We start from the raw sequence: 71,379 nt of genomic DNA, 5'->3' as shown, positions 1-71,379 counted from the left end.
GGTGGTTATGGTTCCAGCCATCAACCTAAGCTATTTCTGTCTACTCTCTATCTCTCACCCTCCTCAAGTGTATTGGCGTCACTGTTTCATTACAGGTTCTACCCCTATCGTTTGTAACAGAAGCTGGTGCGAATAAAAGTCCATTTGTTTAACACAGCATCCGTTACCCTCTCTCTCACTCTCTCTCTCTCTCTCTCTCTCTCTCTCTCTCTCTCTCTCTCTCTCTCTCTCTCTCTCTCTATCTCTCTCTCTCTCGCTCTCTCTCTCTCACTCTCTCTCTCTCTGTTTTTCCATGAGGTATTAAGGTCGACCACCCAGGGCCTGCGACCGCACACCCACTAGTACAGGAACCCATGGAGGCCTTTTCCAGTGCTCCCGCCTTGTCTGTCTGTCTGTCTGTCTGTCTGTCTCTCTCTCTCTCTCTCTCTCTCACTCACTCTCTCTCTCTCTCTCTCTCTCTCTCTCTCTCTCTCTCTCTCTCTCTCTCTCTCTCTCTCTCCCCTCCTTCCCCTCTATTTCCCCACCACGTGGGTCCTGATCATCATCATAACCATCATCATCACGTGCTCGGAAGATATGCTGCCCTCCCACTGCTGAAGATAACAGGGGACAGCTACATTCCAAACCGGGCTTCCTTATGCTCATGTTGGAAATATATAGACTGGCCAAACGGTGATCGCTTTTATCACACAAAACTCTGAGTGCATTTGTGCATTCATTCTACAGCATGGGTGTCCTCAGTGGGAATCAAACCCTTGCCACCCCTGGAAGTGTTAATACCATGCCGTCCCGGGTCAGCTTGCCAAGACCACCCCTATCACCCATGCCCACCATCCTTGTTCCCCCATAGACAGCTGCAGACCCCCGACCACTGCTGCACGTGCGCTGAGGGTTAAGAGGTTTTCAAGATGGGTCCCGTTCATCAGCTTTCTTTTTGGCTGTTAGGGAAAACTCAACAGGAACATGAAGTTAATGCAACAAAAGAAATCGTATTGTAAAGCATATGCATCAAGACTGGTGCTCACAGCCCATAGTTCCTCATCTACAGCACGGCCCAGAAGCACTTGTCTGGCTCTCCCACTCTTTGTAAAAGTATTGTTTGCATCAGCTTAGTAGCGGCGTGTGGTTGAGCAGAGGCTGATTGAACAGCATCTATGGATTGATGACGTTGAAGATTCCTATTGCAGGGAACAGAGTAAAGAATTTCTGCTTAATATATTGTTCCTGTTGAGCTTGTTGATCCTGGAAGACTAAATATGATTTAAGAGTATTAAAGGATTTAAATTAGATGTCAAGGATGGATCCACCCAGCTGTAAGGTTGGAGTCCATGACAGCAAATTGCACTGGAAAGATCTATTACTTTCAAGAGCATCTGTGATTGGTCAGTAAGACCAGAAGATGTTGCGCGTCAGAGCCAGGCCTGTTGGAATTCATATCATCGCTATTCATCTAACGCCAACGCTAGGACGCACACACATACAGACACACACAGACACACACAAACACACACAAACACACACACACACACACATATTTGCACCCTGCCCATAATCCCAGAGACTAACTTGGCAAGTAATGCACACAACCAGACAGTGAAGAATGTGGCATATTGGTGCGACAGCTCAGCAGTCCTGATACATAACGGGTTCAGTTTCCAGAACCAAATACAATCAGAGTGGTTACACAGGGAAATAAATCGCATTGTCTCCTCTTGTCCTTAGAAGGCCTGTAGATTCAGAACTCCCTGCACAATTATGTATTGGCATGATGCTTTAACCCTGTTTATGATATGTGCCCTTTATTGGCCATGACTCGCATGCACGATACACACAGCAATGCAGACTAGACACACATACGTACAGAAACAAACACTCAGACACACACACACACACATACACATACATGCTTGCACATACACAAACACACAAGCTTGCACATACACAAACCCACAAGCTTTCAAACACACAGACAAGCTGGCACATACACACATACAGACACACACACACACACACACAAGCTTGCACATACACACATACAGACACACACACACACACACAAACACACACACACACACAAGCGGACGCATAAACAAACATGCACGCGTGTTTACACACACAAGCACAGTCACTCACTTCTAACTTTAATTGCTGCGTGGATGTGCTGGGTTGAAAGAGCTCTCTCAGTAGACTCTATCTGAACCCAGAAAACAATGGGCTGCAGTGGGGACAGTGTCGTCCGTCCACTCCCCCACTGTCACCAGGGTTCATATCCAGTGATAATGTCTCTGTCTGTTGTCTGATTGTTTTGATTCGCCCTGACGTTCTCCCACTTTGCAAATAGATATCATACCATTTTCCCACCACTTTTGTTACCCTTGTGCACTGTTTGTGTGTGTGTGTGTCTCGTCCTCGTGTGCATGTGTGTGCATGTGTGTGTGTTTGTGTGAGCATGTCTCTCGTTCTCGTCTGTGTGCGTGTACATGTGTGTGTGTGTGTGTGTTTGTGTGTGTGTGTGTGTGTGAACATACATGTGTCTCTAGCCTCATCTGTGTGTCTGCATGTGTGTATTTGTCTCTGTCCCTCTCTCTCTGTGTCTGTGCATGTCTCTGTCCTTGTCTGCGTATGTGTGCGTGTGTGTATGTGCGTGTGTATGTGTGTGTATGTGTGACCGTCTCTGTGACAGTGACTCTGCATTTCTTTCTGAAGAGTCACGCACGATGATGCAACTGCTCCTCCCCATCGTTCCCCCCACCCTCTTGTTATTAACCAGGCACAGTTTTCCCCCATTCCCCTTCTCCCCCACACCCCGTGAGGTGGAGGGAGTTAATTTTTTCAAGGAGGTTTAGGATGGTTGAGAGACGGCTCATGCCGGGAGCAGAGGACGATTTGGTGTTTCACCAAATGTCACCCGTGTCAAATTAGCGATTGATGCCAAATTGGCATTGGCATAACCTCTTGTCTGATCCCGGTGTTTGAGGATGATGCCGAGAGAGGAAGGGAGGAGTTGGATTTTCTTTTGCACAGAGGATGAACAGGAGTAGGTTGAACATTTGGGACTAGGAGAGCGAGAAGCAAGCTATTGCTTCTCTTGGGTGATAGAAACACCAAGGGAGGAAATAGGAGACAGTGACAACCATTGAGTCAGCAGCAAATATGTTCCATAAGGGTTTTCCTTCAGATTGAGTCCTCCTGTATTGCTGCGGGATGATTAAATGCTGTGTCCAATAATGTACTGTCCTCTATCGATAATATATCGACATCGTATCTGGTTCAAATGCAGGACTAGACACCGGGCTCCACAGCCAGTCACGCAGCTCTGTGAAGCTGTCTGGAACAGGCCGTGTCCAGGCCTGGCCACCTATAAAATATAAAGGTTGGGACGAGGGAAAGACACAGAGACTCGGAGAGGATTTATTCAAGGAGAATACTGAGATTGAATTACCTCATCTGCCTGTCTGTCTGCCTGCCTGTCTGTCCCTATAAGGACAGGGAGGCTGGGTAAGTAGCTAAAAGCCTCACTAAGGGAGACGACAACAGTGGTCCATCACTCATCCCAATACCTTCCATTGAATATATTTATCATTGACTCTGACAGACAAAGTCCCAATGGCTGGAAGTGATTGGACTGAAGACCAATCAAAATAGAGGCAGATGCATGGACCCATCCTTGTTGTGATGAAGAGGAGGCTTGTGTGTTTTATTTAGTGATGTGAGTGACATACATTCATGTCGACAGAGTCCGACAAAGTGACGGTGCAGGTTTGTCATGATGTCTGATGGTAGGAGCCAGAGGCAAAACTAATGTGATTAGGACTGATTATAGCACTGCAAGCGAATCGGGTTACGGGCTTTGTCTAGGATGCTGATTGCATTACTATAAGAATAGATCCATGCTCCCCCTCCCCCTTTTCAATACATTCAAATAAAGTTTGAATTTATTTCAAAAACGTTGACTGTAGTTGAAAACACACACACACACACACACACACACACACACCCCCCCCCACACACACACACACACACACACACACACACACACACACACAGACGCACACACACACACACACACACACACACACACACAAACTCTAGCAGTGAAAATATCTGAATGCATTCTCATTTCTCACAACAGGAACACAATATATGTGAGGATAAGATCCATACAACAGAGGATTAGAAAATGCCAGATCCTTTTAAAGCTGATTATACACTTCCTGAGATGGTTAGCTACCCCTGTTGGGTGGAAACGAGGGGACAGCAGAATTCAAAATGTCTGCTGGGCAACCGACCAGTCTGGGTTCTGTGTAGACGACAGAGCAGGTGGAGGTCCGGCAATGTAAGGATTCTAGCGCAGAGGTATCTCTTTAAATATCTTGTCATAGAGCTGGGTTGCAGCAATGTACAAAGTGGAAAATGGATATTGATTGTTACATAAATCAAATGGATGATGATATAAAATAGCTTGTGCCGCAAAACATTGACCCTCCCTTAGTAGTGTTCTGTAAAGAAAAAAACGCAATCGGTATTACATTGGTTTGGCAGGTTGTCGTTTGTGCATTTACGTGGGGGTTTCCCTTATTTTCTGGCCAGTTCCCACAAAAAGCAAGATATTTTTAGGAGGTAAACATCAACTGGGACGAGTTAAGCCTCCTCCCACAATGCATACACCATCTACATACACATATGTTTTATCTCAAGCTAACAGATGGTGTAGCACATCCATGCATAGGTTACTATTCGGCCGTCGTGACCCTGAGAGCTGATGTGTTGTTCTTCCTCCCACCACTCCTCCTCCTCCTCCTCCTCCTCCTCCTCCTCCTCTTCCTCCTCCTCCAAAGAATCCTCATTTGCTCTCTTCCTGTTTTGGGCCTATCCTTCATCCCCTTCCTCCTCTTCCTCCCTCTCTCTTCCTCTCTCTCTTTCTCCCTCTCTCTTCCTCTCTCTCTTCCTCCCTCTCTCTTTCTCTCTCTCTCTCTTTCTCTCTCTACCTCCCTCTCTCTTCCTCCCTCTCTCTCTCTCTCTCTCTCTCTCTCTCTCTCTCCTTCTCTGTCTCTCTATCTCTCTCTCTCTCTCGCTCTCTCTCTCTCTCTCTCTCTCTCTCTCTCACTCGCTCTCTTCTTATTTTCTCCTCTACCATGTCTTCCTGTCCCTAATGAGCCTCAGGGGCCCATCTTGAGAGGAGCAGGAAAAGGATGATATATCTGTATTCCTCTTTGTCTTTCTCTTGGCAGGTGATGAGGGATCTCATGGGTCATCAGAGTATTTCCTGCGCTGAACGCTATAGGACAGTAAAACACATGCCGGCTGTGGGACTCGGGTTTGAAAGGGAAAGCCAAGCCTGTTGAAATCATATATATTTCTTCTTTTTGACCAATCAGTTAAATAGGAATTATGCTTGCTTGCTTTTAATCAGATCAAAGCACAAATGTGTTTTTAAACAAGGTCGTTTTTTTTTAAATTATTTTGCCAATGAGTTACCAACATTGTAAAGTCTGTTTCCCAAGTATTTTTTAAAACAACAAATCAGAGAATACTTTGGAGTGATTGAGACTTTGTGTGTGTACTGTGCAGAGACTGTGTGAGCTAAGTTGTTAATTGGAGCCGATGGAGAACAGTTTTGTTTTGCTTAGCCTTGTGCCAGATTGTGTTCTGTGCGAGTGTAAGTGTTCTAGATGTTGCTGTTATTTTAAACAATGGATTGGGGCATGGAAACTTTGCACGTGTGTGTGTGCACGTGTATGCAAATGTGCTTGTGTGTTTGTGTGTGTGTACGAATGTGCATGCGTGTGTGTGTGTTTGTTTGTGTGTTTGTGTGCATGTGTATGTGTGCATGTGTGGGTGTGCATGTGTGTGTGTGTATGTGTGTAAGATGGCAGTTGCACGAGACAGAAAGCCAGCGCCCGTTTTATGCTGGAAACGCTAAGGGGGAGGCATTGGCCTGGGGTGACCTGGTGTGTACTCCAGTCCCTGAACAAGGGCCAGGCCCAGACTTCCCAGCCAACAAATGACAAACTACAACGATAAAACCAAAAAAAAGACATCAAATGTTTGTCGTAAGTCAAAGCACCGGCTCGTGCCATGGTGGCATTCCGAAAACAAACACAAGGGACTTTTACAACGAGACCTCTTGAGAACTCAGACCTACGGCCGAGATGGGGAAAATGTTTTCAATACTTGATTTTTGGCATCCAAGCGGTGATAGCAGGCAGGAACGCCGCTCGTACGTTGGCGACAGTTCTGGTAACATACAAAGCATCCCGGGCATGCCAAGCTGGGGGGGCCCTCCACTTATAAATACACACTTCGAGACACGTCTGAAATTCACAGAGGGGTCTTTCACAACCCCCGCCCCCGCCCCCCACCTCCATCCCCAGCGCCCCAAACGTTGGCCCTGCTCAAATGATACCAGCTCCTCCGCATGGTGTATTTGTGTGTGGCTAGCCTACTAGTATGTGCCCGGGTCGGCGCAATCGCTCCACCAGATACCTGACAGGTCACCGCCAGGGTGTGTGCGGTCCGTGAGCTGCAGGCCCCGCCTGCAGCTCACGGACTGGCCCTTGAGTATCAAGGGCCAGGAAAAAGGAGTCGATGATTTACAGATAACTAGCTGCCTCTCTCCCGTCCCCTGTGGGCCGCTCCCCATCTCCAGGGGCGAGATGTGTTCAAGGGCAATCAGGGGTCACGACTGCACCTCTGTTCACCACGGCTCAGTCGGCCAGGGGCTGGACACCACGCTGGCGCTGATCCAGTACCTCATTGTACTGATGACAATGGCAACAATTATTATTATTATTATAAGAATAATGATGAAAGTAATAATAATAACACATTATTATTACTGACACAATATGAGAATGGGGCAGCCTAAGCAGAAACAGTACACATCGGTAAACAGAAATCCTGCTATAGATTATGAAACTACAGAAAAGAGAGAAATAGAGAGAGAGAGAGAGAGAGAGAGAGAGAGAGAGAGAGAGAGAGAGAGAGAGAGAGAGAGAGAGAGAGAGAGAGAGAGGGAGAGGGAGAGGGAGAGAGACAGAGACAGAGACAGAGAGATTAATTATCTTAAAGGCAAATTCAGACTCAGGACTATCAATTCAAAGTATTTGTTTTCAGGCAAGACCCCTAAGATAATTTCAAGGTACAAAGGACAGAGAATAAACTTGCAGTACTACTACCGAGGCCATGTTGTTGGTCAGATATTGGGTAATAAGTAGGGCAGCCTCACATTCGTAGTATGTCTCGTAGTATTATCAGTCCTAGTTCTTTAGAAATTAACAGAATTAATTTCAAACATACAAAACCCTAGGGATGGGGTATGTAGGGTGACACTGTCTTTGTCATTGTCTAAAAAATGAATAATTGTGTCAATATTGAAGTTGGCATTTTTCAGTTTGCTTCTTAAATTAGCTGTGTATACAGGGCGTGTGGTGTAGCAGAATACAGCGGTCTTCAGAATGCAGGCGTCAAGGAGATGTGGTTAAATAAGTGCTGGCCCGAAGGTCCATTCCCCTTATAAGGTGGTCTGAGCACCTCCAAAATAGCTGCTCGGTTTCAGGACCTTCTCACCTGCTCCACCGTTGCTCAGAGTGTGCCAAACACATGTAAAAGCAGGCCGTAGGTGCAGCGTCACATGAATGAGTCTTCAGTCCATCAGAACATTACACCTCAAAAGTGTAATGACTCACGAGTAAGGGTGAGAATAGAGCATACAATTGACATCAGAAAATCTACTCTTATTTTCAGTTTCCTAAGGTAATACAGATTTGAGGTGCAGGATTGAGGAAAGATTCTGAAGAAAGTGCATTACAATAATAACAATCTTATGTGGACCACACAACAATGGTCATAGGTAACACAGAATAACACCATAGTCACTCATATGTAAGAGAAGTATGACAAGTATTTCCAGAAGAGTTCTTGAGGTGCTTTTAAGAACTGTGTTGGTCATTCCACTGTCAAGGAACCACGCCTATTCAGAGTTTTTGATGGGGGAAATCGTAAAATGGCTGCAAAGGCCTGGTTGGGTAATAGGGTCTAATGAGTAATGAAGTGTTTATGTGATAGAGTAAACAGAAAGGAAAGGTAGCGCTATCACAGAGATGTCTCATAGATCGATCCAATTTGGGATATGCACAGTGAAAATACGAAAAGACCAAGAATGGATCCCTGCGGTGCGCCAATTTTACTGCAGATTTGGAATGTCGGGCATCCCCATGATAGCCGATACCCGAGAGGTCCAACACAGCTACCGGTGAATTAAAGGATATCATGAAGTGTATGATTCACAATATTTTTCCAGAGGTATCAGGGAGGCCGGTGTGTGTGTTTGCTGTGTGGGTGGTGGTGGGGGTGGATATCTGGATGGAGGTTGTCATGAGGTTTGTATACGACTTGAAGACAGGTGCATAACCTGTTCTATGTCTGCCTCGTATACTCCTCCGACAACCATGAAGAATGCTCATATCTGTTATGGGAAAAGCTGTTTCTGCTGTTAGTCAGTGCCCAAAGCTGAAAGCAACAGTGGATCCAATAAATATATCCCACACATTTTATTCCTTTCAGAGAAGGCCACAATGGTTTCAGCTTGAGAGGGATCGATATGCACAAGACATGCATTCAAGCACTTTGGTTTAAGGGCTTGGGTTTATGTGTTTTATTTAAAGTGATGGGAGGGATGGCGAATCTCTTTTGAGGGAGGACAGAGTTGATTTTGTTCATTTTCCCCTTGGGTGCAATTTTTGGCAGGGACAATTCCCTGGAACCCTTGACATTATTTGGGTTGTGTCCCTAGTGTCCATACTAAAATCTCTGTTTACCCTTTCAGATAGCGTTCGAAAGAATGTCTTCATTTAAAACGGCAGTACATTACGGGAATGCTTTCAGATGTATTCCCTTTTAAATAGCAGGATATCTTTGGTGCCCATGTAAACAAACAACGCTTCACCTTAAGTAGAGGTATGTGGTTGCCCTGTGTGTGGTCCTCCGGAACATTCTTTGCCAGTCACTTGCAGAAACCATACTCGCATAGGACTGGTGGAGAACGTTACACACTACTTTAACATTATTCTTTCCCTAGCTTCCCAATGCTTTAACTGTGAACACTAAGACAAATTTACTAGTTTGGAATACTTATAAACCTATTGTATTCAGAAGGGTTATGATACCAGATGTCCAGCAGTATAGATGTTGTATGAGAATAAATGTTGTATCGCCATCCATGAACCTGTATATCATAAACCACTAAAGAAAGTTCAGGTTTCTACAGGCCTTTGAAGTCTACTCTGGGCATCGGTGTTGGCAGTTAGCTACTGAATTCAAAACCATATTCAAAGTAGTACCCGTCACATTGTTTAAATTTTACTATTCAGTCTGGCCAGCCTTCCAGATGGCTGCCGCTCCTTACATGAAGCAATATTTAAATGTTTACGTTTATTTGTTGTTCCTTTGTTACATTACCACTATAACCACTCTTGAATTGAATAAAATTGAATTTATTCTAAGTTGTAAGTTGCCAAACAATGCCAGGCAACCCAGTACGTGCTACTATCACATATTGTTTTGCACTAGTTGAGTCCTAGTTGATGTCCACAAATATTTCTTTAATTTTGGTCGAATCCCATAGTTTAAAGTTCTTGACGCCCTCCAAAGAATTCAGAATAATTCAGCGGTAAAGTGTTAAGCAATGCCACTCTCTCTGCTCTCTGCTTACGGTTCCATATGTGGAGATATCATGGCAGCATCTAACGCGACACTCAGGAATGCAGAGGGAGGACAGAAGCATTGTATTGATTTATGAGACAGAGGAATTTAAATATGTTTGTTTATGCATCGCAGCACATAGGACTGGAGCCATGATGAAGGATCAGAACACAAAAACGGAGAGGCCCCTGTAAGATAGTATGCATCCACTTTTTAAACACACATTCAACTCCTTGTAGCAACCCAGGTACAATTCCCACCTGTGGTCTTATATTATGTCATTCCGTCACTTCTCCAAGTCACTTTCCTTTCCAAGAAGCCAGTGTCCTGCCATCGATAAAACACAAACACACTTGAGGAAGGTTTAAAGGTTAGATTTGGATTCTTTATCAGCCTGCTTTTTTTTCTCCGTAAATCAAACAATCATCAAAGGTTAGTCATCAGAATCTGAATGCTACGCTGTGCGAGGTCACATGACCTACTCAATAAACAAAATAGGAACATTCCATGTTGGGTGCAACTAGGGTGGACAAAGGTTGCTGGAGGAGGGGTGGAGGCGAGGGACTCAATGTCATTTGGGGGATATCTGGGAGACTGGGGAGGGTCGGGGAGTATCCATCCTGCACTTTCGGACCACATGTATTCCAATCCTATGAGCCTGTGTCAGACTCTGAGTAGACGGGACACGCACACACACACCCACACACACACACACACACACACACACATACACACGCACACACACCCACAACCACATCTGCCGAAAAATAAACGGAGAGAGTGGAGAGGAAAGGGCGGTGCTGATGATATAGTGGTTAAAATATGCATCCATCGGTTCTGTAGTCTCCCCCCCCCCCCCCCCCCCTCCCCCCCCCCCCCCCCCCCCCCCCCCCCCCCCTTTGCTTCGTTGTAAATATCCATCTCAGACCCGCCCTCGGCACCTTCATTTCATTGACAGGGGGGAGAGCAGAATGTACGGGACACGCCTGTGTGTTCTGTAAACACCCACGCTGCCGCCTCGTCCACTTCCAGCCTCCTCCCCCTCTCCCTGGGCGTGTGTGTGTGCGTGTGTGTGTGTGTGTGTGTGTGTGTGTGTGTGTGTGGAGTTTGAACCAGCGACGGGCCCCCTCCCTTCTAGGGCTTCCCCTGGGGAAGGAAGCTGACACAGCGTAGGGAGGAAGAGGAGGCGGCCGACCGTACCCTGGTCGTGGCCACAGAGGCAGCGGCGTTGACCTTCCACTGACGGCCAACAGGAAACACCAACAGGAGGTCGAAAAGGAATTGTGCATCCGCCTTGCTCACGGTTACAGGCGACAGGATGCTGGGTGTCAGGGTGTCATCGGGGTAGGGGGGGACGAGGCGCAGTCGCGACGGTTTCTCTGGAACTCGTGACCTTGCGCAAGAGAAACGGCCTAGGAATTTATCTGTTTCCGAGTGCCAGTGATGGGTACAAGGATATACTTTTTTCATGGTCGTTCTGGAGGTATACTCTGAAAAAACACTTGTAGACGGAAGATTTGCATCGTTCAGCGTGGTACTTACGACCTGAAGTTTGTGATGTTTTGTTAGCATGGTAACAATTACAGTTAATTCAAGAGGGTCCAAGTACCTACAATTTGAGTTCCCTGTTATTTCTTCAGAAGCAAATGAAAAAACACGTTTGGGAAAAAAAAAACCTCTCTCAGCCAGTCTTTACATTCGACGATAACTACTCTGCATTCCCAAGGATCATCATCGAACCAAACATCCACAAACATTCGCCGTCTCCACAGACCAGGTTTTGCACACTGCGCCTAGCACATACAAGGTGCATCCAGTAAAGCCATTTTGGTTTCCCATAGCTACAAACGTAGAGAGACATGTAGTGGAATACCATTCTCCATCAACTCTCTGCCCATCCCAACCACTACTGGAAGTACTCCTTTATCGTTCTTCTCGCACCTTCAAACACAAAAGGGGAAAGTATTGATCGGATCTTGATGCTTATTAAGTGTATTGTCATAAAATCGTTCATCCAAACATTAGAGCGAGTATTTCCTTTAATGTCAGTTGTGAATTATTTGTGGGTGTGGAAGTGCAGTGGAGCAGAAGCACCAGTAGGCCCAGTCCATTCCATTTCCGTCGCAGAAAAAAATATGGTTTTAATACAGAGCTTTCTATACACTGGGATTGACACACTCAGTGCAATTTCCTAACAGGAAGTGGGAAGAATGTCTGTTGGTGCCATGGATGTGACATAAGCACTGGTGCGCGGCAACAAGGCGGTCGCATTGGAATGCAGACTTTCACATCCCCATCCATAGTTACATTGTTAAGGGAACTGTACTCGTGCGTAGCATCCTGCTGTCCTTTAAACTGCCAAGTTAGAGTACAGTGGGGTGGGGTTGGGTGAAAGGCACTTGTCCTTGGATTGCTGTCGGAATTTGTTGTCTAACTACAAGAGAGAAATGCTGGTTCATTAGATCACTTCATCTGTATGGCTGTCTACTACAGAATCCAATTGTCTGTTGTTTCAAGGACGACACGATTCAAAGCCTGCGAGCTCAGCCTGTTCCAATGCAAAGGATGCCGGATGAAAAAAGGATTAAAAAAAACGGGCGTTTCTTTTTTTTAATTGTCATCTAGTAACTGAACAGTTCAAGCACAACGGTTGCATGTGTGATTTGCTGCCCTCTACTGGTTGATCTGGCTGCCAAGATGATAAAAAGGTGATTCAGAGACTTTCAAAGTGGGAAACTGAGAGCCCATTGCCTTCATAAATAAACTAAATAATCCCACAGAAGTGACACACTTTCTACATGTTAAATAAAATGCTATGTTCAATCACACGTTGTTCTGCATTGATTTATTCATGTGTGGTACCTTACAGGGCGGGGCAGGGTGTGCCAATGATTAGACATTGTGGTTTCAGCAAATACCACATATTCTTTCTTTATTCTTGGAATTTCTTCTTCTTCTTGCCGTTGTGGAATTCAAATCGTCTGCAGCCATTTCAGGAAAATAGAAAGCACTCCGATCAGGGCCTTTGGGGCCCCTCCGTTTCCATGCTACTGTTTTTCTAAAAAGCACTTTTCAGAGCTCCTAATTTGTGTCTCTTCCCCACTTCCACATGAACTTGCTTGCTCGGCTAAAAGGCTGCCCAGTAGAAGCGGCTGCAGGAACCATTAGGGAGCCAGACTTGGAGCCGCGGGTTGATGGTCCATTCAAACTGGTTTAAAAGCCATGCTGTGTTACCAGAGGCTGCGAATAGCAGGGTATTTAGGACCTTAGCTCATGTAAAATTATGGATCCTGAGGAAAAAGTACCGGAATGATTTATTTTCTTTGCATGGAATTGAACTCTACTCCCAATTGTAGCTTGGAAGACTCTTATGCTCAATGACATTCTGAAGTAAACACACTCGCACGGACACACACACACGCACACAAACAGACACACACAGACTCTCCAACGGCAATTCGCACACCCTCACACACATACACACACACACACATACACGCACACACACACACACACACACACACACACACACACACACAGATTTTCGCACAACATACCACTTCACTCTCTCTCTCAAACACACACACGCACACACACACACACACACACACACCCACACACACACACAAAAACACAAACACACACACAAGCACGTTCTCCCTTGAGAAAATAATGGTTTGTTTGACCCAACTCTCTCATTTGAGGAGATTAATTGTGTGCCGGTAGACTAGCTGAGCTCCACCAAACTAAATATTTAACTGTTTGAGGTGCACCGATGCTCATCTGTACTGCGAGCCGCTCGGCTTCTCTCGGCACACACAGTGATCTGGCCCCTGTCAGCAGATATGTAAAGCCTGCATGGCTCAAGTCATATCATGCATAGTACAACAGATTTATTTGTTCCTTTCCTAAACATGGGTTGGAATGTAGTTCCTAACAACCACAGTATAAGTATGTGGGCCATTGTCGTTCCAAGAGGAAACAAAACTACTGAAGGAATTGAATTGTATCTACAAATAGGCTAAATTAAAGCCTTGAAGTCATCATCAAACGTAACATTTAACTCAATCGTATTGACACAATCAGCCCTACATCTGGAAGTGAGGGCTTTCTTCAGAATTAAAAAAAAGTTGAAAGTAATGTTATCGCTTTCAAAACTTCTTTGCATAAAGTAATCAGCATCAGCTCGGACCAACAGGCTTATTTTAACCGCCCACAGGTACGCTGAGGACATCTGCTGGACAGGAATGGTACCATGCTTGGGCTGAAAGAATCACAATCCGGCCAAGTTTCAAACGCGTTGTAACAAAATGAGTCCACTGGACGGCGCCAAACAAAACCAATCCAGAATCAGAAGATTTCAGACACACACGTGTTCGCCTACTCATCAACCTGGTACCCACCGTACCCTAGTCCAATTAAGATGACAACGTTTGTATAACTAACTATCTGCTATTGTCAGCGAATTGAAGCAGCGTCATTACATTTCGATACAACTTTAGCTTATTCTAATAGGCCAAACGAAGGACAAACTACAAAAGTTGCTGCTTCGGAAATGTGAAGTTGCTGCAGAAGGACGAGACGACCCATGTTTTGCATTGATCAATTGGGATTGTGAACCGTGTGCAGGTCTTTCTTAACGTGCTGCTGCTACCACCCTGGCATGACCAAACGGTGCTGCTCTTGCGGTCATTCGCATCCTCTTCTTACCCCCTGCACACTTTTTCCTAAGTGCGCTGGTTTTGGACAATGGGTGTAAATGATGCAAACATGGATCTTTTCTCTTGTAACTCCACCACGGTCGCATGGAAACTCGAGACCGCTTTAATTTCTCTGGCGTTTTCGCTGATTTTCCTGGTCGGCACGGTGGGAAACTGTCTGGTCCTCGCTGTGCTTTTTCGCACTGGGAAGGTGAACACCAAGACGACAAGTTTGTTTATTTTTAACCTGGGGATTGCGGACCTGTCTTTTATTGTCTTTTGTGTGCCCTTTCAAGCCACCATTTACACCATGGACGAGTGGGTGTTCGGCCCGGTGTTCTGCAAAGTGGTCCACTTTCTTATATTTCTGACTATGCACGCCAGCATCTTCACCCTGGCAGCTGTGTCATTGGACAGGTGCGTGTGCATTATTTATTAATCTCCGAGATGTGCAAGTCATTGATTCGTAATGCAAACGGTGTGTCAAAGGCACAATGCAACTTAACTGAATGGGCTGTAAGCATTAGAGCGCTATAAACATTTAACTTATATTATTACTGCCGTTGTGTTTTGGTGTAGTGATGCATTGCAGTGATTCATATGGGATACAATTAATTCATTCTATATACATCAGTACACTTTCATCCAAAAATATGTACATTTATTTCCATTTTTGACCTAAACACAAGACAATCTAGACGATTCCCAGTCCGTTGTGCGGCTGCTTAAAGTCTTACGTAAGCGAACATAACAAAACCCTTCCATACTTTGCATTAAAAATAACCGCTGCGCGGCCCCTCTGTGGAGGCAGGTACCTGGCCATCTGCTACCCGCTGCACTCCAGGCAGATGAGGACGCCCAGGAACGCCCTGGCGTCCATCTCCCTGGTGTGGCTGCTGGCGCTGCTCTTCTCCGGGCCCTACCTCAGCTACTACCGGCAGGTGGAGCTGGGCGGCCGCCGGGCCTGCCTCCCCGTGTGGGAGCCCGCGCCCCGCCTCGCCATGGACATGTGCACCCTGGTCTTCGGCTACCTCCTCCCCTTCGCCGTGCTGGGCGTGACCTACGCCCGCACCGTGCGCCACCTGTGGACCAGCGCCGACCCCCCCCGGACCCCCGACATGTCGGCGTCCCGCCGGGCCAAGCGGCGGGTCACCAAGATGATCATCGCGGTGGCGGCGCTGTTCGGCCTCTGCTGGCTGCCCCACCACCTGCTGGTGCTGTGCTTGTGGTTCGGCCCGTTCCCGCTCAACCACACCACCTACGCGCTGCGCATCCTCTCGCACCTGCTGGCCTACATGAACTCCTGCCTCAACCCCGTGGTGTACGCCCTGGTCTCCAGGCACTTCCGCAAGGGCTTCGGCGGGCTGTTCTGCTGCGCGCTGAAGAAGAGGGCGGGGACCAGGCTCCACGCCGCCTCCAGGAAGGCCGTCCACACGGCCAGCACCGCGGAGACCTCCAACTGAGGAGCTGGCCCGCGGCGACCCTTGTTTCCCCTCCGTCTCTCTCCCTCCCCCCCCCCCCCCCCCCCCACCCCCCCACCGGGGAGGCTTCGAAGTGCCCTAACATGCATGCACATCTAGTGTAGTTCCTGTAGTGTAGAGGAAGGTCCTTCTGAAAGTCCTTCAGAACAAGGTGCAGTCTCCGAGTTCTTTGTCCCGGGTTGACCAGAGGAGCCAGGCTAAATGTTTGTTCCTTTATTCGCAGGCTCTTGAAGGATACCCGAACCACCTGCCCCGCCCTGCTACGTGGTTGACCCTTTAACGCTGCTAACGGCATTGCTCTTTGTTTAAATCACTCCAAACAACATTATAACCAAACACCTGTTCTCTACGTTATACAAAACAGAAAGGTACACCTCGACTCCCTCTAAGTTGATCAACAAGGTGGGATGTTGTACCTGGGTGAGATTGGGACCCCAGTTGGTCTGAGGGGGATCGGTTGTTTTATTGATAGATGAAAGAAGATAATTTAATGCTAATCCCACCCCCCCAAATCTTTCCAGATCAACTCCTCGAGAACAGTGGGGGGATGTAGACGGAGGCCTTTAAGGGAGGGGATGAGAATAGGGTGAATGTTAAACCATGTAATCAGGAATTAGTACTTTCTACTTCATTCCCAGTTTGATGCACGAGTGCAGTGCTAAAGTTTACTATTGCTCGTATTATGTACTGGCCATAGATGAAGAGACTCTTAGTTTCTACACCCTCCTTATGGAATTGGTAGAAAGAGGAGGTTTAAGATGAATGCAAGTGCTTGCTTTTCTTGCAAAGGAATGTGTTGTCCCTGTGTTTTTATTACTGTGATAGCAAGGTGTACATGTGCATCATATAATGATGCTGCTGTGTACTGACCCATGCCTAGATGGTCACAGATTATGTTGTTAATTTCTGGACAGCGTTAACTTGATGTAAATAGATCAGGAATTAAAGAACCCTTTTGTTTTTTTGTATGATGGCAAAATCCTGTGCTGTACATTGTACCTTTTAAGGTCATTGACATTTTGTTGACATTGTCCCCTTCACAACAATTACCAACTTGAAATCCCATTTGGGTTGTAAAGCGGATGCTAAAACGAAGACAGTAACGGTTGGTAATGAAATCATCCCAAAATGAAAGGGTAGTTAAATGGTTTCAACAAGCGATTACACAGAAAGCCTCCCTATCTGGGAACAAGGCGTTACCAGAATAAACAGCTCTGGAGGCAACGGGGGCAAGCGCCCGGGATGCGATGCGGGTTCTTGGAAAAATAAGACTGCTTCATTTTCCTGCAACATTACACTGGGTGACAATGTGCTGTTGAAATACTGTAACTATCCTGTATGGCATTGATGATAAGTAGCCACCTTGTTTATTTACGCTATCAGTCACATCCCAATGGGATTGCTTCAAAAGCTGATAATGTGGATGGGATTTAGAAGGCATTTTAGAGGCCTTCTAATCCAAATTGTCTTCATTGTCAGCAATGCAACATATGGTGTGGAGAGTAATCAACATTACTACTGTATTATTAAACTGGCATTCTGAAAAAGCTCAACTAGAAAGGCTATACATTTTCTCTCCCTTACATTCATGGACTTCAACTGGATTATTTGATGATTATTCAGACCACATTATCGTTCTTACAACTAACACCCCAAACCCCTGCGGGATGTAACACTGAGAAAGAGAACAGTATGCATGAGTCACGGGGACAGAGATTCTGCCGAGAGAGAGAGAGAGAGAGAGAGAGAGAGAGAGAGAGAGAGAGAGAGAGAGAGAGAGAGAGAGAGAGAGAGAGAGAGAGAGAGAGAGAGAGAGCATAATGGGTTCCAAATAATTAGATTTCAAATTACATTTTAGTGCTTTATGGAAATACAACCAGATAATAAACCCTAATAATTGCCGAACTACTCTGATTTTATTGCTCCGGGTCTGCTCTTTGGCGCAAACACAAAGGACGCGTCATCTTCCACTGTGTGTTTTCAGATAGCAGCCTATTTATGTTTTTATTGCATCCTTCTAATCCTTAGTGATAACTTGTGACGTTAATGCGTATTGCGTATGCGTAATTCTGCCGTTCGGAAGCAAATCAGCTGCAAGTGTCAACCCCACGCATGCACACAAACACACACACACACACACACACACACACACACACACCCCCCCCCCCCCCCCCCCACACACACACACACACACACACACACACACACACACACACACACACAACACATCCGCGCACACTCAGTAGTCGAGAAAGGCTGATAACATATGACTATGCGGTTGGAGACGGGCAGCTGCAGGCGCCAGGTTAAGTAGCCAGCCTTCATTAATCACTAAGGAAGCCAGATTTATTCGAAGCCTATTGTACAAAAGGCCACTTTTGCCGTTTTAATCTCAAAAGATCAATGCCAAAGCTCCACTTAGCGGTTAGATAACATCGACCTGAAACAGAATGATTGTGCAGGAACTAGTGTTTTTGACTGAAAAGTTGCATGCGTTACCATATCCCTTATTTATCTAATTAGGAATATTCTTGACTTTGTTTTCATTCAAGGTCTGATAACTTTTTCAGTTGGAAGGGACAAAATAAATGTATAAAATACAATACAAACCGAAATCGTGTTGTCTGCCACATCATCCGTCATTCACAGAACACATCATAACAAATCTTCCATCTAGGCCAAGTTGCCAAGTGTCCGGAGTAATACGGAGAGCCCCTTCTGTACAAAACAGATTTCTGATGATTGATGTATTGGCAGGCTGTGGGTCTAGTGTGATTCTTCACACCAAGATGCTCACATATCTATCCCATTTATAATTTGTCATTGATGTCCTCCATTTCATATATACATTCTTAAAAAGTAAGATCCAATACTAAATCAAACAAACTACTATAAATATACATAGGCTTCTCTACGTTTATCATGACACCTTTATGGCTGCCCACTTGAGCTTAATCGATGCCTGCTTCCTCACAGCTAAAAGGGTCATGGTGTCCATGAGCAGGACACCTCCCCTAACGGCTCCTGCCAAGCGAGTGAATGGGACTGTGAATGGGTGAATGTGAGGTTCTAACTGTAAAGTGCTGAGGGATAGAAAATAGATATCAATGCAGGCCATGAAGCATTTGTGTATGGATGTGCTGCCTGTCTGTCTGCAATAGTACAGGCTCTATTCAACAAAAAACGAAAACAATAATCCGTGATACAGGTTCCCTTTATTCATCTGATTCGATTTGGAGTCATCCAAGTAAATTACATTTAAATACATAATTGTCATATATTTGTACAAAAAAAAAATCACACCAACATTCGTTAGGACACATACAGGATCGTGGCATTAGGGGGGGTCTTCAGAGAAGGCTTATTTTTTGTTGGGGGGTGGGGCAGGGGGGCGCTGTAACTAGGGGTTTCTTTAGTGCTGGAGGAAGGGAGGGGTTGGTCGTCCATGTGAGGATTTGTGGGCGGGGCGTTTAAGCCGAGGTGTCAAACAGCCGTTCGATCATGTCCTCCACCTGCTCCGGCCGGTACTTGTGATACTTCTCTGGGTTCTTGGTGAACTGGATATTGGCGCATCTACGCAACAAAAGAACAAAAACATGAACTCGTATCTATTTACCCATATCTAGTTTTTTTATTTATTTTAGAATTATATATTCATGCGTCCATCAATATCCCTTCTTCTAGAAAAGTGCACCGTCCGTACCGTAATTTTAACAACAAACAAACTACAGGTTCTCACATGTGGAAAGTTCGGCACAGTAACATCGGCTCAATAATTCTTTAATGTTTTGTTGTTTTTATACTAAATTCAATTTCTCTTTTTAGTTCCTTTACTGTCCTGTAACCCTAACCCTGTCCTTTGATTCGACACACCCATTTGCCACCTAGGACAAATAAAATGCATGATAATTATACAAAACATATGACTCATATGGAAAGTTCGGCAAATATGTAAAAGTACATATTTGATTCTGCATTAAAAAAGAAAAAAATGTATAAATACAAACTGTGCATTTTTGCTTTTCATTTAGCTTTACACCAACTAAATAGTCATAGTGCCTTAACTTTGTAACTTCATTGCTCAGAACTACCCTGTGTTTATTGCATTTGCTAAACAAACCCCTGGCTCTCGAACCTAGGAGCCCTGAGCGTAGCCGGCTGAACACAGCACCCCGCCCATCACCTGTGCAGGAAGGCCCTGTAGCCCTCGGACACCACCCTCTTCTGGGCCTGGCGGATGAAGTCTCGCTGCTCCTTGTCCGGGATGGCCCAGCCCTTCTGGGTCTTACACAGCTCCTCCAGCCCGTCGTTGAAGCCCTGGTGGTGGGGTGGAGGTGGTGATTTGTTTATGGAAAAGGGGAGGCTACTTTCTTGAAACAATGACCAGAAAGTGTGAGACCCTGCAGTGTGTGTTCTCCTCATCCGGTCTTTACCTTGAACTTGTCTTTGATCACTTGCCGCTCTTTGTCTTTGAGCTGAAACGTAGCACATACAAAAGCGTCAACCCTTGCTTTCCTGAACGTATAATATTTCTTTCCTTTTGCTTTGTTTGGCCTCTCTGCCATTTATGTGATTGAGAATCTGTTTACGTCTATTTAAATCAAAAGAACGAGGCATGATTCCTGGTTCCTTGTTCCTTCAATCTGTATAGGCTGACCTTGTTGTATGGCTGGATGACGGGCATGTTTCGGTCGGTCAGATGCTCTGTGACCCTGAACCAGCTGGGAGAGAACACAAGGGAGAGAAGACGTCAGGTCGGGACCCTAGATCACACACTTCCCGTTCAGATGCATTACACAAAGAACGGATTATCCCCGTTCAGCAGCAGAAGCACACATTCAGGGATGGTCATGCAAATGAATGGAATAAAAAGGTCTGGTTCCATCGCAAGTCGTTGTTCCTGATGTTGTGTCGTTGTTGTTGTTTCTTTTACCTGCGTTGGTACATCTGGATCTGCTGCTCAATCAGCTCTCTGTAGGAAACCTCAGCCTTCTTCTGGGTCACTTTCACCAGGGCGATCAGGTCCGATCTGAGAGGTCACAGGTCACACAGGGAGGACATGAACAACTTGAGACTAGAGGCTTACTAAAGGGAAGCTCTACTGTAATAATGTAAAAACAGCTGGCCCTGCATCATAGTGGAGCCAAGAAATTTCTATCATTATTAACATATTAAATTAGAACATATTTTTTGTATAATATTACAGTATTATTAAAAACAATTATTAGATTTTGGTATTTGATTACTTTATGCTAAACAATACTTTGAACAATAGCAAATTGTTTTCAAGTTTGATAATGGTATCAGTGTTCTTATCAACACTATAAACACACTGGGAGAATAAATGAGGTGATTGCGTGGAAAAAACCCAATGACGAAACGAGTGCTTATACTTCTCCAGGGACTTGAGGATGTAGTTGTAGTTGTTGTGCAGGAAGATGGCGCTCAGAGCAGAGTCCTCGTAAACCTTGGACTTGCTGAGCAGATTGAGCTGCAGGTTTCCCAGCACCTTGCCTGGACACAAACAAACACCACACAAAGCAGAGCGACAAATGTCGTCAGTTCGATGCTGTAACGTGTGAGGGTTTGTTTTTAGTTTTTACTATTATTCCACTTACATATATACGTGCTAAGGAGCCTTTTGCTGAACTCTGAGCTGTAGCTGCTGGCGGAGGAGCTGGTCTCTGGAACAACACATACATTTATGACACTGTTAACATGAGCAGCGGGCCACCTGATGTGTCAAACATTTGCATTTATACATTTTTTTTAAACATTGTTGGATATCGCTCTATTTTCCATTGGCTTAATATTGGGGAAGTTCCCACTTACACTAAAGAAACAAACGCACAGATTGCATTTCACCAGACGTTAATGAAACGGTTTCCATGGCAGACCCCACAAACAAGCTGCTAAGCATGTGTGTGTCAAAGAAACAGAACTGTGCCACTGTTCAAACAGGCCTCTCTCACTCATTTCGGTTTTGTTTAAGAGAAGCAATTGTTAGGATAACAATTATCACCGATTGGATACACTTTACAAATTAATCCGTAGGAGAAATAAAAACATGTAAAGCTAAGAAAATATCAACTTCATCAAAAAGAGTAAAACGGGGGGGGGGGGGGGGGGGGACTTGTTCCAGGGCCATCTTTTGCTTACCTCGGGGGTCTAAAGGTATATTGTAAGTGTCGCCCAGTACTAAGCGGGCAGAGGCAAGGCGAAAGAGAAAGACAAGAGCCAGAGAAGAAGAGAGAAGAGAAAAAAAAAGGTGCAATAGGTTAGAAGATAATTTTGTTAGTACAGAACAAGCCAAGTAGCGAACAGGGATGAGAGAGACGGACATGGTGCGATGAGAGGTCAAGACCACATTGCTGGAGGAGAACAGAAAAGGATAGGAGGAGGACAAAGGATGCAGACATTATGCATGGGCAGGAGGAGATGGCGAGGGGAACGGGCGGAAAGAAGAGGAATTTGACTGGATGCTGTTTTTGCAATCAATTAAAAAATAAAATGACAGTGACCTTTGCCAGGGATTAGATTGGAAAGTTGGACGACATTTTTAAAAGGGTAGGTGAACCCCCTGTTTTAGCTCAAATTCGAGCAAATTCTAAAATATAAATGGGGAATATAAAATAAATAAATAAGATAAAACTAAGAGTTCTGGGAAGGAGGGGGCCAGTTATACCCATGCTGATGACCCACACCAACTTTGTGAGGTTTATTTAAAGCTATTAGACTACCGTCATTGTGTTTAAGCATTAGAGTTAGCGATGTATGTATGTATGTCTAAGACATTACGGCGTTATATTATAAATATCCGAGAAGCTCCGAGAAATATCCAGCAAGATGGAGCTCCACAAATCCACACACACCACTGACGGCGTCCCTTTGTTTTGACGTCAAGGTGCCTCGGAAAAAAGATTTTGGGTTCACTGCCCCTTTAAAGACTCGTTCCCACTATCTCAATCCCAACGGGAACCTCTATGTGTACATCAGTAGTGCCCCTTTAAGGAACTTCATGCAAGGCAAGCCGAGGAAAGAGACCGATGGCTGGGTCCTGGAACGATTGAGGGGTGATGGTTGAGAGTATGGACATATAGTACTACAGACAATATGTATAATGAATCTTTTCAAATCAGTGGCCACAATTACAAATGCAGTGATCCTTCTTCATGGATTCTTGCGTCTCCCAATGTAAAATTCACATGCATATAAAATGGTATCTTATTCAACGCTAAGCTGATGGAAGCATGTCTCTGGCGTCCACAAAGCAACTTGGCTCTACCTTGAGAGGCCAACATGGCTCCTGCCGTCTCGTGGAAGTCCAGCAGCTGTTGCAGGAACAGGATGGCCTGTGAATATGAGAGACATAGAGACAGAAAGAGAGACAAAGGGAGAGAGAGAGAGAGATGATGAAAACATTGACCAGAGCCACTTCAGTCTATTTGACTAAGGTAGTGCTGTTCAATGAGCTGTTACTAAGGGGTCTCTATCCCTGCTTGAGGAAGTAACAACAGGGAGCGAGCGAGAGAGAGAGAGAGAGAGAGAGCTAGAGAGCGAGAGAGCGAGAGACCCTAGTAGGCAGGTGCTTGTGAGTTTGTACTGCTGTGTATACACACAAACACACAACCAGAAGCAACAGTGCAATGGCCTACATTGCTTGTCAGTTCGTGGACAGTTCCATCCTTGGGCATGTTGTACTCCTTATCCGGATCGTTCTATGGTAAAAAAAAAAAAGGGGTGTAGGGGCGTTAGATAATATATGTTTTGAGAGCTGAATATATACAATAAAATAAAAAGGAATATTCATTTTATGTATTATATTCAACCTAATATCTATGATATATATAAGGGGTCTTGCCTTGATGCTGTCTGCAAACTCCTCCAGAGCTTTGGCTCCTATGCTTTCCATGGAGGTGATCAGAGTGGGCAGTTTGTTCTTAGTGCTAGCCGCCGTCCCCTGGAACCACACCACCGACATAAAACAACCAACAACAACAACAACACCACCACCAAACGCTACGTCGTCTACCAATGAATGTCCCTGGGGTCAGCCACGTTTTTCTTAACCTCATTTGTTTCATACCGCCGCTCAAGCCATCGCTCAGCGCGGCTCGGTACCGTATGTACGGGACGTCCCGGCGCCTACCTGGAGGGTGCTGTCGAAGTCAGACTTGGAGTTCTTCAGGTGCTTGAGGATTGGGAAGATGGTGAGGACGGCCGAGTAATCGTGCCTCATGATGGCCCTGCGCGCCGCCGACACGATGTTGTCTCCCTCCAGCATCAGGTTGTCCAGCGCCTCCTGTGGCGGGGAGGCGGAAGGACGCAGGGAAAACGTCAAGGCCCCGGGGAAAACCCAGATTGCCGTGTGTGCGTAGGCTGTTGAACAGGGGCGGTTTCCACGGGATACCACATTGTCTATGGCATCCCGTGGAAAGTTTAATGACGCGAGTCACGGTGAGATGACGCGAGTCACGGTGAGATGACACACAATCATTCACGTGGCGTTGTCGACCAATTGCAGGCAGCGGTGTGTATATATATATATATATATATATATATATATATATTCAGATTCAACTTTATCGTCATTGTGAAGAGTACAAGGACAGAGACAACGAAATGTGGTTGAGATCTAAACAGAAGTGCAAAAGAGCGGTTAAGGTGCAGTTTGAACATGATTGTCATCTAGTGCAATATATATACACACACACATATATATAAACACACACACACAAAGCCACTACCTCGTATTGTGAACAACCCTTTGTTTCTTATAAGGCTAAAAATAACAAATCTTGTTTTATTACAAAATAATGAGATTCCGCAAAGGCTTATAGTTTAAAGTTAGTTTTGTGGTATTTCAAATTCAAAATTACCTTGGTGCATCTCCCCGAATCAAACAAATCGTTATCTGAAAATCTGTGTGTTTAAACGGATTTACACGTTGACGACACAGTGGCGCCGGGGCTGACCTGGATGAGGGAGTCGAAGGTCTTCTTCTGGTGGTGCTCGGGGATGATCTCCGTCAGCAGGGCGTACTCGCTCTGGGCCAGCTTGACGAAGGCACTGATGCAGTGGATGTACGAGTCGATCTCTATGTCCAGCACGTCGTCCTTCCCTGGGAGGCAGACGGGGGGGGGGGGGGGGGGGGGGAGGTTTCAGAGACCGCTCGGCATTTCAAACGGCCAGGAACGTCAAGATGGCGTGTCCGTTACTGCACAGGGCTATGACTCACGTTAAAAAAACTAGAACATGCTTTATACATTTTGTTGTGATATTGTGCTCGCGTTCGCTTCTCAAAGATACACTTACACGTCATGGCTAGGGTTACTGTTATCATTATAATAATTCCCCTGTTCTCACAGCAAGCCCTGGCCTATATTTGTTGGAAGCCATATTATCAGCAGTGTTATAAAATATTATTTATTCGATTAATATTGTATAAACACTTAGCAAACGATTTTTCCTGGTTCTTTGCATCTTCTCAATCTAAATAATTAGTGTATCTCTTTAGAACACTTTCATGGTCCTGAAATAACTCCTCTTATCCTAAAGCCGTGACGAGGGGCCACAGTGTTTCTCTTCATACGTGTGAGGTGGTTCTGGGCCGTCGTCGGCCCTCTTACCCGAGGCAGCCCCGTGCTTCTCGTTCAGGGCGTCAGAGTGGTGTTTGACCCGCGGGTCGTGATCTGGTGGTTTGGGTTGGATGGTAGCGGTGGGTTGGGGGTTAGCCTGAGATTTAATGAAACATCTCCGGGGGTCCACTGAGGGACGCCCCCCACCCCCCTAGAGTCTGGACTTAACATCTATCTGCGGACCACCACCAAGCACCCGAGAAGAGGGACGGCGAGGAGGAAATGGGGGGGGGACACCCGCTTTGCGTAGAGTGGAGCCCAGGGGGGCATGGACAGAGAGAGCACCCGGAGAGATGTGTGAGTGTTACCGTGTGTGTGTTTGTTTGTAGTTTGTGAAAACCCTATCCAAAGTTGGTCCCTACCGAACACTGGAATCAGCGGATTCCAGTGTTCAGTACGGACCAACTAGGAGGAGGACTATAAATGGTCCGCTTCATTCCCAAACGGAATCATCCATCTATGGTCAAATTTGTAATACATGAATCAATGACGTACATATTATTTGTCAGGGTTACATTAATTCTGCCTTCAAATTATGTCTAAGAGCCGGCTAGTGTGTGTGTGTGTGTGTGTGTGTGTGTGTGTGTGTGTCCCACAGACAGACAGACCAACAAAAGACCAGACAGAGAGAGAGAGAGAGAGAGAGAGAGAGAGAGAGAGAGAGAGAGAGAGAGAGAGAGAGAGAGAGAGAGAGAGAGAGAGAGAGAGACACCGAAGAGTACACCAGAGGTGCGTTACCTTCCATAGGAGTGAGGTTAGAGCCCCCCTTTTTCCCATCCAGCCCATGCTGTGAGTACTGTTTGAGAAGGTTCTGAGCCTTGCGAATGGTCCCTGGTGTCCACCACACACACACAGTGAGGGGGGAGCAAGAGAGTCCCCATGGCAACCACCAGCGTCCCGAAGCAGCCAAAGAGGAGAAACGGGAGCAGGAGGAGGAGGAGGAGAAAGAAGAAAAAAGAAAGGGGGGGGGGAGCTAAGGGGTGAGTATTGAAACACGGACAAACACACCGTCCCACCACCGGGCAGGACAAGACCCCCAGCCCTGAGACACCACAGTAGGACAAGGGCACCGCTATAGAGAGAGACAGGAGCAGCTAGGTCTACCATGTGTGTGTCTGTGTACAAAAAACATACAATACCTAACACAAAATTAAAAAAAAGGCACAATAAACAGGTTAGGTTTGGGAGGAGGAAAAAAAAAACACAAAACCAGCCATTATAATTACAAATACTAATTACATATTGTTATGACAATTGTTACAAACATTTTGTTACATGGTTTAGGGATGCACAGAGAAGAGAGAAGACAATTGACAACAATAAAGATTGCAAGTCAAAGAATGCAATGGCGTTAGTGGATTAGCAAATAAATGAAACCTAATCATAAAAATGTAGAGGGTTATGGTGGACAAACAAATTAATTGTTATTAGAGCAGGCGATGGCTGCCGTCAACAAGTAAGGATTTAATTGCATTTGCCAGAAATGCCTCAATAACATCCAGCGAATCTGCAACTGCGACGATTACGTGTGGAAGCGCATTAAGCAGTGAACTCATGCGGTGAGTCCATGTGGATTCAGTAAGATGATATTAAAGAAGCGGTGTCTTAAATGTCATTAGCGGCGTCTCCGCGAACAGCAGGTCAAGCAAAAACCCTGAGCTTCAATAAGCTAATTCACCCACAGTTCTTACAACTTAATTCAAAAACAACAGCCAAAGTGGGAGGGAAATACCACTAACCTATGCCATAATGCCACTATAATACCAAATGTATTTACATCTGTGCTATGATGCCACTATGCCCCCTACTACTACTACTACTACTACAACAGCGTTAAAAGTGCAAAAAAAGCAATCTTTTCAGGTGCTCTTGACTAACGCGTACCGCTGCATCCGTCAGACTGCTAGCGAGCAATGGCCGCACATGACACACACACTTAACAAAGATAAACAACAAGGCCGCCTTCTCTTTACCTGATATGTAGACTGTCATCGCCACACAATGATTTAGAAGGAAAGGAGAGGAGGAAAGGTTAGTGAGGGGTCAGGAGGGTGTAAAAGGTCAATGATGGGGACGGGGTGGGGGGCTGGTGGTAGGGGAGGGAGAGATGGACCAGTGTCGGCTTTCGATAAAAGTAACGTATGCCTCCTGCTGTGTGGTACGTGCACTCTCATCAACTGCCAGGCACATGAGCGACACGACATAAATGTTGAAAGAGGGATCCACGAATCAGAGCGGTTTTGACCTCTTTCGGAGTTGGTTCCGAGCGTGGCGTGACGCGTGAAATGGGGCGTGGTGAGCGATCGTAAAAATGAAAGTAATCATTTTAGTTTGGCCTGAATGATCCGGGGCGCTGAGTGGTGAAAGCAGTGGGGAGAGCGAAGAAATCACGGGGACCCTGGGAGTTACTTCCCAATGTGGGGGTGCAGGGAAGAGGGGGGGGGGGGGGGGGTGAACGACGACTGACCTGGTCTCTTAGGAGCCTTCTTGGTGGGGGTGTCCTTGCGTTTGGTCTGGACAGCGGGCGAGTACAGCACCCCCGACGAGGCGCTGTTCTTGCGAAAGTGGTCCTTCAAGCCTTTGATGGAGCGGTCAAGCTGGTTGGAGCGGATCTGGAAATACACGTTCATGAAATCTACGGGAAGAGAGTGAGATGGGGGAAAAACAATGCAAGTATTATATACATTTTTCAAAGGACATTGTTCGGAACTGATGCTGGACAAGACCTGTGAATGGATGCTGACAACATATTCACTCACTTGACTGTATGGTATAGACAGGATTGTAATGAGCATGCTAACAGGCCTGCTACTGATGTCTTGGGGTTTCTCGGGGAACATTGACTGCATGCATCTGAGTCTTGTTAAAGCTGCCTCCGGGGTACACTTTGTAATGGGGATCAAGGCAGCACAGGGAAGTGCTGCCTTTCTCGGGGTGATAATGAAACACCTCAAAAAATTATTTAATGTGTTTCCATGTTGTTAGGCAAAAGGGAAAAAGATCTGCAGGGCTAGGAATAGCAGGTTTCAACTAGAATTGCCCTCATTTTTGGTGTGTGTGTGTGTGTGTGTGTGTGTGTGTGTGTGTGTGTGTGTGTGTGTGTGTGTGTGTGTGTGTGTGTGTGTGTGTGTGTGTGTGTGTGTGTGTGTGTGTGTGTGTGTGTGTGTGTGTGTGTGTGTGTGTGTGTGTGTGCGCGCGTACGTGTGTGTGCCCATGTGAGCGTGTGTGTTAGCGTGTGTGTTTGCACACGTGTGAGCGTGTGCTTGCTAGCCTGTGCAAGGGTTTGTGTGTGTGTTTCGCACGTGATTGTGTGTATGTGTGTTGGTCCTGTGCATGCGCGCGCAACCCCCTGTACCCTGGTTGCGTCCGTACTCCACCAGCCAGCCGGAGATGCAGATGATGTCCTGCAGCACGGCCTCGGGGAGGTGCTCCAGCGTCACCTCCTCCTGGACCTCCAGCTCCTCGTCCACGGTGAGGGCGTCCAGGATCAGGATCGGGGGCACAGGCTTACTGTAGCGGGTCAGCAGGTTGCGGAACTCGGCCTCCAGCAGCTCCTTGCCCTTCTCAAAGCGGGCTTTCTGTACGACAAACAAGGGACAACGGACGATGGCGAGGGCTGCTGTCATGGGGAAGTTTGGCTTCTGTGAGGTTGAGGAATTTCAATGCAAATACACAACAGAATGCTATTAGAATGGCGCTAGCTCTAGCCTGAGAGCACAGGGCATCTGAACCAACTCCTTAATGAGCAGATACCACATTAACCACGAGACTATTCTGCCCCAAGTTTTGACTTTATGAGTGAAGACTGGAGATTATAAATGAGTGAAAAATACAGTTCAACAGGGGGCTAGCCGACATTTCCGTTTTTACAGTGAAATTTAAGCGATACAATTTAAAACCCATAAGACTGTACCACTGTGTTGAGTTCCGGACTGTCTGGGTTGTTGTCCTGGAAATACTCCACTGCCTTCTGGATCTTAGCAATACAGGACAGGTATTCTGCCAGTCTGCCCGTCGGACTGGATCAGACAAATTAACATTGTATTGGAATCCAGGTTACTCCATTAAACCGTCAATGATTGGAAAAACAGCCTAATAACGCAGATATTACAGTATGTCATAATCAGAAAAACTCCCACCCCTCTCGTATGATCCTGTCGGTGTCTTTAGCAACATGGTAGTAGCTGATGACATGGTCCATGCAGGACAACGTCTTATCCACATTCTCCTGCAGCCGTTGCAGGTTCTCCGTCTGCTTGTGAACCGGTATGATGGAGTTCTCCAACTGCATGAGACGGCTTTCAAACGATGACAGAATGGAGACCTGTGACACAGAAAAAAGAGTATATCGATCAACTATATTATGAAGCAATGTTTTCTTGTATTGATTACTGTTGGTCAGTTTGGGTGAGTGTATGTGTGTTTGTACGTAGCGGTTTCAATAGTGATGGGTTGTGTGTATCCCTTCATACCATTCCTTTAGTCAGCTGATCACTCTTCTCCAGATTTTCTCGGATGAATGACAACGTCTCTTGCTCCTGTATCCCACAGTTTGTAGTGAACGACAAACCAAACACAGTCAAGGCATCAGAAAAAAGGCATTTAATTTCATTTCCATGAGTAAAGCAATGTATAACGCATATTGAAATGCTATCTAGACCGCTATCTAGCTAGTTAACGATTCACACCCATGACACTTATTTCCGACCTGTTTCAGTTTCTCCTCGATCTCCTTTTTCCTTGCGGATGCATCCTCGGTTGGGATCATCTTCAGCTTCGAAGAATATTCCCATTAAATGATGGCAAACTGCGTTATGTATAATCGTAGACTCCTTTAATATTCAAAACAATGATCTCCTGAATTTGCTGTTGTGGAGGAAACGGGTCCCTTCCGCTTCCGCCTCTTGAGTAGCCATTAGGTACAACAAAGACGCCATCTTTGTTGTGGCAAAGAAATTGTATTGCATAAAACCAAAACATAAGGTTTGCCCCTGCTTAATCGGGTCTATGGTATATTCGATTTTTAATCGCATATCTTTAATTATAACATCAATTGTGTCATTTAATCTAACCCGTTTTCTTCAAATAACAGTACCACGAGAAAAATAATTTAGAAACAAAATAGTTAATATGACCATTGTTAACTTATGTCCTCCTTGTCATCTTTCTTAAAGCAAAAAATATAGTTTAACCACGTATACATGGTCATGATTGACCACAATTATAACAATGTATACAATTTAATAGTGATAATACTAACATCATTATTTTTAACCCGCACTCTATGTATATAAAAAAACAAAAGCATGGTAACAGTTGGGAACATTATATAAATGTATTCACAAAGAAGAATGTTCCACACAAGTCTCTTTACATTAGTTATTTACAAATGCATTGAATAGATTACATTGTTACAGCCATCTTTACTATACCACATGTACAATATGACCATTCATTGAGGAAGATGCAATGAAAGCAAACACTCAACAACAAGACGTATGGAAAAGAAATGGGAGGATTTCCATGTCTTGTCATTGCAATGTTGTAAAATAATTTAGAGTGATTCTTTCAAACCAAATAACCCAAGCCCCAATACTCAGAAGTAGAAAAAAAACACATACACACACACCACATCCCTTTCAGATTAAAAAAACTGTTGCATCGCAGTCCCGGACTCCACGACAATGGAGGTCAAACAACATACTGCTTGTTTGATATAATAGTTAAAAGGAAAATGTATTCAACAACAAAATTAATCTTAACTTCATTTCAATTTGCATTCAGATGTACATTCAATCCCAACAACCATCCAACAGCTTATAAACTCTATACCATGGTGTTAAGGAGTATGCAAACTTGGTAGAATCGTCGAGTTTCACATCTCTTCAGTTTTAGACACAGCCTGTGCGGGGGGAAAACATATATTGCATTAAAAAAACGCATAAAACAACAATCAAAGCTGACATTCTTGAATTTGGCAAACACAAAAAGTCACAGCACCTGTTTGAGAAACTGCCTGCCCAAATAGTTGGTAGCCATATTCTTCAGGCTGGTCTTGCCCCCTGCTTTGCATCGCACATATCCGTACAGGTTGGCCCCTTGTAACACCACGCCCATGATCACGACAGCCTGTGCGGGTGAGACAAGAGAATACAAAAAAAGGTTTTCAAGAGTTGCATGTGTACAGCCTCACAGGAGCCTAGCCATCCAACGCCAACACTTACCAACCACTTGATCTTAAAGGAGAAAAGGGTGCTGAAGAAGAATATAACCCAGAGAACAGGGCACACCACCAGACCAAGCCAGAAGATGCGTGACTCAGAGTTGCCTGTCTGCTGCTTTCCTGTAGCCTATGGTTGGTGGAAAAAAAATACAAATGTAAATTGCAAGAGACTGGCACACAATGGACGTCTCTACAATGCAGCCCACTGAATTAAGCTAACCAGAATATTAACATGTTTGGATAGGGATGTTAACGTAGGGGTTCAATAACAAATAGTTAGCTTGCAGGCTGATGTACACCTCACCTTCCTTGACTCAAACACCCAGTGGTTCTCTCCATTGTCATCCACCTGGTTCCACCATCTCAGACCTACCATCAATCTGCCAGTGATGTTCTGTGAATAGATTATGCAATTTGTGTATTTAGGGTTTGCCAGGAAAACACACACACACACACACACACACACACACACACACACACACACACACACACACACACACACACACACACACACGGCAGTTCAAGTTTCTGCTTTTAAGATTTTTAAATAGAGCTAAAACTGTAGCTTCTGCTGCCCCTCCCACCAGAAATATATATATATATATATATACACACTGTTCGATACAACAATTGTATAGTATTTAAGAACTGATCAATTTCAATGTCTGTAGTATCGATGTGGATTGTCAGTTATTTTGCAAGCATTGACATAATCCCCTTCTTACATGCCTGCTGCATGCTGCAGGCCCGCTGACTTATTTGAAGAAGAATCTTGGCACTTGAAATACCATACCAACTGATAACCCCAAATTTTAGATTGGTAATATCCCTTATAAAAACATTGATATTTTGTTAACTACTAAGCAATACACAGCTGGTGACCATCCAGAGTAACGCCATCTAATCTTGTCATGATGAAATACCTTTACAGTCCAGAAGTCACAGGACAGCAAGAGGATTATAGTGACCATACAGGCGATGAAGCTGCTACTCCACACCTCACAGAGCAGGTATGCACAGATCGCAGTAACTCGGAAGAAAAGGTGGAAGAATGACGCTACTGGATGCCTATAAATGTACAACATAGATGTAAGCATTCACTTTTAATGTTCTGTAATGGACAGTAGATAGGATGTAAAGTATTACATTTATATAGAGTTGTAAGAAGACCCACTTCAAGTTCGATTTTTTTGACCTCTGCCCAGAATCCTCCTCTGCATCGAACAGGGACACGTCCTCATCATTGTCGTCCTGGGGGAACACAGTTGAAGAGTGACCTGATTGTTTGCATTTAACTTTGGTCGTTTGGCTTTTAAATCAACCCACCATATACTGGATTAATTGAATGTGCCGACCTTTTTTTAACTAATCAGCTATGGGCTGTACTTAAGTTGAGCTTTAACAGCGACCATTACAAGCTTACGCGAAATGAACCACAACGCGGCGACAACTGATGTCAGTACATTTGAGGAGAATTGTGTCGCATTGATCTATATACGAGGTTAATTAACACATTTTGTGCAGATAGCAGATTGTATTAATATAACAAAACATAAACTTACTTGTCTCATCATGATGCTTTTAGCAGGGACGTATATTAGCTACTTCCTGATATGTCACAATATTTGACAACACAGAAAAGACTCTTGTTCTCTGAAGATTTTGGTTGAACTCTTTGGCTTTCAGCCCATTACTGCCACTATCCGGTCGTTGTAGGAACTTCACTGACACGATTGTGTCCATCGTCTACTAGATATCCAGTTATTTAATCTGAGATTGTGTCCCGAATACGGTTAATTCGGGATATTCGGGATGCCAATGTGTACACACATTGGCAGATAAAATATAAAATATAGTGTGATAAATAAATGCATACATGCATCATTCTAGTTAAGTGTTTTTTTTTCATCTCCATTATGTTGTGCTTGCTTGTTTGGCTCACAAAGTTTGCTATGGTCCAGAATTATAGCCAGCTCTCCTAAAACGTACTCCTGATCTTTATATGGTCTGACTGATATCGCTGTAAATCTTAAGAGGGCTGTCATTATCCCTGTGCTTAGCATCCACAGAAAAGCTCACAGAGGAAACATGTCTAGTATCTTTTGGTTATGAATGAGCAGGTCAACAAGGTTATCTTTAGATCCCCATTGAGCACTCTCAGGTCAAATTAGACAAGGAGTAAGGTGTTGTTGAGGATAATCTTACCGCCAGGCCAGTTTGTCCAGTTAAAGTGAGTTTGTTAAAGTAAACATAAATTACTTGTTATCAATCACTCAAAATTGTACTAAAGTGTACGAATAGAACACCCATTTTTTTTTACAGTACATGTTCTCCTAATGCAAACAGAGGAAAAAAGAGAATTCAAAATTGTAATCTTTATTGATTTCCGAAATGAAGATATAGATCTGGCAGGAGTCACATTAACCCCACCTTACTAGTAGCATTTGTAGATTGTGTACTGTATAATAATGAGCTAAATACAACACATGTCTGAGCACTTCCACATCTCAAATTCATGAGTTTCCCCTTTGTCTCTTTCCCAAAACAGGATGATCCCCTCGTAAAAATAAATAGACATAAAAAATTGGAACACAATTCAGAAATCTCAAAGACCCCAAGAGATGCTGACAAATCTCATCCTCTGCAAGCGAGAGCAATAACAAATACTTTTGTATTTTTAACTCTTTTCATAAAACTTTTGTACGTTATTTGGAATACCAAAATTGACAAAACGAACAAAAGCACTTTTCCCCAGAGCACAGCAAGCATTTCCACAATGTGTTCATAAACTTGATTTAATTTTAAAACAACAAGAGGGCTGGTTGTAGGTATGCTGCTAGTAGACTGAACAAGGTGTTTGAGTATTTGAAGGTTGATGCAGAAAACACAAACACCAGCGGGCGGTGGTTTTCTATTTCTTCCTTCCATTCCCAGAGAGGATCATCACAAGCCTCATGAAGATGTTCAATGTGTCCATGTAGATGCCCATACACCTACAGAAAAGAAAATAACACATTGTCATGTCTTTCCACAAAGTCTTGTCGACAAAGCATTGTTTTAATCCAAACTATTAATGTGGATATACAAAATATGAGTCATGTTAGTCTAGTGGTGAGGATGAGTAAATCCCAGTGAAGCTTACATTGGCTTCACATTCCAGATTCACAGCTACTTACGCGTTGATGGGGTCGAATTTCTGAACGCCGTACAGTGGGTATGTCTCTGCCTTCTTGATGACCTTCTGCGTGTCGTAGAGGAGGAACAAACTGAAGAGGACCAGGCCTCCGTAGACCGCCACAGAGTACAGGCCTGCTCCGAACATGGAGGTGGGGGGCAAGAACATGGAGCCTGGAGGTGGACCGAAAGACGAGGGAGGAGAGTTAATAACCACGTCAATAGGCAGGTGGTTATGGTGTCGATTCGCATTAAAGCGGTTGATAAATGACTAAAACAGTAGTAATAAAATAAAGAAGATGAAGTTGAAGGACAGTAATCTTTTGGTGTCTTACAATACAATTGGAATTAGATTCTTGGGGTCACAATTTGATCTAAATCTAAACCTTGATTCAGTACATACGATTCCCAAATCATAATCGATTCAGTACATCAGAGTGCTTATTTCAAAATGTACTTCCAACCGCTGTGCGCAAAGAAAGGCGGTGTGGCAAATAGTGGCATGAAAGCAGAGTTAAGTGTATAGAAGATTGTCATTTTGGTATTTGAAGAAGTGATTGCATTAAGGTAAACAAAAAAAGGCAAACCTTAAACAAAAAGGCGTTATATTTTTTTTTTAAAAACAATAATGAATTGTGATTCATTATTGTTTTAACTGTGTTAATCAATTTTTTCCCCCACCCCTACTGAAGATCTTATGACGTTTTACAAACCGATGGAAGAGGCGAACACCACTCCGAAGCCCACCGCCAAAGGGCCGCCCATGTTGAGGAACTTCTCGCTGGGCGCGCACATGGCCACGGTGGAGAGGCCTCCAACGATGCCCGCCGTGTACCAGGCGGCCCTCAACATCAGGGGCCCTCCCAGGAGAGTCATGGGGGCTATGACTGCACCCATCACACCTTAGGGATGAGAAATAAAATAAGTGATGGTTTTTCATAGTCATCCCTAAAATAAATGTACATTTGTGCTTAATCATTCATGGTCTGGTCTTCAAGTTTAGTTTCCGTCTAGAGTCAAATTTAAGTTTCAAGCTGCTCATTAATGCGTAGTAATTCGTAGACTAATATTTCAGTCGGTAAGATACAGGAGATGAAAAAAATTGAGCGTTACACAACATCTACACTTAACAGCCAAATCACTGCGCTCTAGAAGTAACCGGTTACATACTGACAGCATACGCTGTCTGATTAGAAACATACTTGCGTGGAGGATCCAGGCAAGGTGTTTGGGCATAGGGCTCTGCTCATACGATATGGACCTGACCAGCATTCCAGCGCCAATCATTGCTGCGAACGTAGCTCCTATTGCCTGTGAACGTAAGCAATGTAGGTATTAGAATGCTAAATAGAAAATATCCAGTTATCAAATGACAAAGGCAATACTAATTACGAGTAGGGAAAAACCCTGAGAAAAGGATTGCAGATAAGCACAGGGCTGATTGCCTGTCAAAGTAGGAAATGTAAGAAAGGGAGATAAAATATATATATCAGGAGAACTGGAATAAAACTTATTACAAGCTACAACGGTAACACGAAACACCGAACCTGATCCGAAACTAAATGTGTCTGGAGAAGGCTAAGGCAGACAAGCGCAGGTAGATAAGTAGACAAGTGGATGATCACAACCAGGACATTGCATGATGGAAAGAGGTTGACTTACAAGCCAGGAACCCCTCATCATGAGACCCATGAGCGCCGGCGTCCGGCTCACTAACACGGCAGACAGGGCTGTGAAGCCAACGCTGCCTGCAAAGTACATGTAGGTGGAGTGGATCCTGTCCTTCACGTACTGCGGCCAGATCCTGCAGAGGAGACAAGACCATGGTGATGATGGTGGCATCAATAAAGAAACACGTCCAACGCTTACCTGAATAGCCTAATGATTTAGGATGTACTTCATATATTGGTGGTGTAGGTTAATACTTGCTTGTGTAGGGTTTTATATATTTCAAATTATTCCTAACATTTTGAATAATAGATACAAATTGTGATAGTTTAACAGCATTAAACTACAAGCTACTTTTTTTGTATTGGTATGCAAGTCAATTAGATAAATAGTATATTCAGGTGCGCCATGCATGCGATCATCAAAGTATAAATCATAATGACTGTATTGTTTGCCAGTATCGGGTTTGTCTTGTATCTGTGAAGACGCCTGACAATAGTGTGCCTGTTTAGGTTGACTTACACTGCTTTTTCAATGGCACCAATTTCGTTAGACATGCCTAGTCCGTAATAGCACAGTGCGCCAAGACCGACAGCTGCTCCTCCAGCCAGGATCATCCTTCCCATGCCATCAACTACAGACAAAGTCAACAACACGTTTAGTGCTTCACCCTAATCCACTTTGACTATCAGATTCAACTGCACTATTAACTAACGATACAAGTAAAATATGCTACAAGAACGGTGGTATAAGAAGATTGTGGCTCCAAAACTCTTAAGAAAGACATGAAGGTGTTTTTTTTCGGTCTGTATTGACAACACCTTAGTCCACACACTAAGTAAGGGATTTGATGGGTTAAGTGGCTGTATTCACTTTTCATGGCAGTTTCTGATGCTGGCTCAAAGGCTGCTTCCTTGAGCTGGTCTCTGGTGGTCTTGCTGCGACGGAAACCAAACCTGGCCTTGGTGGAATAACCCTAGTAAAGGAAAAAGTACACACATGCCCACAACAACAAAACATTACAAACATTAACCATTTCTTAATGCAAGTTATATAACTGATATGATAACACACCATCATTTGAAGCTTTGTAAACTATATTGATATTAGATCAGTGTGAGTATGATCAGATTTACAACTACAAAATCCAAAACCAAGTAGAATAATTCCTGGCCAATTATGTTTAATGCTAAGGCAGGAATCCGGATCATAATGTCCCCCCCATTCAATCCACATTAGCTAGCAGTGAAGAACACATTAAAAAGATGTGGCTGAATGCATGCCCCCACTTCCAGTGTCTGGAAGCGGTAGAGACCATATTTTAAGAAAACACATAGAAGTGGGGAGTAAAAATTCCTAGATAGATGGCACTGCTTAATCAAACGAATACAAACGAGCCAGACCTCAACAATGGAAATGAAATATACCTGATGGTTCCTGAGCAAAGGTTGCCATGTGGGCATAGCCTGGCTTCTCAGGGCAGAAGTGCCCTGTGCCAACACGGGACGGAGCCCCGCCACCGGGAGAGCCCTCAGGCAGGCTAGTCTCGCCACCAACATTGTGATTTGTTTTGTTCTCTGTTGGCAAACGTAGATCAATAAACAGATGACAACATAATAGGTATTTACAAGATTCCGGTCAAAGGTATGTTTGTCAGTTTTGACCCGAACAGTTAAGAGGAGCATGTTTAATCACATTGGCGTAAACACATAATAACAAAATATAGGATGTACATGGATAACATGACACATCATATACGCCATTCACATCAATAACCTTGTTAGACGGTCAAAATAATTGTATTCGTATTACTTACCAACACAGATTAGAAAATTGTTCACCTTTCTTGATGTAAGTGCGCAAGCTACTGACGCAACAGAATTTGCAACCTTCCTGAAGAGTCTCTGATTACGTCATTACTAATGGACCGATGCTGGGAATTGTAGTTCGTTTGGAACAGCTATGTAATATATCGGCCTACAGAAAACACACAACATACTGACTAAAATGTGTATAACTTAATATATTACATTTAAATATAATAAACTTTATTTCGCAAACCTTTGTATGCAATAAGTATACCCGAAATAATCCAGAAATGTAAACGCACAACATAATGTTGTACACTAGATGGTGGTATTTGCCTCCTTAATTTCTAGAGTAATAGTATGTACTCCCTGAAAATGACTTTCGAATTCGTATTTTAAAATATTAAAACAAAAATACATAAAAAGTTATTGTCCATTTTTGTCCATAATGAACAAGTCAATAAACAAGGCACTTTACGTGAAGGTAGACAGCATCGAGCATGTAGGCCTCCTGCTGGTGTTTTGCTTGACCTAAGTTTCCCCTGTGATTGAGTGAGTTGCAATTGCCGGCTTGCAACTCAATTGAACGATCTCAAACTGGAGAGGGGTTGGGAAAATGAGAGCGCAACAAGACGTAACTATCGAGAACTAATACTTTTTTTTAATTTTAGTTCACGTTAAATCAATATCGATAATTTAAATGGTATTAGATTTTTGACAGAATGGGGATATTTTACCTTTCTGGAGTCGCCCACGCAGGACAAACTTTACTTTAGGAACTGTTTCATAGAGGATGTAAGCTGTCACGCTATCTTTCGCAGCAACTTGTTGCGTTGAACAGATTGAACGGTGGGTATTGCCTGATGATTTTGGGTCTATTACCATACTTCGCAAACGATGTTTATAGTTTGAACACGCTTTCACAAAAAAACGATTTCCTATCATATATAGGTCCAACCCAAACGTGTGTGAACTATGTTTGTTTTGCAATATAACTTAACTCAACGGATTTCAAATGGCATCTTATATATTTCAGCTTCATTGTTTCCTCATGTACACTTGTGTGAGATTGCACTTGCAGTGGGGTGCGTGTGAGCAAATGTGTCCTATTATATTTAACGCACGAAATAGTGTGCTTCAGCCTACACCCTCCATAGAAACCGAATTACAATTGGTATGGCTGACTGATGTTAAATTTTCCTGTCACAAAGGATTTACATTAAATAACAGGCAGCTATTAATATAATTTGTAACAAGGTGATAAATGGTGCATTCACGGTTTCGTTATGAGCAGATAATCAAATGTGTCTCATGCCTCAGTGGTTTTTGAATATTCAGGAATGTCAGCTAATGGTGGTTTTACACAGGAAAAGTATTTTGAAATAAGCGTAGGCAATTTGGGAGGATCTAGCATACCATATAAATGATGAAACCTGCAGCCACATACTTTGGTGAACTAGAATATAGCTTTATCTTCCTTCCTTCCATCTCTGAAACATATTTGAGAAAAGATGCATATTTTTTCCACCACAGCTATAGTCTGATTTTACCAAACATAGTATTGAGAGTATGTTTTTTAATAATATGCATGACTGTCATTTTTTATTTAATCACAATCAATGTGACCTATATCAGTATAGGTAGGTCACAATTCCCCCAAATGTTTTATTAAAGTCAGTGAGCTATGAGGGGGAAATAAAACTAGAAAAAAAGAGGCTTCATTGTAGCGCATCCATGGTTTCTTCAGATACACTGTCAGCGTTTCCAACCAAAATAAAAGAGTAATTGGTCTACGGGGAGCATGTTGTGTCTCCGAGCATACACGACCAGCAACATATTGTTAGTTGCTTTGCTTAGTCATTGATAACCATGACGTGTGAGTGATTCTTTGAGTTCATGCCTTGCCTTTTAGCCTTTGGGACCTATGCTCTATGGTCAGAGGTCCTTGTGTTTTTTCCGTATGCACCGTGGTGGTGAACAACAGAGATCTGAGATTCCCTCCTTATGGGTAACCCCCTCCCATCCGCCTGAAATATCCCCCCAACTGTCCCTCAGTACAAACCGCCATTCACCATTTCATAAGCCGTCGTCATCGTTGCGTATTGACAGTGTTATACGGGAACCCTAAACCTTCCCATACTATCTCACAGAATTTCACAGGCCGTGTGCAACTATTCCCAATGTTTAGTTTGTGGGCCTTAAGGAGTGGGGCTACGTTGCCCGGACTATGTCCCCGGGTTAAAGGTCGCAGCAGCAGGATGTGAGAACTGGACGTCCAGACGTTTAGAAGAGTTGAACACGGTACAGCAGTCTGCCGCCATGTTACAACCATGTTTTAGCCATGTTACAAGCATCACGGTACTTTCCTTTCCTACAGAAGGCTTGTTTAAATGGGAAATCTAAAAGCCTCCCCTACTGTGTGGTTGCCATGGCGTTGACCTATGGTAGTTAGTCTGACTATTTGATACTTTAACAACTAAGTCATTGATATCCTCAATACTCGTGTGTCCCCTTATGCGGTTGTTGAAGTCATGGTCCATTTACATATTGCGTTACATATTTGGCATGTTTTGTTGCAGGGGCTACAGGCTTGTATTGAAATCCGAGTGGCAGGCATTGTGGCTCAATGTCGATGCAGGAATTTCAACTGTGTTCTTTTATGGGCCCCTTCTATTATAAAGAAATAACCCAACTGTGGCAGAAACACCAACTTCAATCAGAATTTCTTTTGGTTTCCATATTAGTTGAAGGTCTACGTTGACTTTAGTATCAGCTGCCATGCTCTAGCCATGCCACCCATGAGGTGAATATCTACTCCCACTATTGACATACAGGAGCAGCTGGAAAAGGCCTGTTTGTAGGTCCCCACTGGTGGTGTTAAGGGCACAACACAGTTTGAGGAGGCTCAGACGAAACAGGACTGTGGATGGTCTGTTGTCTATATTGAAGAGCCAAAATGAATCAATGACAAATTTTGGCAATGAGCTGCAAAGGTTTTAAGGTCAACGTTGCTCTGTTGTGGTGCAGCAGGTCATGCTTGGTGGGTGAGCATGCTCCTGTAGTTCCCTGGTGTGTTTAAAGATAACATGGTCCTCCACACAAGCTGACTCAATAAGGTTCCAAAGAAGCTCTCTTTCAAGACCCGGTTATTTAGATAACTATATTCAAAATCAGTCTCAAAAGTCGTAGTCTCTATCTTTAACTCCAGAAAGGGGAAGTACCAAAATAGTTTTTGCTTACAGCTGTATATTCAGCAAGGGCCCAAGCAACTACATCCTTAAGGTAAATTATGGGCATTGGGTAAAATTGGGATCTTAATATTGTCATGATCCTACTGTTGGGTAATGTTAAGCTGGTGTGTAACTGGTTGTCGTGCTAACTGTGGGAGTGGCTCCCTTGATTGATTTTGATTATGGTCACCTGAGAGATCCAAGATGGCGGACACGTGGCCAGAAGCTAGGTGCCTGCCAGCTGTGGTTTGTTACCACTCATGTGTCTCGACTCCTGCCTAGACAGAGAGCCGTTTTGAATATCCATTGGGGTCGTGACCATATTCAATTACCAATATTATTGTTGTGTACGTCACAATTGGTCTGAACTGACAAATGATAGTGTCATAAAACCGAAAACCGACGCTGCATCTTTAAGGACAGTTGAAGTTCTATAATTTCCTCCACTGTGACTGACAGTTTAATGTTCATTTCATTGACAGGAAGAAGCATCAGCCACAATGGGGAATGTAAATAAGTGGAGGGCTCTTTAAGAAGTCCACCGAACGCTCTCGAGATTGGCAGAACCTATTAAGAAGCAGTCTGTAACAGTACATCCAACCACAGCTACATCCAAGGATGAGGATCAAATACACAATATCCATTGTCTTTTTCTTGGCACTTGTTATTATCGAGAAGGAAAACAACATAATTTCAAGGTAAGCCTATTTCAGTGATCAATGAAGCGCTTTTGTGTTTCTTCAACAGCCTCTCCGTTTCTTTTACCATTTTGCGCCAAGGACAGCTCACTAACCTGACATCCATTTAGCAACATAAAACGTCTATATGTCCTGTGCTAAGTTTCACTTCAAGAACCGCATACTTTTCGTGTTTACCAAATAACGTGCCATTGTGACTCCTCCCCATGTGTTCAGGGTGTCCGATAAGCTCACCTTAAGGCAGACGCCTCGCACCCCTCTGGAACCTGTGCTGTCCTCCCGTGATCTGCTGAGACACAACGGCTCAGCGAGCTTGAAAAACGCATCCCCCCGCGAGCCAAACCCGGCCTTCACCCTGTTGAAACGGCGCCTGGAGAACCGCACCCAGCACCAGCCGCTGGGCTCGGGCGGCCGGAAGCACATCCTCCTATTGTCCACCACCCGCTCGGGCTCCTCGTTCATGGGCGAGTTCTTCAACCAGCAGGGCGACAACATGTTCTACCTGTATGAGCCGCTGTGGCACGTGGAAAAGATGCTGACGCTGGCGACCGGCGGCGTCAACAGCACAGCGGCCAACTGGGCCTACCCGGAGGTTCTCCGGCAGCTCTTCCTCTGTGACTTCTCCCTGCTGGAGAGGTTCATCGAGCCGGCGCCGGTGGCCCACGTCACCGCCGACCTCTTCCGCAGGAGCTCCAGCAGCTCCCTGTGTGAGGACTCTGTGTGCAGTCCGGCAGTCAAAGGCGTGTTTGAGCATCACTCCTGCAAGAACCGACGCTGCGGCCCTCTCAACCTCACCCTGGCCTCGGAGTCCTGCCTGCAGAAGGCTCACAGGGCCATCAAGTTGGTCAGGGTGCGGCAACTGCAAACCCTGCGCCTGCTGGCCGAGGAACCGGGCCTGGATGTCAGGTTCATCCAGCTGGTGCGGGACCCCAGGGCCGTGCTGGCGTCTCGCATGGTGGCCTTCGCCGACAAATACAAGAACTGGAAGCAGTGGGCCGAGGATGGGGACGTGCCCATCGACGACGTGGAGGTTAGTAAGCTCAAAGGGAACTGCAACAACCTGAGGATGTCGGCCGAACTGGGCCTGAAGCAGCCACTGTGGCTGCGTCGGCGCTACATGTTGGTGCGCTATGAGGACATCGCCCGGTTCCCCCTGCAGAAGGCTGTGGAGATGTACAATTTTGCTGGAATTCCGTTCACTTCAAAGGTGAAGGCCTGGATCCTTAGCAACACACAGGCCTCCAAGGAGACTGGTGGCATTTATTCAACGCAGAAGAAATCCTCGGAACAAGTAGAAAAATGGAGGTTGAATATACCTTTCAAAGTAGCTCAGGTCGTTCAGAAGGTTTGTGGGTCGACGTTGAAACTGTTTGGCTACAAGTTTGTAAGCAGTGAAGAAATGTTAACAGACAAATCAATAAGTCTGATTGAAAATAAGGTTTTTAACCCTAGGTAGGACTTGCAAACCTTGGAACCCTCAAGAGAAAGTTTTTGGGCTTGAAAGATAGATAATAATTTATTAGGGGCTACTGGCCTCAAAAAGATATTTTCTGATAAAACACTTTAAAGTGCTTTACTATTTAAATGAAAGAATGTTAATAAACAATTGTCTTCAACAGTCATATTGCATATTGTTTGTTCTTGTAGGGTCGTTGTGGTGGGACAACACTGTTCCTTTCTGTTGGTATGAAAGGAAACTATTGCGGTAATCTGTTAGTGTCTGTGCATGTGAAAACGTAGCTTTTAAGAAAGCCGAAAGAGATATTACTGTACCTATGTACTACAGATGTGTGTGTGGGGGGGGGGATCACTTGAAGAAACGCTTATGATCAAATAATGTGCAGTCAACAGAAGTTGCTTTTTATACCAATGAGACCTGTAGTGGAATGTACTACATTGCCCAGCTCCAACAATGAGTGGCCTTGTAAACGTTATTGAAGCATGAAAAGCCCATTGCCTAGCCATGTTAACCTAAAAATAATAAGTGGTTTTGTTTTATGCTTATTTATTTTTCCTGCTGTTGAAGCATCATTATGGACTCCAGGTTTGTGGGCACAATGTACATCACTCCTTCCTTCTGCACGCTTTAGGCACTTTCTGTTTCGCGTTCTGATGTCGATCTGCAGGAAGCTGTACAAGAAGAGAAAAGCAGGCTGTTGGGATCCGTTCTGTAGGAGCAGCTGTTTGGGTTGCTCAAATGTATGCTGACGTTTGAATCTGCAGCTGGCTTGCATGGTTGTGTGAGGATTGTGGGGAAGGTTTGTGTCCCTGTTGACATAAGCCTCATGGCTAGTGTCTTTCAAACAGGGGGTTGATCTCCAGGTCTGTCAGGCTGTTAGTTAACATACACTCCTGCATGTGCATTTTGTCACAATAAATGTCAACTCCCAGTTATTGCATGTTATGTTATTTTTTTCTGATGTACGTGATATTAGGATCATGCCATATAATGCTTCTTCTATAACTAGGGTTGTGTGGTTTTCCCAATACATAAACTTGTACTACTTACTTCATATCAACCAGGGACCAGGATAGTGCTAGAGTGTCTGACTCGCAGCTAAAAGATTTAGGGTTCAACTTCAAACCACAATGTCCACCGCCTTCAAACTGACATAACCTTTACCTGCTCCTGGTTGAATTAATCCGAACTCACTGTCAGTTGAAAGAGTTTACTTGACAACTTAATAGTAAATGGTACACTGTACAAAACTTAAATGCAGTATCCAATGACAATATCTTTTGAAACCGAAGATATGATCAACTCTAAAAGATTTACACATATTCCCCAATGAATGTCAGGTCAGGAATAGAATGGTGTTTCATTTGATCTATTATTAACAATAAAGTCAGTGCAGATGAGACAATATTAATTTCACGATTTTTCTCTTTACAATAGACCCAGTGAATTCAGGTTTATGGGCAAACTCCCTAATCCCAGTTACAGTCTCTCAAGTATTTTTCAGGCCTGTTCATGATGACCCATCCCCACCCACCCATTCTTTACTTTTCCCACCACATGTTTGTGATTCAGGCTGGTCAGGCACAGGGAGTTAGTCTTGGACGGAACGAGCCACAGGGACCGTTTTGAGGAAGCAGGGCTAACTTCCAGTATGTTTACCACTGGGGAGCACGTATCTATTTAGGTTCCTGAACCCAGCAATTACCCCAGCACTACACATAATGTGGTCAAAGCCATTTTCCTCCACCTGACCCCGCCCGCCTGCCTCAACCCCAGGAGGATATTCTGTCTCTCTCTCTCTCTCTCTCTCTCTCTCTCTCTCTCTCTCTCTCTCATATTTAAACGTGCACACAGTCTTTCTCTCTGCATCTCTCCCAGCCTCTTCTCTTTGCATCCTTTGACTTCGTTCTCCCTGTCTGTCTCCCACTCTCTCCCTTCTTTCTATGCACCTGTTTTTTCCCCTCTCTCCTACATTTTCCCTTGTTATCTACACATCATTGTACCTCTCTATGTCCCATTCTCCCCTCTGTTTTAGGCTTTGTTTGTTTGTTTGTTAGCTTACTAACAAAGTCACATTCCTGTTCCACCTCAGTGACACCGACTTCACCCCCCGCCACCCCATTTCTCCTTCGTCACTGGCCCATTTCTAAATGCAGGGTGAGGTCAAGGCAGGGCTGTTTATTTATCTCCATGTTGGCAGCAATGTCTTAGATACGTCGCACGGTGACCAAGGAAAAATCTAATGAAGAGAAGCGGGCCATTCATAAACTCTTATATTGGAGTCGCTTCATGTGGGACATGTGTGGAGGGTGGAGTCACCGCCACCACATGGTAAGGGGCAAATATAGAACAGCATAACCACTTTCTGCAGAATTAACCCCCCTCCTCCTTCATTGCAATTTGAAATAAAATAAGGGCATTTAGGTAACCCCACCCTCCTGCCCTTAGTTATTTGGTGCCCCGCCACATCAAACACGAGGGGGTTGAAAATAGACAGCCTTGAGCAGGAGATCAGAAGGTTGCCTTAATCTGTAAATGCACGTAGGCCCGCTTCATACGCATAACACTCGTGTCGGAGCTAGACTTAAAACACAGGGCCCTCTTTTGCCCTTATAACAGTTGAACGTCTCAGAGTCTTAAATCAATTGACACCACAGGTTGTGATCGCTCTGCATAAAAGGCCATGTGTGAAAAAACTGTTGAGAATTGTCGGGCTCTGCTAGAACAAGCACACCTACAAAAAGAAATGTGTTTCTCGTTGTGTAATATTTAATTACTTAATTACTAGTTTCCACAAGCTCTTCTCTTCATATGTATTTATGGGGGCAGGGCTCTCTGAAGTTCAATTAGCATCCTACTGGGTTGGTTGAAATCAATGGAAGCGGTTGCCACTGATTAGAGTGGGTAAATAACACCATTCAAGCTTCTCCGAAGTTAAAATTTTCCTCTTCTCTATTTGATCAGTGAATCTAAAACGGTGCTCGAGAACATTTTTCTGAGCACCGTTAGCGCTACATTCATCACTCTGTACATTCTTGCTCTGCAAACCATTAAGCACAATTTGGTTACTTCTAGTAAGAGCTGAGAATCTGGGATTTGACCGGGCCTCCAACCCTGAACTATCACTATTCTATAAACAGAAGGACCCAGAACTATCACTTTAATACATCAATTGGTTAACTTTTTGAAATCAGAAATCAGAAAAGAGAAACAGTCTCCCTCAAAGGTTAACTTGATTCCAACACGTACACATTACCTAGACATCGAGCGTGACAGTTGAGAGACAAACAGGCACCCACATGCCCATGGCCTTGACAAAGGTTGTCAGATCCAACACGACCACACACACCAAACTGGTTGTATTTCTATATTGTATCCATCTGTTTTGGCTTAAATCTTTCTTAGGCTGTTGTGTTCAGCGCCCTTTAGCCTATAGCAGCCTAAATGGCTATCTTTTTAATGTTGGCATGAAAAAACCTGTTTTATAGCAGCCTTTTTTATGACATAGGATTAAGTATCACGCTATCTTCTGTCTGGCTGTTAAAAAAAGTTAATTGTACGCTGTTGCAGGCAGAAATTGTACCCCAGAGTTACTACGAATACCAATCTATTCCTTCTTTATTTTTAACTGCCAACATAGACACGGTTACACAAATCAAACTTAAGTCAGTTAGTTAAAATGTTTTGTTGCACTGAGTTGAAACTATAGCATGTATATGTTAACGAGGAAAGTGAGTAAAAAAAAAGCCAAAAAACAAGGCCTTAAAATTTGGGATCTCCCTGTCAACATCACATCAAGATTTTATCGTATTGCTCAATATGAAAATTACTCCAGGTTGTTTTTGTTAGGCCAAGTGATACTGCAAAACTTGTGAATGCATCTCATCAGGCACATCAGGCCATTGAAACGATAAAGGGCATATTAAGGGAAGCCATGACGCCCATAAAAACACCAACAGAAGGACATGTGACCACGATGACTGCTCGCAGTAGCTCTGCATTTAGATTCAGCCAAAAGAGGGAAAACTCCACATGGGATGTGGGTTCTAGAGGAGAGTATATAGTGGCAAGCTGTCTGACCATTACAGCCACCAAGGAATGTGCAAAAGACACAAATAACAATCAGTATGATGGCAGTGGTCATGCAAGTTATATATATACATATTTCTGGTGCTGAATGACATCCTTTGCATGAGAACTAAGTTTTTTACAAATGAAAACAGTTCAACACCCACAACCCACAACACCAGAAATAAAGTGTCACTGTGGAAAATTGTGTTAATTATATTGAAAATGCACACCTGCAACCATGTGGTAAACCATTACTTTAAACACTGCTGTGTGGTACAGGCCATCTGTTTTTGGATGGAGTGGGGCTACAGAGGGATCAAGGTTGGATGAGTAAGAGCACAAAACTGGTCCTACAATGATTATCCACACATATGTATGGTTAATCTCATGGGAAATTAAGCAGGTATCAGGTAGCAGGTATTTAAAACAGGATAGGCGTATACAGTACATAGTGTGTGTTTTTGATTCTACTCAACTGGTACGTCAAGTTGTGTGAATGAAAACAGGTTGTTATTGTGCTGCTGTGTAATAATCAACAACGCTCTGAAATTGTCAGGTTCCGTCATGTTTCAACCTACTTTAATAACAGCAAAAATGGCAAACCCTGCTTCGCCATGCCATATTTAGTAGAAGATTGCTGTGGTGAATGGATAAAATAATGTCTGAGAGGGAGAGAGAGAGAGAGAGAGAGACTCTCTCTCTCTCTCTCTCTCTCTCTCTCTCTCACTCTCTCAAGCAGGTGGCAGAATGCAACAAGGAGAAAAAGCGTGGCGGTGCCTCACAGTGAACCGAGCCCATGGGCCTTATTCACCTTGCCATCTTTGTGTCAAACAATAGCTCGGTGAGGTGAACTGAATGTGGAATTCAGTCCCCCCCACCGAGCTGAACGTTGGACCAAGGTATTTGCTGGTTGAATAAAGCCCATTGTGAGATTTACTGTCCCTTTCTTGATTCTCAGAGGGAAGACAAACATTTGATGTATATTCAAAGCTTGGAGCAACATTCCTGAGGGTACAGAAGAGCACCAGTTGAAGACTAAGTGGACAGGGCTGAGTTTAATCAAGCACATACCCAAACGTAATACGTCATGTGATGGTGTGACTTGTGATCTAAAATATGTCTAAAATAATCTAAAATATCCTCAGAGTTTGGAGAGCGATATCATCACACCTTTCATATTTTCTGAAGTATATCCTGCATTTAGATTTTATACAAACATGAATAGAAATTGCAGGATAAGCTAAACTTAAATTTGCAGTAGTACTACTTTGGGGGATAATTTAGGTTGGGGAAGGGTCTTTAACAGATGAATCCTGACTGGGAACACAGAGCTCCGGTATTTCATTAACCTAAGAGCATCTCAATAGTATCTTTTGTGTGGGCAAAAAAGAAGCACAGGGAGAAGAGAAGGGGGAAAAAATGTAAAACTTGCGACCATTGGTCACCATTGGTCCCACATTAAACCGTATTTTGGCAACGCTCCAAAAACCGAGCATTCAACAAAAACTCCCCATAAATACTTCTGCTATCCAGTTTGGAAGCCTTTTGAGATGGAGTGGCCCAATAGATAGAGCTAAGGGTTGGAATTCAGGGACAGTGTCAGGAGCCCACGGTAGGACACCGGCTATGAGGCAATGACCACTGATAGATTAATATTTAGTCTCCACTGCCTAATGACAGGTCTGTTAGCACAACAGATGTTATGGTGGTAACAGTGTGTTTTAGACAGCCACGCAACGCTGTCTACTGTCCCGCCACAGGACTGGCAGATGAAAGGGGAAGAAGAGAATCCTTAAGAGCAGGGCAGTGGCGTGTACGCTAAAGAGTGACCATTATAAGAGGCCTTGGTGGGATTCCATGTTTAGATGTTTCGCCAAGGATGCCAGCAGAGGACAAAATAGATGCTGAAGGCGTTTAAAACACTGCTCTTGGTTTCCACTTTTCTTCTTTTCTTTTCACCGCTGTCTCTTTCCCTCTGACTAAAGAAGAATGATGAAGCCACCATAGGAACTGTTTGTGTTAGACACACACACATTGTGTGTGTTTGTCTGTGTGTGCATGTGTGTGTGTATGAGATTGCTAGTGTGTTTGTGTGTGTGTGTGTGTGTGTGTGTGTGTGTGTGTGTGTGTGTGTGTGTGTGTGTGTGTGTGTGTGTGTGTGAGTGTGTGTGTGTGTGTGTGTGTGTGTGTGTGTGTGTGTGTGTGTGTGTGTGTGTGTGAGTGTGTGTGTGTGTGTCTGACCAGAAACTGAAGATCATTTATTTAAGGCACCGCCTTAAAGTATGATTACAGAATGGTCAATCCTTTTCTGTGAATCATAATTCTAGTTTAGAGTTGCTTTAGCGGAATAAATTCATACTTTTTTACATATTTAGAAATGACAAACCTTTAAATATTACAGCGTATTAATAACAGATGCATGTTCTTCAAACCCACTCTCCTGAAATTGGCATGCACGCTTAAGTAAGTCGCACATGCTTTTTTCTGAATTTACAAGGGAATTATCTCAGAAATATGAGATAAGTATAATGTTTGCACCTTCTTTTTCCCGGCACAATACTTTGAACTGTACACAAGCAGTTATATAGAAAAACACACACCAAGACCCTTAAACCACAAATAAAACTCCTTTAAAAGCCTCACCAACCTTAAGCTATAGATACATACAAACAGCGCTGCTGTTTCCACTTCAGAACAAATACAACAGCCCTCCCTTGGTCTCGAACCCAGGTGTGCCCGGTGACTGTTTGTAGTATACCGTAGTATAATCCCGGGTACAATCCTCCACTGGAGGTAGCCAGTCTGCTTTTTGACATGCAGATCAAACGCCAGCATCCTTTCGATTAAGAGCCAGGGCGCAGAAGTCCCGCCCACCTCGACTCCCTGACGCCTACCATATTTTAGAACTGCACCGTCCCAGCTGTTGAGCTGTTGTGTGAAGGTGAGAAGACTAACAGGGGCCTCCTTTCACTGCCCCATCGCTGGAGCGACCACCAAAGGAGGGAAGCCACTCCCTGCCCTCCATCCACTGGTCGACAGAGTCTGGGGCAAACTCCATCGACTCCATCATTATATTCAATGCTGTCAATTGTTGAGTGTCTATATGGTATGTAAAATGACTGGTTATGTATCTACCCTGGAATAAAACTGGAAGGGGGAGGAACCAAATGGTTGATAATGTGGAGGGGACAGGGTGCAGGGGTTCTCCCTGTATTTCGGGGCGAGGAGGCATGTGGCTCCGGAGGTAGAGCGGGTTGGCTGAGAACCGGAAAGTTGCTAGTTTGATCCCCGGCTGCTCGGAGTGTCCACGTGTACCTGAGAAAGGCACCTCATCCTAACTGCTCCCGACGAGCTGGCTGTCGCCTTGCATGGTTGACCCTGCAGCCGTTATGCGTATGAATGGGTGAATGTAAGACAGTGTTGTAAAGCGCTTTAAGTGGCCACTGGTTAGGAAATAACTATATAAATGCAGTCCATTTATCATTTATTATTTACACACCCTAAATTGTGCCAATGGTCAAAACACATCATCATATGCAATGGAGGTTCTCAGAAAGTTTCCTCTGTAGAGTAAGAGAGAGATAGAAAGATAGGGAGAGCGAGAGAGATAGACGTGGAGAGAGGGGGAACGGGAGAGGGAGAGTGAGAGAGCAAGTGAGAGAGTGAGAAGGAGGGAGAGAGAGTGAGAAATGGAGCGCGACAGAGAGAAAGAAAGCGAGAGACCAGGATGAGAGAGCATAAGGGATAGAAAGAGAGAAAGGAAGAGAGGGGGAAACGGGTGAGGGAGAATGAGAGAGAGCAAGAGAGAGAGTGAGATGAAGGTAGAGAGAGTGAGAAATGGAGCGCCAAAGAGAGAGACAGAGCAAAAGCAAGGGAGTGCGAGAACAGAATGAGAGAACATGAGGGATAGAGAGAGAGAAAAGGAGAGAGATTGAGAGCTAAATGGGAGGCATTAGCAAAGGTCAATTTTCATACAGCAGCTCCTCCTGGTGAACAAAGACTCTCTATTTCTGCCTCACAAGGCTGTCATTTTGTAACTTCTTGTCTCATTCGATAAGGAATAATAGCAAAATGCTCCCTTGACGAAAAGAAAAACCTTGAGGATCTCTATAAGCATGTAACAGAAATCCCCACTTGCAGAACAGTACCACCCCCAGTTGTTATGGAGCGCTTTTTTGTCTGCTTGATGTTTGCAAGTGTAGCATTGTCTTCTGCTGCAATGCTTACAGAAGCGCACCACAAGAACACAGTAATGAGACAATGAGTCCCTCTCCAGTTCAAAAGCACCACAAACTGAAACCTCTGAGTGCACACATCGCAAGACGGTACTAAATTCACACACCAGTTCTTGGTCTAACTTTTGAAAATATATTTTTGGAGAATCTCTCATTTATGTTGTATGCTGGTGCACCTGTGTGTACTTGGCAGCATAGCAGCCAACTGAGAGCTTGCACCCCAAATGAGTACAGGTGTGCTTTTCAACAAAGAACAGAGGACACTGATTATTTGCAGGCAGAGCACACTATAGTGGTGCTTTACATACTACACAGAACCATCAGTACTGGCCTTGAAACGACCCACTTAAGCACCCACACACACACACACACACACACACACACACACACACACACACACACACACACACACACACACACACACACACACACTTCCTATCCGCCTTTGCAGATATACAATCATCTACTAGAGCAAGAATTTGCCAAACAGGTGGCAGGCCCAGACCTATCATTAACTGTAGATGACAGCGGATTGACGTCCAAAGATTATTTTTAAATCTCTTTAAGATTCAGGTAAAGCTCTGTGGTACTCAAAGGCTACTTCAGTTCTATACTTGAATTCATCTTTGCTTCATGAACTTATATTTTTATTATTAGTCTGTTTTCTATTGAATTCACCAGGAAGCATCATAAACGGTTGTTCCTATCTGACCGTATCCATCCAACTAAAGGCTTATCTCTCTTCTGGCAGTGGGCATGGGAAACATGGCAAGCCTTCACCTTCTCATGCCAACTCAACTCGCCCTCCCCCTTTTCGTGTCCCTTTTAGCAACCATGGACATTTGCATTAAAGTCCGAAAGAAGGCCCCTGCCTGGGCACACGGAACTCTTTTTGGGCTAGTCAAGGGGAGCACTCAGGACCGGCCTGGAAGTTAGCCGAACAGCTAGTCCTTTGTGTGTGAAAAAAGTATTGCATGTAGCGGGTTGAATTTCTATTTTGGTTTATGTGCTAATGTTTTGTATTGGCACAACGCGGCACTAAATTGTAGTTTTTCAGGTCCTTTTTTTTTCAGGTCCATTTTTTCAGGTCCAATTGAAGGTCCATTGAGTTCCTTCTTCCGAGATAAAAAATAAATCTTTTCTACAAACAAACGTTACTTATCTCAGTCATTAAAACTTCAAACTAGTACAATAAACAAACTGTGAACTGCTGATAAAAATATAAAATAATAGGCCATTACATAGTAAACACATAAATACAACTAGTTTCATCAGACGAATGTCCATGAGATCTTACAGCTATCACTCATCACTATGATGGCAGACGAGTAAGCATGCTGTAATGGGACCTTACCAGTTTGATCTAGTAAACTGTAATCATGATTTCTGTGAGTCTACTACGCCTCTTAAATAGCTGCCCAGTAGAAAGAGAGGTTTTGAATGTCTTCTGTCTCCCTTTCTGTCTAGAGGATACAGCAATTGAATTAAGTCTATTATACTACGTTTGACTCTTTTGTCTGACACATACCTTTTCAAACCTCTCTTGAGAAAGATGTGTGCTTGTGTAAAATGGTAAACCTTTTTTCTTTCAGCAAACAACTTTATTTACCATGGTACCGCCGCAGACCCATGCGCGGCTTGTTGACAGATATATGGAACTCGGCGTGGTGGGCCTGCTCTGTGATTCCCTACTGCGGCTGCACACCGCTCCTCACCTCAACTGCTTGAGCTTAAATGTTTTCACTTCCTTTTTTTTCTGACGTCGCTATCTATTCCGGCTTTGTACGACAGCAGCGTACAATCTTTGCATTAATCATTAAAAGAAGAAAAGTTGACTTCCTTAGTTGAACCCATCTCTTGGGTTTGTGTTATGATTGCTTCCTGATTCTCTATTGTGAGGGAGTGTGTGGAATTACCCCTTCAAAGGGCCTGTCTGGCTGACCAGGACTAATCCCTAGTTAATGGGCAGCAGAAGCAATAGACCCCGACAACCTCACATCCTGCGCTGGACATTTTATAGACACACTTTCTTCAAAGAGTTGGCTTCTCAATCCAGAGCGCACGGTGGCCCAATTTGCGAAAGTACATCAGGGCCCATTAAGGAGCTGAATCTAGAATGAAATATTTTACAGTTAAAGATCAAATACCGACCCAACAGATGAAATGTGGGGTTTTGGTAAAATGCACCAATAGTTGGGTCACTAATGGAATTCTCCTTCATCCTATGTCTAAGAGAAGAGAAGGGTCCTCGACAACAACAACAACAAGAAATAACTCACTTGTGTGTACAGTCATGTTTGTTGCCCCTTAAACAAACAAGCCTGCTATGAAGCCAGTCTCTGCACTCTCCTTGGTACAGCTGGTGTAGTGAGTTGTAGTGATTTTAAGGAACAGACACAGCTCTCCCTGGTGGCTCTAGGCAGACAGAGCACGCACATGCACACACGTACAAACACACACACACACACACGCACACACACAAATGCACGGACACAGAAACACACTCACACACAAACATACACACACATGCACACACATATGTGTGCACACACACACACACACACACACACACACACACACACACACACACACACACAATAGTCATTAGTCTCACACGCTTTCCAATTTACAGAATTGAGTAGAGACATCAGTCTGCCTATTAATGCCTATTACTGAGGACAAACGCCTTCTATCCATGAGCATGCTTGACTGGAAGAAACCAGCGACATTAGGCCACCGTCTGTGCCCAAATGTGAACGTCAAGATGTTCATGTTAAGTAACACCTATTTGCGATTTGAAGCTGAGACACAAGAGCACATCCTTGTGTGCAAAGTCAATTTTAATTAAGGTCTTTCAACACGTCAAAGTCAAATATTGAAACAGGAAAATGCAGGGACAATTAATTGGGATTAATAACGACAAAACATGCATGTAGCTGCTGCACACATGTAGAGCCAGATGCTACTAAGCCTTGGGGAAGAGCAAGGCACTGATCTCTATGCTACTTATAATGATTTAGCAGTATTATTCAGATATCACAGTTTGTACCATGTGACGTGTCAGAAACAGTACATACTATCAGAGCTGGAAGTTTTGTGTGTGTTGGACAAGCTGTCATTAAGGCTAAATAAATGTCTTACTGAAACATTGGGAATATGGACTATAATGTATAATCTAGGGAGTGTCTTATAACATCTCGAGCTGTTATGATTATCCCAAAAATAAAAACTCAGGTAACAACATCAACAGTATTTCTACGTGTTACAATTTGATATCATATATGGAACAACACACTCCTTTGGTTTCATAAGGTATCATTGATTTGAGTGAGTGTTGTACATGCATTTATAAACCGGTTCAGCTGAGATATCTTGATGTATGCCTATGCGTTGAAATGGCATCCCTCCCAGATAACAGAATAACACACTTGGCTATGCACAATGCATATTGTGCCATCAGCTCCGCCATTAGGAGCAACTCCTCTCTAGTTGCACCCTATGATTGGTAATTTTCACATAATTTGCCCTCCTCCTCTAATATTTATGTTTCCCCAAAATTGATATGGGAGCAGTTTTCTAACTAACGGCGGAATACATTCCTTTTAGCCTTGCTGGAAGAGCCCTATTGGTTGGACCCCCCCCCCCCCCCCCAAAAAAAAAATGAGAATCTTTAATCACCTCACCTTTTAGCTAATTCATAATTTAGTGAATTGGGAGTGAAGCGTTTAGCTTCCCCGGCAGTGGGCTGGTAAATGAAATGGGGTGGAAAGTGTGGGGTCATTAACCTGCTACAGGTGTGTTTCCGGCTCATATTGGGGATAAAAACGTGATCCAGCCAGGTGTGACCAATGGGAGGGAGATGGCACTCACAGAGGTAGGTACCGTTTTTCAGACGGCGTGATCAAATATGAATGTCTTCTATAATTAAGAAAGATATCCCTTCATATCTGGCACGGTTTTGCTTTTTAAAGGGGGTTCACACCCTGGTGCTTAAGGAGTAAGAGGGACATAGCAGCACCCTCCCCGCTCGCACCCCACCCCCAAGTTATCTTCTGTACTAATATGATTTATATAATCAAATAATGAAGTTTTGCACATCCTAGCCATATCATAGACATCCCAACTATTGTGAGATCCCAATTTGAGATTCTGAAAATTCATATCTGTAAAAGACAAGGTGCATTAATAATACTACTAGTAGGCATGTATTCTATACACACAGTACAACAAAACTCCAACTACATGTCACATACTACTGGTCTATTTATTTTAATAGAATTACTGATCCATCATAAATACATCTAGCATTGCTTTTTTTTCATTTTTATGAAATACTCCTTGTATGGCATTGACTTACCCAGACAAGCCCATAAATCCTGCTGTTTATCGATCCTTCAACCTCTGTCGAATTTATTTCTACAAGTCTATACAAATCTGTTTCTGTGCAGCCTATTGTACCAGGAGGGTTAATGTATTATACAAAGTGTTCCGATCAGGGATTACATCCCCACCACCACCACCACCACCACACACAGCCACCCCACAATTCCATCAGTCAATTCTCGGAGCTCTCTGGGGCATTCATCATTTTGACAGTTGCAGATAAGGCAATTATTTTCCCCGAGCAACTACAAAATGTAGACACGTGCCTCTGTGACATTGTGTCTGTTTGGGAGGAAACACAAAGTATTGTTCCACCAGTCAATGATGGCACATCTCGCTTTGCAACAAAGCAACATCTTTCTGTAACACACACAGGAAACAGATGTTTGAGAGTGATTCACTTGCATCATAATCTACTCCAGTGATTCATCTTCAGTTTCGTGTTGTGTAACATCGATAAGGGTTTCACGTTTCTAAATTTGATGATTGAGATTTGATGATGTATTCTCAACATGCTCCGTTGCTATAGCGACAGTTTTTCATACAATAACTGTTAAATTTATGAATTGATAATTTGCTAACTTTGTTAATGCGTCATAACCATACGATTATTAATATTTTCCCAAAATAGGTAGCAGTTAAACATTTTTACACAACACATTTATTGGATCTTAAGAACTTTGACACAAAAATAATGAGTAACAGCTTATATATTACTTTTTGGATTTCTTTCACACTGTAAAAGTACACAACCCAAATAGGCTATCCATTAAATATATGGAAGAAAGTAAATCTAATTGCAGTTGATTATATATTTTTTTATCTCAATTCAAAGAAAAAAATCGAATCCAAAAATTATCTTCTATTATACCTACATGCGTCAACTTCTAACACATCCATGGTCAATTTGAGTTCCATGCATCCAGTGCCAGGCGGCGGGAACCCAACGCAACGGCCTGCCTGCGAGCTCTCTTTCAGGCCCCTGGGGGGCAGCAGAACACCTTGCTTGATGTTCTTAGGACGTTGCCTCTCGACGACCCACCAATCGCTTGGACTATCTGCCTGCGGTTCACCGTCTACAACCAACTTGAGTTATGAATCTGGTCATTTTGTCCTAGAGACCGGTAATGTGATATTACAGTGGGCTATACAGGCGGAGCCAACGTGTTTTTGTAATTATTCTCAATATTAATTTTGTTTACTTATTCGGTTGTCCAAAACAATTATATCTGCTAAAAACATGCTAATATGCTAACAGAAGAAAAATACACGATATTGTGCTTTCAAAACAACATTCAGTATATGGGTTTCAATGAATGAAAATAAATTACACAAATCACTACAAACCAAAAAAAAAAAATAATAATTAGAAAATCGCCAATTTTAAGATTTTAAGTAGAGATTAAAACGTTTCATTCAACCGTGATAAGACGTGAAATTGTTCAACTGCACTTGTGATGTACAGGTAATGTTTGCCAAAGTTTGGTGCTAAAATAATCACATTCATGTATTTATTCCTTCTTTTTAGCTCTTTTTGTTTTTATAAGCTTCATGAGTTAATAAGGGTGGGCACAGGGAGTGGACGTGACGTGTAGATTAGGTGGATGTCTGTCATCGGATCAAAGTGGGAACTTGTTCCCGTCGCTGCTGTCAGCACATTTTAATGTGACCACTGCAAATGATTGCTAACCCTGGCCGGACCCGGTCCTCCTTAAAACTCTTCCATAGCAAGTGTCCCAGTGATTCATAGATTAATTATCAACTTCCACTTAATTTCCTTGGAGAACTGTGTTGCCCTTATATTATTTTAAGAGGGCCAATGGTGGCTAGTCAAATAAAGAGAGTCCCTTTAGACGGATGACACGGCACTGTGAGGTGGGAAAGCACAGCGGCCCTTCCAACGTCGTATTTCATCTATTTAAAACATAAACTATTGCTTACAAGATGACTATGCATGGAGTTAAAATACCTAAAATGAGGTAGTCTTATGCAATCATTGTGGAGAGGCACACACTCCACAATGGAAGCTATAATAAATCAGGGCCATTGACTTAGTAGCCTACAGAGACTGTAACTTGAAACAGAAAATAAGAGAGGAAACTTTGGCCTGGGGTCGATCCCTGAGATGTTCAATATAGCCCTCACTACGATGCCCATATAAAGCTCAACATTTAAAACGTATAGACAACTCTTTGTTGAGTTATGGCTTGTAAAGAGACACAAAATTAATTTCAGTTATACAAGGAGAGAACTTAACAGAGATTATCTTTTCTTTTCCACATAACAAGTATCCAATTGAAAAATAAAGAATACAAACAAAGACTCCGGAAGATAAAAGCAATCCCACTTTAGCGCCTAGAACATCGCCCAGCAGCCCGGGGATATAATTCCTAAAAATATCCTGGAACGAGGGACAGGGAAGGACGCTACGAGGGAAAGGGGAAGAGGCGAAAGAGAGGATATAAAGAGTGCTTGAAAGACGTGCACAGCCTCATTAGTGATCTGACAAGGGTTTCATGATGCCCTCCGACCGTGCCCCTGTGACAGTAAATCAAACGCTGCAAAGAAGGCCGTGCTTTTTATGGTTGTGTGCCACCCATATATTGACTGCATCGTAGACGCACCTCCTGTCTATGGGTTGGCTTGGATTAAAAGTGCCGTTTTTTTAATTGATATACGGTGTGGTACATCTGCCTTATGTGTGCAGGCCTAACTATGGCCATATGTTTTATTTTATTTTATTTTTTTCCCGCTTATTTGTAATCATGACGGTTCTCTATAAACTCCTTCAAAGTAAACTTAAAGAATGTGTTTGACATCAATATCACACTAATGGATGCTGCAGTCATCAAGCATCCTTTGAATCGAATACTATGCAGTGTCACCGTGTTGTGGGTCTTTCTTAGAACAGTGTGGACCCCGAAGAAAAGAAAATAATATGTCTACAGTACATCTAAAAAGAAGAAGTTTGTAAAATATACGAGCTTACCCGAGAGCCAGTGTCCGACCCATCTGTGTGCTGGGAGGCATGGTGCGTGTAATGAAAGAGTGTGGCTGCGTAAGGCCTTCACAGGCTGGAAAGTACTTTTACTAAAAGAGTGAGAACAGTGAACAGAAGGACAAGAAAGGGAATCCATGCTGAACCCTGAGTCCAGCCTCTTGAAACTGTCCCACCAGACCCTTTTTTTTTTCTATTCCGTTTTTTTGTTTTTTTCATCAAAGCTTTTCTTTTTTCGGTCCCTTGTTTTAGTTCCCCATGTGTTGTAACAGATGGTGGCAAAACTATATCATTATTTTAGAATTACCCACATGTAGAACGCATAATCTTATCGTCCTACTGTTTCATCTGTTTTATGGATTCTGGATGGATGGATTAAACGTGTGCAGATAAACACTGAGAGCAGACCCTGCCGGGTTGCAAAATGTCAGTGCAAACATAAAAAATACATAACACACACCCACACACACACACACACACACCATGCTGTACACTCTAACACGAATATATGAATCCACGTTCACGCACACACACAGCAATCCCTTCCAAACATTGATTTCTGCTCTTGAATGGTGTGTTTTCTCCACAGTCTAGATATTCTTGCTACTGCCCATGCTGTTAGTGCAGTCGGCATTTTCAAACTCTTTACATCCATTACATCCACTAGGTAAATACCTAATGCTGGAAACATTTGTCAATGTATCTGCCTGGCTGAACAGAATAGATTATTGGGGGGATGGGTGGGCAAGCTGAGTAAAACACACTGAAATCCCAAACAGCACTAGGCCTGTGACATATTAAAAACTTCTCACACCAATCCGTGTGGGGTTCTTTAGTGCCACGGGTATACTACATTTCATGGAAATATAAAAGCCTGTGAACCATAGAAAAACATTTCCGGCGAAAGAATCGAAATGTCAATATATACGTATATATCACAAAAAAACAATGTTTGACATCATTGTAACAAGCCTTCAGCTACAGCGATGTATCACACTGGATATTTCAATGTTGTATCTGAAAACCTAATTGGCTGTTTTCTTTTACCTGAACCCTGACCTCAGTTCATTATTAGATTTGATTTGGAACAATGTTATTTACTATTTGCAAAACATTGAGCATTTCAGGCATTCCCCACAATGCAACAAGGCAGACAAACAAATAAAAACATATGTCTTTTGTGATGGATCCCGTTGCACAAATTATCCCAACTTATCTCCTCAATTACCACAGGACCAAAAGAACAACAGCATTTAAACAGGGATAAGTGTCTCATTTAGGAGTCTAAATGCTCCTAAACAATAATGGAAACGGATCAGTTTGAAGCTCATAAATTGGATTAGTTCTTCCTAAAATGGGTAGTATGAATATGCATGCCCCAGCAGGAGGCCTCTAAAGAGTTAGACACCCTGTTCCTTTTAAACCCACGGCACAAAAGAACAAAGTACTAACAAATAAAGAAAACACAGTCACACACCTATATATCAGAAAGGCATTTAAAAAAAAGGGTTCGTGAAAATAAAACATTTTATTTTCCATTGGGGCTGAAAAGTAACATATATCTTTAGTTGTAATGACTACACTCAGGATTTCCCAAGATGAAATCTCCTCATCAGTTGACCCATGAAAAAATAACGGTGACCAAAACCAATCAAACAAAAATACAATGAAACGGCAGTGTACTTGAGTTCACCAGCAACCGTCTTTTTTTCCACCTTGGAATGTGTGTCTTTATGTCACTTTAACTTCTCGTCTGGTCCAGGGGCCAAACTTGTCATTCTGCGTCGCTTTTCCATCCTCTGTAATTGATAAAACAAACCGGGGACCCTCTGTTTTTCTCCACGGTTGCTCTTCAACGGACATAGACAATAAAGAGAGAGGGCTAAATAGTGGACCGGGGCGGGGGGGTTGATGTCGGGTGTCTTGTTTGGGTGTGTTCTCATTCAACCCCTCCATATTCCGATCCTGGTTCTGCTTCATAGGGCCCAGCCCATTGTGAGGCCCTGAAAAGGAGACCTGTATAGGAGCATCTCTGCTTCCGTTAATTAGAAGCCCCTCTTTCATGCTTCCGCTTCTTGGGAAGTCACAGTTAACACTGACAAGGGACAACAACAAAAAGCCTTATGGTAACCCAACCTCCCCCCGCTCACCCTCCTTCTGCAATCTCATTTGTCCCTCTTCCACATCAAAGACATCAAACGGTAGATTGTTTCCTGGTTTTGGTGGCGTATTTGATCATTTGACAGTAGGAGTTGGGAAAGTTTGCAAATTAATGGAAGTCAACTCGGTTTTTTGCGCACTAAAAGAAAAATGAACAACTGAAAGCAATGCACGGTAAGTCTTTAACATGCATATATTTATATTTCTTCCATATCCGTTGCGGTAGGGGGAATTAGGAGTTGATGATGCGTTGCAAATTAGATAGTTATCCCACTTGAGTCTAGCAAATCGCACCTGGCAATGTCATGAAGAAGAGCTGCTGGGATGTGAGTCTGGGGGGCCGCGACCGCCATCGTCCGTTAGTTTGTGTTAGAAACCATAGGAGATTCCAAGCGGGATTATATGCATACTGATTGTGCAGGAAGCCATACTTGTCTTTACAGATGAAACGATCAATTGTTCATGTGCTCTTAAGTGACGGAGAGAGAGAAAAAAAAAATGTCCTGGGGCCTGTGATGACATTTGGCTGTGGAGGTCCTTTTATACCTTGTGATTCCCTTTGCCTCATTAGTTAACACACTTTCTTAGTTTTGAACAATATCTTAGCTTGAGTTCTCCCAGCAGACGAGTCCCCCCCCCCCCCCCCCCCCCCCCCCTCCCTCACCCCTACCCGCCCGACCCCCTCAGCTGCTCAGTCGATACTTCCTGGGCCTGCAGCAGAGGTCCACAGTGAGGGCCTTTCCCCCCCTGTCCTAACAGCTTTAATACTTGTAATTATCTCTTGCTGGGGGAGGCTGGAAATTGGATTAGGGTGGTGGGTCTCAGTTGAATGAATTACCTCCATCTCCCCACTTGGTGGGCCACACACTGATAAAGTGCGGAAAAACGGATTTGGATTCAGCCTTAGCATTCATGGCTTCCTTGTGGAAAAATGAAATTTTCTGACAGAAGGGGCCAATGTGCCAGCGGTATCTGTCCACAGCATGTTTCATCTGGTCCTGCTCTTCTGGAAATGCAATTACCTGCGTTATCGGGAGCCTAAATGGTGACAGTTTGGCAGGGGAGTGGTTGCACCTGCCAAGAGCATCACTCGCCAATGTTTTGGTTTGCCCGTTTGAATCTTTCAGAATTCACTAAGTTTGATTAGTGAATTCCCAGACCCCCATCCTGTTTCCTACTGTCAAAGGCTGACTTATCCGGAGATTTCTTTACAAGTGAAATTATCATGCAAAGAATAGCGATATGCTGGAAAACAGATTAAAAACAAAAACCAATAGGGCTCATAAAAAATTGTAATGTTTATGGTAATAGTTAATCTCTCGCTCTCTCCTCACCATTATTCTACGGTTAAATTATGTGCTCCACACTTTCATTACCCTGCTCATAAAATTGACATGGCAAAATAAATCATTGACGGTTGAAATCTATTATTTTGCTTCTACATGAGACTTAAACGTACTATATTGAGATATTTACCGAAGGACTTTGCCTCAGAAAATACACTGTTGAGTGATGAGCAACGTTTAGTCTTATTTTTACATTATTTATTTATTTGTTCCTTTATTGCTTCCAATTGTTGGCTTGAATGACTGCACATGCAGTCTTGGATGATGGTCAATTATTTAACAACATCAATTCAGCCAATGTTCTACATGTGTTGCTCCCTCCAAGGAGAAAAAGCTAAGCTCTTTCAGATGGTCTAATAAATCAATAAGTGGAAATCTTGCCACTGTGGATAACTCACATCCAATGAACGATGGTATGCACATTTCGCTGGGTAGGTCTATGTCAGAGACTCATATTGTGAGGAGGTGATGTGTGCAGTATCTAGAGTTTGACTTTTTGTCAAAACAGAACAATTGTGGAACTAGGACTTCTATTCACAACACACAGTGCAACTCTCATTGTGTTCTGTCTCAGTAAAGTGAAAACTAGGTACTAGCTAAATTAAAGAAGTAATGCTCAGAGGGAAAGTTAGCTCACTTTGTTTACGCTGTTGTTCACTCAACTGTGTTACCAGTTGGTTTCATATTTCATTTCCTGCTGTGTCACTCTAAGAAATCAGATCAAACAGAGGACAAACCAGCCCCACATACTATGAGCTCGCTATCAAACACCCCCCTCGACTTTTCCACTTCCCAATCTTTTAACCCCCTACTGCGGACAATCCTTGAAGGTAGATAAAAAGAACAACAAAGGATAATTAAATCTAAAGACGGGGGGGAGTGGGGGATCTCGGCTTTCTCTCGCAAACAGTTGGGGATAGATTCCAGCACAGTGAGGGTTTGGCTAATTTATACAAAAGCCTGATGGGAGTCCTTCAACATTAAACACTTTGAATGGGATGTGGCTTGGTAAGGAGAAGATGACATTGCTTATGTAATTACACGCTTTATTTTTTGTGTGTTCAATGAATTTATGTGTTCAAATATTCAAAGTTTCGGTCTATTTTCAATACCGTTGCGCTTTTCGTCTATTTTCAAAACCAATGCCATTTGCTTTATTAGTCAGATGATACATTTTAGCACTCAGATTATAACAGGCGAAAACATTGCTCCGATGTGCATCGTTGTTCCGGTTTGAGCTGGTGTGTCCCATCGATGACAAATCTAAAATTATAATACTGTAATTCTTCACATCGAGCGAGTTATTTAGGCATGAATTTAATATTCATTGCTTTTGCAGCTTGGTTGGTTTTAAGGTGCTATCACCCCTATCCACCTTCCTCCTAACCCCACCCACTCCCAAACATCGCAGCCATCAACACCCCCGACATCCACCAAATAAGGGGCAAATGACAGTTGCTGGGACTGATAGACGGACGTCCACCCCTTTCCCTTCAGCCTCCTTCAGCCAGCCTCCCGCTTCTCTTTCTCTATCTCTGCCTTTTCTTTCCCCCCCCCCCCACCATCACTCTTGCCGTCCTTGTTTTTGATCTTCAAATGCTGGTAAGGATAATGACTACAAATCAGGGATGAAGGTGAGTGATCACACTGTGGCCCACCCATCCCAGCTGGCCTTTTTCCTTTTCCTCCTCCCCTCGTATGCTGCATCTTGCTGGGGGAGCCTGGTGAACTCCATCAGTAGTGCTGCACTGTGCTGCACCAACAGGGGCCTGCGGATGGGGTCCGGATACGTTTGGAGTCGATCCGGGATGCTGTGAGGTTGCGAGACATCTTAGCCGTTCCTCGGTTAACAGCATCGAAACTATTTGCTGGAGTTTAAACTGTAGCCAAAGGAGAATAGTTAGAAAATGTGTGTTTGTTACAAACTATGACATGAATATCCAAGGAGCAGACCATGAGTATACAATGAGTGTAGAAGAAGGATATACAATGAATATCCAATGAGTATCCAATGAGTATAGAGGAAGGATAAACCAAGAGTATCCCATGAGTATACACGAAGTAGGCTATACTGTGTGCATCCAATGAGTACACAAGACGTAGGCTATACTGTGAGTATCCATTGTAAGCATTGAAGAAGTGGGCTATGCTGTGAGTATCCAATGAGTAAAGAAGAAGTAGGCTATACTGTGAGTGTATAATTAGAATGCCAGGAGCATCCAAAAAGTATACCTTGAGTAAACCAGGAACATACAAATATACTGTGAGGTTCCAATGGGTCATCAGTGGCTAACGGCTATACCATGAGTTGGAAATTAATATGTATGGGCTGAAGTGGTGGTCTCCGGACCCCCCCCCCCCCCCCCCCCCCCCCCCCCCCCACCTTTGTGTGGTATTTATTGAATGCAGCGATACTTCATAAGGTCTCCTCTCTGTTTACCCATCAAAACAGTTATTAAAAAGAGTCCCCAGTACCACGAGTCCTCTCCTTTCACATCATAACTTTTTAATGGGCCCGTTTAGATGATTCATGCCAATCAAACATCTGCTCCATTCCCCCTTGTCAAGAAGAGCACCTGTTGACCTCTGCGCGACCTCCCCCCCGCTGAGCGGCGTGCTGGGGAGAGAGCGAGAGGGGACCTGCGCCGTGTCCCATTTCAGCCGGCCGGGGTTCAAGAAGAGCAGGAGACCAGCGGCGTTTATGACCACTGTTTACCTTTGCGGAGCCCATCTTCCTTTTTTCTGCATGTTTTTTTTTGTTTTTTTATTACGCCTTGCAAAAAAATGTTTCACTGGGGAACAGGAGGTGAAATTTTTCTCATCCAAATGGATGGCAATTTGCTCCCATTTAGCACCTGAAGGTAATTAGCTCGAAGAGATTGCGGAGTGAGAAACACGTTCATGGAACATTAACTCTCGTACATTCTCCAGTTGCATGGAATTAATAGGAAAGATTAAAGTTTAAAGAGAGCAAATGCCATTACCTCACACACACCACCTCTCCGTGGCGCCATCTCGGGCTAACTTTCCACCCCCCCCCCTCTCTTTTAATAAGTGTGTATTTCACAACAGCATCCGTACTTTGGTTTACAATAGCAGATTGTGTGTGTGATCAAACCGGAGGAAGCACTGCAGGTTCTCTGCGCAGTGTTCTACGTTACAGCATCAGGGACACACAGAGGCCCGCAGCTTCATTTATCTACCATAACAGCTTATTGCCTGCTTTCCCTTTTCCCCCACCATGCAAACACGTTAATAGCCAGGGCCTCAGAACCTTCTATCAGAGCAGCAGGCTAAGTAAATACGAAAAAATGTAAACTAAAAAATTATATTTTTGTAATAACTCATCAATCCTGAATGGCATTATTTTTAGTTGATTGCATTATCTTTTGTCTAATTATGTTCAATATGAACAAAGACATTGTGTATATTTGTTAGATAATAGACGATTAACTGTATCCGTGGGTGTTTATATAGGACGGGAAATGGGTGTACACTGGTTTTGATAAAGGCGGGGAAAACCGCAGAATTAATCATACCTTCGGAATTAAGGGTTGAAAGAAATTAAATTGAGACATAGTGGAATTTATCGCCCAGAAAATCCCATTCTACTATCTGATTTGAAAGTCCAGTCCTCCAAGCTCACGAAAATCTATTTTCCCCATTTTAATACCCGGCATAAGAGTCCTCATAATTCATTCGAGTGTGTTAAGCACAGTTTTATTAGATCTGAAACAAATTTTGGTGGGGGATCCTATAGGCCATTAACCATGGAGTAATTTTATCCTTGTTTCCTTAATGATGCCATAATGGCGAGTGAATTTCTTAACTAAAGACCAAAGAACATTTTGAAGGTCAGCTTCATCTGCAGACTCTTTCATGCGCTTCTAGGAGAGATTGGAAAAGTCAGACATTTTTGAGGAGTCATTAATAACGCTAAAGCCGAACGGCTATTTGCGTTCTCGCTTTCTACCTTTTAATGTTACAATCTTTCCTGTATTTCCCACTCCTTTCTCTTTATTCCCCATTTTGCGCCTCTGCTCTCAAGCAGAGAGAATGGGGCGCCGAATAGGAGGGCAAAAACGGCATCGCGGTGACATAGCGATCCCAGATGTGGTGCCTCAATGATTTAAATGTTATGCCTTTGTTATCACTTTAATTATTCTCTTTATTCATTCAGTTTCAAGCAAACCAGAGAAACACTTGATAGGCCAAAATGCCATGGGAACAGTTTCCACTTTGCGTATGGCGCTAAAGTCTAATTGGAACTAGAATTAGAGCCGCTCCTTGGAATGACTGGTGCTTTATCCTGATCGCCTTAGATATCCTTCAGAGTCACTCATTTGTCATAGCCGAGCATGCTGGGAATGCTCTTGCTAATCAAAGCTTCATCTCCTCATCCCCGCTCCTTCTGGGGCCGTTGCACCTCTGTCCGAATATAGACTGCCTTTACACTGACCTCTGGGAGGTCTTGCGACAAGGGGGGTTTGGTTTTTCGGAGGATTGGATCTTGATGTGTTTAGTTACCTATGCTACTTTGAAACCCTTCTTGAAGGTCACATGTTTAACTTTTCCTGATAAAGAAAAGAAAAGAAAGGAGGAAAAAAAACATCTGAGTGTGTTTGTGCAAATGATGGATGGAATGACAAAGAATCCAAGTCTTCTGGAGTGAAGGCTAGAACCACACACTAGAACTAACTGAAAACCAATTTTTCTCCCCGTCCAACTTTTAGGAGAGCTCTCTTTCAGAGAAAGAGATGTCTGAGCCCCCCCCCACAACCCCCTTCCATTTCGTCAATGGACTTGCCAAGATGGACGCCGGCTACTAATTGAAATGAATCAGAGATTTACAGCAATGTCTTCACAAGGTCAGTGATTTTTCCAGTGGCTCCCTCTATATAATGACAAACCTCTAAGCACGGCCACTCCACCCCCTGAAGATTAGCCACATAAATAAATTAGACCCTGGGACAAAAGGAGCCCCCAGCCTCCCGGGTGGGCCTGCTAGCAGTGGCCGCTAGCGGTGGCACACCCTCCTCCGTCATTGTCTGTCAGGGACTTTTCTTCCTGGCCCCGGCCCCCCAGGTGAGGAGGGGAGTCGGGGGAAGGTGGGGGGAGGGTGGGGTGTTCTTTAAAGGAATTGAAGCTGACAAGCGTTAACATTTAGAAATGTACCAATAAATGGCTTTTTATGCAGAGCTAAGCCAGCGCCTTGGTGGCGGGGGTGTCAGACGTCGCCGGCGTTCAGGGAGGGGCTGTCATCTTGTCAGGAGTCCTCTGCTCTCCGACGACTGAAGCACCTGTCTGTCACCGGCAGCCACACCGCACTGAGTCCACGTGTGGCGTAGAGAAAGGCCCTTAGAATTATGAGATTTACTATTGGAACTAGGTTGCCTTTGTCGTAGCTGTTGCAGGGCCGATACAATGTAGTATAATTACTGTGATATGCTGGGGGTTCGTTCTTAAACTCTTTTAACACTTGCGTTTGAACCAATGGTATTATTCACTCGTCAAGGCTAGAGTAAGTCGATTATGGGAATTGAACGTAGCGAAGGACAAACGTACAAGTAGACTCTTTGTACAAGAATAAGCGTTCACATTTTTGTTAAAAATAGCAATTAAGTAATACAGATTTAAAACAAATTTTACATTTGTGTACAGTATCTATGATATTTAATGACAAAACCCAATGATCAAAGGAGCTGCTGTGTTCAGATCAGCTATACATGAGGAATTACACAGAAGCCACTATTTCCCTTGGGCTCCTGTCTGAGGAAATGTTCTGAAATTCCCTTTGGTGAAGAAAAAAAAGACCTTACATGGCAAAATGTACCTTTAATAGCCAGAGACATTTTCTTTTTCAGCAACAAGTTTAATTGGAAAGAAGTAGAAATCACTTTGAACGGGCAGAAAAAAAAGAAATCGGTGTGACAAGATGATCGATTACCTGTAACTCCACCTGACACAGAAATTAGAGTTTTTTAATGATGGGCTGCCTCTTCTTGGACATGAAATTCAAATACTCTCCCAAAGTCTACCTTCAGCCATCACTTGTCTTGCGCGCTTGTACGCTCCAAATGCAGCCACTCTGTCTTTGTCACCAGAGAAAGGACATTGTTATTACCGACATGCCTTTGTATTAACCAATTTCATTCCTCTTCAAGTAACATCTCTCAGGCTTCACCTACGCTGTTGTCTTCCATTTGCCCTCAAAGCACATTGCAGAAACTATATCATTATGATATCTTTTTTATTTTTTTTATTGAAGTTTGACCAAGTAAAAATAAGAAATAAAATATATATTATCAAGCCATTCCACCTACAGAAAAATGTATACTTTAAAGAATACTTTTATATCAAATAGTGATATTAATATCCTGTAACAAATGTAAAAACTGAAAAAAATTCTCAGAGAAATGGATCAGTTATTGTTAAACACGTAAATGAGTCTCAACGTCCATATTCATCAGACAAACAAGCAGCCATTGTGCAGTGCTGACGGAACAGAATCAATGATCAAGTGCAGCCTTTTTGTTTAATATATTTTGACTCTAAAATAACCAACCATGAAGGGGCACTCATTTACAGTCCATAAAATCCCCATATTTCTCATTTATGATGCGCGATGTGCCTAATGTGACACCTTTCTTGATCAAATTATAGGATCAAGTGTGTCAGAGGAAGTGTAAAGTTCCCCGGCAGCCCAGGGAGAAACGAGGCATTCGTAAAAGCGTGTCCCCTGTGAGAGTAGCCATGCAGTGCTCTGACAGCTGTCCACATGGCAGAAGCTATTGATCCAGTTATCATCGCTGGATCATCACAGTGGACTTGTGGTGCTCACACAGAGAGAGAGAGAGAGCAGAGGAGACGCTATCTGACTGACTGGCTGGCTGGCTGACTGACTGCATGTTTGACTGACTTACTATCTGATCAACTGACTGTTGATTGTTTGACTGGCTGGCTGAATCACCAACATTATGACTGGTGGACTGTCTGGCTCACTGACCGACTCACCGACCAACTGACTTGAATTTCTGGCTAACTGGCAATACAATCGACTGAATGACCGACTGACTGCTGACTGTTTGATTGACCGGCTGAATCACCAATGTTATGACTGGTGGACTGTCTGGCTCACTGACCGACTCACCAACCGACTGAATTGAATGTCTGGCAATCCGCCTGAATGACCGACTGACTACGGACTGTTGACTGATTTGCTGATCTCCAACAGTATTTTTTGGTTAGCTGTGGGCTCACTGAAAATGACTGATTCACAGACCGTCTGACTGACTGATCGTATTAATGTCGGGCTGGTTGAATCCACCAACAAAGGCCACAGACAAAAAAATAATTTGTGATGGGAAGTGTTTCAACTTCCTATCTCACTCCCCTGAAAATTCTCTTTGCAAGAAACAACACGGAGGGGAAGTCCCAGTCAGGCTGTATAATAGTCAGACAAACCAGCCACAACATACACTCAAGAGCTCTCGACAACCGGAGATGCTGACTGGGTGTAAAGACATCGAAATCGAAGGAGCAAATTGCCCGGGACATGCACAGCGCTACGGCATTGGCCCTCCCGGAGCAGGGACTATAAAACCCACCTCACCTCACTGAGTTATACGCACAGGCCCCGGATATTTCATTTGCTTGATCACTTTGCGCCATCATAATCACTCTCAAAGAGATTCATCACCGCACCTGAGGCGGGCGGGGGAGAGCGACACGGCCACAGCGGCTGAGACGCGTGAGATGCTTTTCCACATCTGCTTGTTTCCTCTCATCGAGGGATAGAGAGAGAGAGAGAGAGAGAGAGAGAGAGAGAAAGAGAGAGAGAGAGAGAGAGAGAGAGAGAGAGAGAGATCACCTCGCTCAACCGCATCACGCGGCGGTCTTTGTCTTATTTAGAAGGGAGAAAATGTGAAATATGACAGGCGATTGTGCCCTCATTTGTTCTGTAGATTGCCTTACACACACCTCCCCACATGTCGGTGCCAGTCTCGGTCTGGCGGCAACACTGATTTCTTCCACTCCCTCCCACCACCATCCAAGCCCCCCCCCCCCCTCCTCCAAACTCCAGGCCTGATCCGCACAGTTTTTGTTCTCCAAGGGTCTTTTGTATAGACCCCCACACCACCCACAATCACAGGCCGCCTCCGTAGGAACCAAGAGGTGGTGGGCAGAGGCCCATGGAGCCGAGCCGCCATGCGGCCGCGGCCACGCCCACGCCGCCCCCTGCTCTGAGGGATGACGCTGTTCATTGCGTCTGTCAGGAGCACAAGCGGCAACACTTGGCAAGTCCGCGGGCCACTCGCCGGCCGCGAGCGTTTGAAGCCGGGCGAAGAACTGCCTCTCCCGTGTTTGTGTTTGTGGTTCTGCTCGAGTCGTTTCCCAAAAATGTA

At 43.9% G+C, this 71,379-nt stretch overlaps 5 protein-coding genes across 8 annotated transcripts; 2 read left to right on the top strand and 3 right to left on the bottom strand.

The window, feature by feature from the left end:
* Window positions 1-14,451: 14,451 nt before the first annotated feature.
* On the top strand, window positions 14,452-15,865 carry LOC307090673 (galanin receptor 2a; the record flags this gene model as incomplete). Its single annotated transcript, XM_079757419.1, has 2 exons — window positions 14,452-14,819; window positions 15,214-15,865. The coding sequence occupies 2 exons, from the start codon at window positions 14,452-14,454 to the stop codon at window positions 15,863-15,865; spliced, it is 1,020 nt and encodes a 339-aa protein (XP_079613545.1).
* Window positions 15,866-19,079: 3,214 nt separating this feature from the next.
* Window positions 19,080-30,751, bottom strand: exoc7 (exocyst complex component 7). 4 transcript variants are annotated; one of them, XM_079757238.1, is made up of 21 exons: window positions 30,230-30,751; window positions 29,994-30,059; window positions 29,661-29,845; window positions 29,435-29,540; window positions 28,877-29,099; window positions 27,989-28,156; window positions 27,495-27,506; window positions 26,260-26,352; window positions 25,513-25,575; window positions 24,859-25,004; window positions 24,033-24,185; window positions 23,745-23,843; window positions 23,539-23,601; window positions 23,169-23,235; window positions 21,502-21,567; window positions 21,277-21,397; window positions 20,817-20,912; window positions 20,541-20,604; window positions 20,317-20,358; window positions 20,067-20,200; window positions 19,080-19,456 (listed from the first exon to the last, which is right to left on the bottom strand). In XM_079757238.1, exons 1-21 carry the CDS (start codon window positions 30,287-30,289, stop codon window positions 19,354-19,356), a joined length of 2,130 nt encoding a protein of 709 aa, XP_079613364.1. In that variant the 5' UTR covers window positions 30,290-30,751; the 3' UTR covers window positions 19,080-19,353. The 4 variants fall into 4 exon arrangements, with proteins under 4 accessions (XP_079613364.1, XP_079613365.1, XP_079613366.1 ...); XM_079757239.1 differs by lacking the exon at window positions 25,513-25,575; XM_079757240.1 differs by lacking the exons at window positions 26,260-26,352; window positions 27,495-27,506.
* A 135-nt stretch (window positions 30,752-30,886) lies between these two features.
* On the bottom strand, window positions 30,887-33,406 carry tvp23b (trans-golgi network vesicle protein 23 homolog B). Its single transcript, XM_079757242.1, has 7 exons — window positions 33,307-33,406; window positions 32,919-32,995; window positions 32,668-32,812; window positions 32,049-32,138; window positions 31,746-31,871; window positions 31,522-31,650; window positions 30,887-31,423 (listed from the first exon to the last, which is right to left on the bottom strand). Exons 1-7 carry the CDS (start codon window positions 33,316-33,318, stop codon window positions 31,397-31,399), a joined length of 606 nt encoding a protein of 201 aa, XP_079613368.1. The 5' UTR covers window positions 33,319-33,406; the 3' UTR covers window positions 30,887-31,396.
* A 698-nt stretch (window positions 33,407-34,104) lies between these two features.
* Window positions 34,105-38,470, bottom strand: ghitm (growth hormone inducible transmembrane protein). The gene is made up of 9 exons (XM_079757440.1): window positions 38,403-38,470; window positions 38,014-38,163; window positions 37,460-37,562; window positions 37,109-37,220; window positions 36,581-36,722; window positions 36,121-36,229; window positions 35,632-35,820; window positions 34,921-35,092; window positions 34,105-34,737 (listed from the first exon to the last, which is right to left on the bottom strand). Exons 2-9 carry the CDS (start codon window positions 38,143-38,145, stop codon window positions 34,656-34,658), a joined length of 1,041 nt encoding a protein of 346 aa, XP_079613566.1. The 5' UTR covers window positions 38,146-38,163; window positions 38,403-38,470; the 3' UTR covers window positions 34,105-34,655.
* A 3,749-nt stretch (window positions 38,471-42,219) lies between these two features.
* On the top strand, window positions 42,220-44,035 carry LOC307090177 (carbohydrate sulfotransferase 3-like). The gene is made up of 2 exons (XM_079756752.1): window positions 42,220-42,322; window positions 42,539-44,035. The coding sequence occupies exons 1-2, from the start codon at window positions 42,243-42,245 to the stop codon at window positions 43,776-43,778; spliced, it is 1,320 nt and encodes a 439-aa protein (XP_079612878.1). The 5' UTR covers window positions 42,220-42,242; the 3' UTR covers window positions 43,779-44,035.
* The last annotated feature ends 27,344 nt before the right edge of the window (window positions 44,036-71,379 follow it).

The sequence above is a fragment of the Pollachius pollachius genome (assembly GCF_949987615.1).
Source record: "Pollachius pollachius genome assembly, chromosome: 19".
NCBI classification, from domain to species: Eukaryota; Metazoa; Chordata; class Actinopteri; order Gadiformes; family Gadidae; genus Pollachius; species Pollachius pollachius.
The sequence above is the reverse complement of the archived record's forward strand: the minus strand, read 5'-3'. Positions and strand labels throughout refer to the sequence as shown.

Coding starts and splice junctions, on each gene's coding strand:
- tvp23b (XM_079757242.1), bottom strand. Junction 32,813..32,918: donor TCAAAAAAATCGAACTTGAA/GTGGGTCTTCTT, acceptor GTACATTTATAG/GCATCCAGTAGCGTCATTCT. Junction 32,139..32,667: donor GTGACTTCTGGACTGTAAAG/GTATTTCATCAT, acceptor ATCTATTCACAG/AACATCACTGGCAGATTGAT.
- LOC307090177 (XM_079756752.1), top strand. CDS start 42,243: ATGAGGATCAAATACACAATATCCATTGTCTTTTTCTTGGCACTTGTT. Junction 42,323..42,538: donor GAAAACAACATAATTTCAAG/GTAAGCCTATTT, acceptor CCATGTGTTCAG/GGTGTCCGATAAGCTCACCT.
- ghitm (XM_079757440.1), bottom strand. CDS start 38,145: ATGTTGGTGGCGAGACTAGCCTGCCTGAGGGCTCTCCCGGTGGCGGGG. Junction 37,563..38,013: donor CTTTGCTCAGGAACCATCAG/GTATATTTCATT, acceptor TTCCTTTACTAG/GGTTATTCCACCAAGGCCAG. Junction 34,738..34,920: donor AAATTCGACCCCATCAACGC/GTAAGTAGCTGT, acceptor TCTTTTCTGTAG/GTGTATGGGCATCTACATGG.
- exoc7 (XM_079757238.1), bottom strand. CDS start 30,289: ATGATCCCAACCGAGGATGCATCCGCAAGGAAAAAGGAGATCGAGGAG. Junction 29,846..29,993: donor ATCAGCTGACTAAAGGAATG/GTATGAAGGGAT, acceptor TCTGTGTCACAG/GTCTCCATTCTGTCATCGTT. Junction 20,605..20,816: donor ATCCAGATGTACCAACGCAG/GTAAAAGAAACA, acceptor GTTCTCTCCCAG/CTGGTTCAGGGTCACAGAGC.